Source organism: Lontra canadensis, unplaced genomic scaffold (assembly GCF_010015895.1).
Source record: "Lontra canadensis isolate GAN:19392208 unplaced genomic scaffold, GSC_riverotter_1.0 scaffold21, whole genome shotgun sequence".
Lineage (NCBI taxonomy): Eukaryota > Metazoa > Chordata > Mammalia > Carnivora > Mustelidae > Lontra > Lontra canadensis.
The window spans coordinates 13,292,552-13,364,640 of NW_022631015.1; positions in this window are offsets into that span (position 1 = coordinate 13,292,552).

The window sequence follows — 72,089 nt, forward strand, 5'->3', positions numbered from 1 at the left end:
ATGACTTTCCAAATCAGCGTGTCAAGTTGGGCGAATCCCTTGCTAGGATTTTGCCCTGTGTCCCACAGCAAACCAACACTCATGCGGGAATACGGCCATGGGTCTCTCTGAGTCCCAGACGGAAAAGAAATAGAAAAGTCTGGCAAACTGACGTCAGCAAGGGAAGACGGAGTAATTGTCTTGCTTCCTCCCCAAGGTCCTTCGGGGCCCTGGTCCTTCTTTTTGTAGCTTCTGCAGCTCCTAGCATGGGGCTTGCCCAGAGTGAACACCAGCCGGTGAACATTTGCTGAATGTGAGTGTGTGAGACAAGGGGTCTTGGCGCCCTCGGGGAAGAGGGGCTTGGAACGTCCTCAATGGGCCCGATGGGTGAAAATACAGCCTCTGCTTCCCACTAGGAGATGGCTTAATCTCCTCACCGGGTGTGGGCCAGAAGCCATATCACAGAGTAGGGTCAGGGTTTCTCATTGGCATCCCGAGCCAGGCGTTCTGGACGTGAAATCTGCTTGCCAGTCCTTCCTAACACTTTGATCTCGGATCATGAGTCAGGCAGCCTCCCAGGCACCAACTCTTAGCTCCGGAGAGTTCATCAGCCCTACAGTTCCAGGTGCTTCTCCTAGGGCGGCTGCTGTGCACTTCACAAGTGCTTCTGTTGAATGACCTGAAGGGGAGATGGCAGGAGTCTGGCTCTCAGTCCTTCCGGAAATGGGGCTGAATGGAAATAAAGAATGTCAGGGACCACATCAAGGATGGTTCGCATGTCCCCTTGCCTACACCAGTTGGGTTTTCTCATTGCCCGCAGTCTCCTCTGTGACTCACAGCCCTGTTTCCTTCCCTGATCTCTTGTAGCCAGAAAGGGACATGCTGAGCTCTGGCTCACGCGTTGTGCTTCTCCTGACTCAGTCGGCCAGCCCGGTACCGCGGATTTGCTCTCCGTGGCCCCCACGTCGGGCAGCAGGCTCTGCGAGCCACAGCGGAGAGCACAGCGGAGAGCGCGAAGGACACTCTTGCCTTTTTGGTTTGCATCTGGGAGGCCAGGGCCTCTATCGAAGCACTTGGTACTTTGGGACCTCGGGGCGAACGAGGGGCCTGGGTTAGAGGCTAGGCTGGAGATTTGGACGTACTTTTCTATGCATCACCCTTGTAGCGAGTGTTAAAGAGAACTTCAGAAACGGAAATGGCAAAACTTAGCGTCAGCGAGTCTTGCAGAAGCGTGGCCCCCCCTCCCCAAGGACATAATTGCAACTATTCAGTCAGTGGATGTGCTGCCCCACGAAAGAACAGCGGCCTCCGCGTCCCTCCAAGCCTCCCGGGGAGGCTGGCGGCAGTGAGCGTCTATCCGCACCGGCAGGGAGAGCCTCATTAGCTAGGAAGGGGGGTCACATCACTTGGAGGAGACTTCCGTCTTCTGTATTCCCAGGGCTGCCCTGACCGCCACAAACGGAGGGGCTCCGACAACATTTCTGGAAGCCGGGGGTCTGCCGTCAAGGAGTCAGCAGGGCCATGCTCCTCAGGGGTGCCAGGGAGGCATGCATTCCTGGCTCCCTCCCAGCTTCTAGCATGTTCTCTGCATGTGCTGCTCCCCTGTGCCTCTGTCTCTGTGTCCAAATCTCTGCTTTGCATAAAGACCCCAGTTGTAGTGGTCAGGACCCACCCTAGGCCAGTTTAACCTCATCTTAACTATTCACATCGGCAACAACCCTGTTTCCAAATACAGTTCTGTGGTCCGGGAGCTAGGACGTCAATCTGAGTTTAGGGCGAACGCAATTCAACCCACAACAACTTCTGCCTGTGATTCCATCAGATTTCAAGAAATAGGAAAGTCTAGTGAAACTTCATAGCCACGTACACCATTAGCAATAGCTCATCTAACTCGGCTACTCCCCACGCCCCGGCTTACAGGGAACCTGTGTTTGTGTTAACCCTGAATTTCAGAAATCCTTGAACTTCCCTGGGTTTCTTTAGCTCCACGGAGGACTAACCGCCTACCCACCGTGCTTCCCTCTAGCTAGAGATTCTTGGACTTGGTTGTACTGAACAGAAGTATAATCTGGCCTTTCGATCAGCAGAACATTTGATTTTCTCAATAATCCCTCCGCTGTCTCTTCGGCTCTGCATTTGCCAGCCTGGCATTCTGGCACTTTCTCCAGTCCGGGGGGAGGCTTCTTCCCTGTCAACGTCAGCTTCCCGCCCTTTGAACCTTCTCTCTCTCTCTGTGTGTGTGTGTGTGTGTGTGTGTGTGTAGATGGTCCTCTCCCAGCCATCTTATTCTCAAGATTATAAAACAAACTCGCGTGAAAGTGAGCAACCTCAGAGCCTCACTTTACTTAATCAGAACCTAATGAAACTTTGAAACAAAAGCATTTAAACCGTGATGAATGACTCTGTCACAGGGGGACGAAGGCAAAACGACTAATGAGGAAAATGGCGTGCCCACGGGGTTTCTCTGGTAATAGAGAGACTAATCTTCTTATAATGTTAAAGGGAAATAAACAAGAAATAAATGTATGTATTCAGTCCAATTTCAACTGCAGGGCGGCAAGGGGGAGTCAGAAAAAGAGCAGGAAATTGTGTAAGACTGATGATTCACGGACCTGTACCCCTGAAACAGATCATACATTATATGTCAATTAAAAAAAAAATTGGAAAAAAATAAAAAAAAAGAAAAAGAGAAAGAGCAGCAGTGAATTAAGGCAAGATGTTCACAGTAGTTATTGCCAGATCATAGAGTAATGCAGATTTAATTTCTTTTATTTACACCTGCCAGTATTTTCCAAACGTTCTTCAGGTAGCTTATGCTGTCCTGTATCTTTCTTTTGTTAACTGAAACCCAAAGATACGAGCTCCGGCTCATCCTACCAGTCACATGACCTACTGGACTTCGTTCTCTTGCCTGTTGAAGCCGTTCACTCAGGATTGGTTGAGTAACATCAAGACAGATGCTCTGGGCTGTGGAACTTTATATGAGAAATAGTGGAGAGGGGCCATGTTTTCTCATTTCGTTTTTTTTGTTTTTCTTCAAGATTTAATTTATATGAGAGAGAGAACCCCAACAGGGAGAGGGGCAGAGGGAGAGGGAGAAGCAGGCTTCCCGATGAGCAGGGCGCCTGACATAGGGCTCTATCCCAGGACTCTGGGATCATGATCTGGGCCGAAGGCAGCTGCTTAACCCACTGAGCCTTCAGGCGCCCCCGTTTTCTCATTTCTTATCCCATGACACTTCTGGGGCAGATCATATGCCACAGTCCTCATCAAGGAGCCCAACTTTGGATGAAAATGGGAATTCGTGTTGAAGGTGGGGAATTATCCTGCAAGCGGCTGGTGACGGGGCCGGTTACGCGGGTCTCTGTCTTCTGAATCATCTGGATCAAAGAAACTTGTGGCTTTTGTTGCTGGAAACTAATGAGCTGCGGGCACATGGACGGAAAGATCTGAAGAATGAGCCTGGGCGCCTGGCTTACGAGGTCTCTTAATTTATGTAGCACTGTGTGACACCCAAGGCCTAGATCCGAATACCTTTTCTTACCTCAAATTCCAGAGTGAAAGCACAAGCCAGGGGACTTGCTCAAACCGCCCCCTCCCCTGCAAATCTCCATAGCAACGGAAATTGCCAAGCCTCCCAGGTAGGAATGGGGAGGAACCAGCTGTAAGCAGCACTGTCTCCTAGATGCCCAAACTTCTGTCAGAAAAACCTGCTGGGGTGCCTGGGTGGCTCAGTGGGTTAAAGCCTCTGCTTTCAGCTCAGATCATGATCCCAGGGTCCTGGGATCGAGCCCCACATCGGGCTCTCTGCTCATCAGGGAGCCTGCTTCCCCCTCTCTCTCTGCCTGCCTCTCTGCCTACTTGTAATCTCTCTCTGTCAAATAAATAAATAAAATCTTAAAAAAAAAAAGAAAGAAAAATCTGCTGGGGCACCTCGTGGGATGGAGCCCTGCATCAGGCTCCTTGCTCAGGGGGAGCCTGCTTCTCCCTCTCCCACTCCCTCTGCTTGTATTCCCTCTTTCGCCGTGTCTCTCGGTGTCAAATGAATAAATAAAATCTTTTTAAACAAAAGAAAAGAAAAGAAAAACCTGCTGTTCTTGCCCCAGTGACTAACTCCGTGCTAAACTGTTCTGAACACGAGTGAAATGGAAGCTCCTCCCCTGGGGTGCCTGGGTGCCTTAGTCAGTTGAGTGTCTGCCTTCGGCTCAGGTCATGATCCTGGGGTCCTGGAATCGAGCCCCATAGAGGGCTCCCCGCTCAGTGGAGAGTCTGCTTGTCTCTCTCCCTCTGCTGCTTCCCCTGCTTGTGCTCTCTCTCTCTCTCACTTTGGGTCAAATAAATAGATGAAATCTTAAAAAAGAGAGAGAGAGAGAAAGAAAAAAGAAAGAAAGAAAGGAAATCCTCTTATTAAGATTATGGTGTTATAACCAGAACAGAGGTCTCTGGGCTACTTTCAAAGCGAGCATGGGTGACCAGCCCAGAACGCCCAGAGGTTAAGCCGTCAGGGCAGCACTAAGAGAATTTCTCTGGTGTTTCCATCAGTGGTCACAGGCGCATAGCCATGCTTCCTGCTCTCCCTGATGCTTCCTTTTACGCATAAAGATAAGGACCATGGACATCTACTTCCCAAAATTCGAGGGACGTACCACCAGTAGAAAGTAGGTGTCTTCCTTTTGCTCCAACAAAGACTCACCTGTAGAATTTCAAGGCTCTTGTAACTCATCACAGGACTCGCTCTTTGTCCCAAATAAAAAGCAGATCCCATGGTGACGCCACGGAAGACAAAGGAACCCCCAGAGCAGAGGAAGTAATTTGCACCTAGAACGGGGAATCTTAGTATCCCAACTTCTGTACCTTGTTGAGATTTTATTCCCCATAGGTATTCTCTTTTTCAGGCAGAAAAAGACCCATTTCTATCCTCAGGCTGAGCTGAAAAAAGAAGGGGGTAGAAGTCCACAGTAGCCCTGCACAGGGTTTTTGGACGAGGCCCCTCCTGTGCCCTTCCCTGCTTTGGGAGGCACCTCACTGGTCACCCCATGGTCCTCTCCTGCCACTCAGGGGCCATCAGCTCCACACCCAGATTGGCCAGAAGGTGCCATACTCTCTGCGTAAATAGGGCTGAAATATCACAGGGTGTCAACATTCGTCTTGTTAGTCCAGTGATTTTTTTCAATGCATAGAAAATTTACCCATTTGTTCTTTGGGATTCTTGTATCTCATTTTCGGTGTGCCCCAGCCAGGCCTGCAAAGCAAAATGAGTGAAGCAGGTATCTCGAGAAGCAGAGTTATTATCCCCACCGTGTCTTACACCCTCATTCGAATGTTCCCGAATGTTCCCCAGGATAGGCTTTTCACTTCCAGGACACTCCCTCCTGCCAGCGCCTCCAAATCTTTTCCAGAGCCTGCCGTTGGAAATTTTCTTCACAAGCGCTGCACTGGTGGCTGGGGGCCATTGGAGGCCTTTGTGGGGTGGGGTGCTGCCCCATCTTGTCAGTGAAGACAGAGCCCTGCCCACGGTGGTTCCTGCTGTCACCTGTGAGTGGCACTAAGTGGGGCGTGTTTTTTTTCTTTCTTATTTCTTCCTGTCTTATCGTTCTAAAACTGACAATTTTCTCCAGCTCGCCTGAGATTTAATTTGAACTTCATGATCCTTTACATGTTTTGACATTTTAGAAATCAAAATGTCAGTGAGACGATCTCCTCGCAGAGTCTGCACAGATATTACACAGACTTTAACCAAAACAGCCATTAGTCCTGCCTGTCTGTCTTCTGTCGAAGCAGGGCTTAGAGAAGGGGTTCAGCTCTGAGTCCCCCAACTTGGTGGGGGAGGGGGAGAACTCAGCGCGAGGTCCTGTCTGGCTCTGTCACATGCTACTGCTGTGTTGGGAGGAGGCCCTTTGCCTTCTCTGCCTCAGTCTCTCTATCTGTAAAATAATCACAAAGGTCTCTTTCTAAGTGCATATTTGCTCCATGTCCATTTTTTATGTAATACAAGTCCTTTCTTTTTTGTTTGTCTTATCTTATATATCTTATCTTATCACAGCAAGTGCACTCCTTAATCCCATTCACTTACGTCGCCCATCCCCCACCCCACCTCCCCTCTGGTGACCACCGGTTTGTTCTCTAGAGCTAAGAGTCCGTGTCTTGGTTTGCTTCTCTCCCTCTATTTTCCCCTTTGCTCATTTGTTTTGTTTCTTAATTCCAATATGTGTGAAATTGTATGGTATTTGTCTTTCTCTGACCAACATCTTTCGCTTAACATTATACCCTCTAGCTCTATCCATGTTGTTGCAAATGGCAAGATTTCATTCTTCTTTTATGGCTGAATACTATTTATATATATATATTTATGTATCATATAAATGTATTATATATACATATATACTTTATGTGTATGCATTTGTATATTATTATATATGTATCTACATATGTACATATATATATATATATATATATATATATATATATACTCTCTCTGTGTGTGTGTGTGTGTGTGTGTGTATCATCTATATCCATTCATCTGTCAATGGGCCCTTGGGCTACTTCCGTATCTTGACTATTATAGATGACGCTGCTATAAACATCAGAGGGCAGGTATCCCTTTAAATTAGTATTTTTGTATTTTTTGGATAAATACCCAGTAGTGTGTGATTACTAGGTCACAGGGTAGATCTATCTTTACCTTTTCGAGGAACCTCCATACTGTTCTCCACAGTGGCTGCACCAGCTCACTCTCCCACCAGCAGTGCAAGAGGGTTCCTTTTTCTCCACAGCCTCACTGACACGTGTTGTTGCTTGTGTTGTGGATTTTAGCCATTCTGGCAGGTGTGAGGTGCGATCTCATTGTAGTTTTGATTGCATTTTCCTGATAATGAGTGATGCGGAGCATCTTTTCATGTGTCTTTGGCCATTTGGGTGTCTTCTTTGGAGAAATGTGTTCATTTGTTTTGTGGATGCTGGGCTGTATCAGTTCTTTGTATGTTTTGGATACGAACCCTTTACTGAACATGTCATTTGCATATATCTTCTTTTATTCAGTAAATTGCCTTTTAGTTTTATTGTTTCCTTCACTGTGCAGAAGCTTTTTATTTCAGTGCAGTCACAATACTTTTATCTTTGATTTGTTTCCCTTGCCTCGGGAGACAGATCTAGAAAACTGTGGCAATGGCTGATGTCCAAGATATTACTGCTTGGGCTCTCTTCTAGGATTTTTATGGTTTCCAGTCTCAAATTTAGGTCTTTAGTGCATTTTGAGTTTATTTATGTGTGTGGTGCGGGAAAGTGGCCCAATTTCATTCATCTGCATGTGGCTGTCCAGTGTTCCCAACACCATTTGTGGGGGAGACTATCTTTTTCCCAATGGATAATCAATCCTCCTTTGTCGAGGATTAATTGACCATATAATTGTGAGTTTATTTCTGGGTTTTCTCCTTTATTCCATTGATCTATGTGTCTGTTTTTATGCCAGCACCATACTGTTTTCGTTACTCCCACTCTGTAATATAACTTGAAATCTGGAATTGTGATACCTCCAGACTTGTTTTTCTTTCTCTTTTTCTTTTTTAAAGATTTTATTTATTTATTTATTTGTCAGAGAGAGAGAGAGAGAGAGTGCACAAGCAGGCAGAGGCAGAGAGAGAAGCAGGCTCCCTGCTGAGCAAGGAGCCTGATGTGGGACTCGATCCCAGGACTCTGGGATCATGACCTGAGCCAAAGGCAGCAGCTTAACCAACTGAGCCATCCAGGTGTCCCTTGTTTTTCTTTTTCAAGATTGCTTTGGTATTTGGGGTCTTTTGTGGCTCCATACAAATTTTAGAATTGTTATTTTTCCATGAAAAATTCTGTTGGTTTTTTGATAGGGATTGCATTACATCTGTAGAGTGTTTTGAGTAGTATGGATATTTTACCAATATTTGCTCTTCTAGCCTATGAGCATGGAATGTCTTTCCCTTTCTTTGCATTGTCTTGAATTTCTTTCATCAGTGTTTTAAAGTTTTCAGAGCACAGGACTTTCACCTCTTTGGTTAAGTTTATTCCTAGATGTTTTATTGTTTTTGGTGCAATTTATAAATTGGATTGTTTTCTTAATTTCATTTTCTGCTGCTCCATTATTAGTGTTTAGGAATGCAAAGGATTTCTGTACATTGATTTTGTATCCTGTGACTTTCCTGAATTCATTCATCCATTCTGGTAGTCTTTTGGTGGAGCCTTTTAGGTTACCTACATAGAGTATCATGTCATCTGCAAATAGTGAGAGTTTTACTTCTTCCTTACCAATTTAGATGGCCTTTATGTCTTTATGTTGCCTAATTGCTGTGGCTAGGACTCCCAGTACCATGTTGAATAAAAGTAGTGAGAATGGACATCCTTGTCTTGTTCCTGATCTTAGGCGAAAAGCTCTCAGTTTTTCACCATTGAGGATGACGTTGGCTGTGGGTTTTTCCTATAAGGTCTTTATTATGTTGAGGTATATTCCCTCTAGACTTACTTTGTTGAGGGTATTTTTTTTTTTTTACCATGAATGGATGTTCTACTTTGTCAAATGCTTTTCTGCATCTACTGAAATGAACATACAGTTTTCATCCTTTCCCTTATTGATGAGACATATCATGTTTCCTTTGTGAATACTGAACCATCCTTGCATCTAAGGGATAAGTCCCACTTGATTGTGGTGTATGATTTTTAAAAATATATTGTTGGGATCAGCTTGCTAATATTTTGCTGAGGATTTTTCATCTATATTCATGAGAGATATTAGCCTGTGGTTCTCTTTTTTTGTGGTGTCTTTATCTGGTTTTGGTATCAGGATGATACTGGCCTTATAGAATGAATTTGGAAGTTTTCCTTCCTCTTGCCTTTTTTGGGAATAGTTTAAGAAGAATAGGTATTAACTTTTCTTTAAATGTTTGGTAGCCTTCGCCTGTGAAGCTGTCTGGTCCCGGACTTCTGTTTTGGGGGAGTTTTTTGATAAATGATTCAACTTAATTGCTAGTCAATAAATCCTTTCTTGCCTTCTGAAGCATCTCTCTGACATAAAGGCAGTGTGTAGAGAGTCAATAAAGAAAGTTAGGGGAGTTGACCACTTTCTCAGTCTTGATTTAGAGGCTCTTAATTTCCTATCATCATCAGAAAACATTTTGAGGTTCTTATCTGCAGTGGGCTCTGGGCTACCTGTCACTTCAGTTCTCCTGCACGGTGTGCCATGGGGCTTTGGGAAAGTCTTTTCTGGGTTTCTCGGTCCCCATATGTAAAATGGGCACATTGGTTTCTACCTGCCCTATCCCATAAAGCTGTCAGTAGTTTACCTGGAATGCGTTAAAATGCTCTGAGCTCATTAGGGAAAAAAAAAATTATTTTTTCTGTTTTCCTGTCGTACAAATTCTTGTGGGCTTGATAAAAAAAAATGCATTCCTTTAGATATTTGTATTCAATATTACTGAGATCTTTGAAGCAGCCTTTAGTCTCAAATAGCATGCAAAGATGCTTCTGATCACATGGAATATACCACAAGGCAAGCTAGAGAACGAAAGGCTGGAGTCAAGTTTATTGTTGTTTTTAAATATTTATTTATTAGAAAGAGAGAGAGAGAGAATAAGCAGGGCAAAGGGCTGAGAGAAAGGGGAATCTCAAGCAGACTCCATGCAGAGCACGGAGCCTCAGGTGGGGCTCGATCCTAGAAACCCGGGATCATGACCTGAGCTGAAACCAAGAGCCAGGGGCTTAACCCACTGAGCCACCCAGACACCCCGGTGGCTGTTTTTTTCTCAGTGGTGTTTTGCAAACGGATGGCACCTTTACTGAAGTCCTTCAGGGGGCAGCAGAGAGCAGTGCGGAGCGGGACAGCCTCAGGTCTTTTCGGGCACCTGCTCGCAGGCCTATGTTCCTTCCTACCTGCGGCTTCTGGGAGACACAGCTCCAAGCTCGCAGCATACCCAGTTCCCCCTGCGCAAAGGTCACAGCCCTAGGTGGCTCCCACTGCTGCTGTCCTTCCTGTAACCCCCACCCCCACCCCAGTGCTGCCTGTGCTGCTCAGGGGTCGCCTGCCGTATTTCCGAAGTCCTCACTACGCCTGTGTCTGTGAAGCTTGTGCACATGTTGAGGCATGTAGGAAAGGCAGAGACACGAGTCTGCTCAGTGCAAGCACCGTTCTTGCCCTCTGCCTGACGACGGCTGTCTACGAACGCCCTCTCCAGCGTGAGATTTAGAGGCTTCCCCGATATAGGGCAGAAAAAGCATGTTACACGTGCGGGTGCTGCTCATGTACACTCTTCCCTCTCTCCCCCGAAGCCCTTTGCTGTATTTTTATATCCTGCTGCTCAGCATGGTTAAGACCCCCCTCCTTCCCAGGGCTCCCCTGTCTGCAGCATGTAGCAGTCACAATGGGTGGCGGGAATCCGCCCGCCCCGCGCCGCAGATCAATCCCCAGTAAGGTGACAGGTGTCACAAGAGGATCTCATTTAGTCACAGTAACCTGTTCAGGGAATCAGGAACGAGGAGCTTAGGGCTGCTGCACAGCACTCTGGGAAGCCCAGAGGAGAAGTCAGCAACTACAGATGTGGAAGTGAATAGGCAGGATGGCCGCGGGTGTGCATGTGTGTCATTTTTTTCCTTCTGTCTTCCCAAGGAATAGTGAATTCACTAGTAAACCTATTATGCAAGCAATTTGAATTAATACCCACCTGTTGATACAAATTAGCAACAACAGGGGCTTCCCCGTGTCTAGACCTTTACAGGTTACAAAGCATCCCAGCGTTCCTGAAAACAACTGCATACCCAGGAATTGATTATGTCATGATTTTTACCAATCATCTGGTGTTACTCACTCAGCCTTAAATACTCAAAAAGTGCTCTAGGTCTTTATCCCTGTTGATTCTGTTGCTCCAGCCCTTCCAGAAGAAAACTGGGCTAGCTTGCAAAGTTATGATCACGGAGCCTGCATTTCTGACAGTGCTGGGGTCAGTTCAAAATTAAACCCAGTTGGTGTAACTTTCTTCTGCTACAGGATGTGGAAAGCTATCTAGCCACAGCCAGGACCTGTCCTACTGTCAGATCTTTCATTCGCTCATTTTTTTGGGCCCTGAGCGTACTACCTAGTTCCCAAGTAGGGATGAAGCGCCCCTCCCTGCGGTTGTTCAAAGACAGGCATGCCGGCTGCTTACAGGTGATTATGGGGACGTACAAGGGTGTCCTATGGAACTAGGCTGGTTGCTCACCAGCCTGGTTTCTCTTCTTCCTAGATATCAACCAAACCACCGTTCCCTACCTCCCGTGTGGATTTACTCACATTTTGTTAAGTTACTGAGATTTGGGGGCTTATTTGTTTTAGCAGCTCCCGGTTACCTTAGCTAATATGGTAACTTACAAGGTTCCGTCCAGTCCTGAGATTCTTGGATTCTAAACCTCGAGACATGGGACGCCTGGGTGACTCAGTCGTTTAGCCTCTGTCTTCCACTCAGGTCATCATCCCAGGGTCCTGGAATCGAGCTCCACATTGGGCTCTCTGCTCAGTGGGGAATCTACTTCTCCCTCTGCCTCTGCCTGCCGCCCACCTTCTTGTGTGCTCTCTCTCTCTCTGTGTCAAATAAATAAATAAAATCTTTAAAAAAACAAAACTTGAGACACAACACTTGGTTATAATTGCTTGTCATGTTCTCAACCACTTACAACCGATCCTTCTCATGCCTTCTCTCCTTCTGGTTCTGCACAGGATTTCCATTACTTTTCATCTTTAGAGGGCTTTGGACTCCTGGACAAGGACACGGCTAATGTCAGGTTAGCTGCTCTAGCTACCCGGCTCCAAAGCAATCGTGCTTCCTGGGCATGTGCTCAGCCTGCTGCCATTTGTCTCATGGGCCTGGGGTAGGCTGAGTACATGGGGTGAAGCCTGTCATGGAAACTAGGGTGATACGGCCCCAGGATGTGGCAGGCACAGATGGCGATGGTGATGGGGTGGGGTGGTAGAATTCATGGGCTCGTGGTGCCTACTGAGGGAGTTACCTGCGGGTGCTGGGGCCAGGCTCTGACGGCTCCTACAAGGCCACTGAAGCCTGGTTCTTGTCCCCTACCTGTCGCCTCACTGCAGAAGCCCAGTGAGCAAGAGCCAAACGACTCTCACATTCCCTCTGGTGTTTCCAAGTGGGTCCCTAACACCTTGTACGATCGTGAACTAATTAACAGAAGTGGAGGGTTCAGAACTTTAAAGAAAGACTTAATGAAATTTGTTTTTAATGCTAACTAATTGTTGATATCTTTCAAAGGGAAAATTGTTTTAAAGTGCGTTTTTAATTTTTTAAAAAAAAGATTTATTTATTTGAGAGAAAGAGAGAGACAGCGAGAGAGCACACAAGTGTACATGTGAGTGAGCAAGGGGAAGGGCGGAGGAAGAGAGAACCTTAAGCAAACTTCCCAGAGCCAGAGGCAAGGCTTGATCCCACGACCCTGAGATCATGACCTGAGCTGAAACCGAGAGCTGGACACTTAACCGACTGAGCCACCCAGGTACCCCTTAAATGGCATTTGAATGAAAACGTCTGTTTTTGTCTTGAAACCTTTTAAAAATTATCATCTTCATCATTAGCAGCAGCAGATTTGTAATCTGAATGAAGGTCAGAATTCTGGCTTGAGAGAAACTCTTTTTTTTTTTTTAAGATTTTTATTTATTTATCTGACAGAGATCACAAGTAGGCAGAGAGGCAGGCAGAAAGAGAGAGGAGGAAGCAGGCTCCCCGCTGAGCAGAGACCCTCATGTGGGGCTCGATCCCAGGACCCTGAGATCATGACCTGAGCCGAAGGCAGAGGCTTTAACACACTGAGCCACCCAGGCATCCCAAGAGACTGAAACTCTTAACCAATACCCTGATTCTTCTTTTTAATGTATATGATAGAGTGTGATGAATGAATCTGTTTAGCCTCTCATCTGGGGTGGTGATTGTGAGAGAGAAAGAGGTGGTGGGATAAGAGAGAGAGAGAGACTGAGAGGGAGGGAGAAGATTCCATCAAAGACTTAGAGATAATCACTTTTAATCACATATTTGTCAGTTTCTCTTGAACCAATCAATGTGTGATCATATTCTGATATACAGATGTGAATAGAGGGGTGCTTTCTTTAAAAGTCTACATTGTTTGAATATATTCATTCACTTGGAGCTTTTTAATAAAGTGCTTCTCTTGTAGAATTCGATTATCTTAATAAACACTGAAGGTGAGGCACTTACTCGTGTGGCATATAGTAATTGAGGTTTTTCCCTTCCTCTTCTTTTACTCTTTGGTGTTGCATAAGCTAGTCACAAATACCAGTTGCTGTTGACGTCCAAACCAACAAATATATTTAGCACAACACACCAGAGGCTGAAAAGTAAAGCTTTTAATTAACCTGCAGGGAATTCTCTAAGATCATAGGTTTAAAAAAAGAGAGAGAGGCAGGAAGTCCCCAGAGAAAGGTAACATTTGCATTTTCTCCTGACTTTGGGATGTGGCCGGCAGAGCAGGGAGACCCCTGTCCCACTGATGTACGGTGGCGGATTGCCATGAAAAGAACACTTATTCACATCCTTTGAATAACCCCGTATAGTGACCCTGCCCTGCGAGAAAAAAACAGCAACATCCAAAAAAGGCGTTAGGACGATTAGTTTGGGATTTCAAAAACCTACAAGCCCCAAAGTTGAGAGAAGCTGTGCTAGGTCCAGCCCTTCCCTTTGACACCTTGTCTTCACGCTGGGAAGCCTCCTACCCTGCTCCAGGACTGGCTGTGACCAAGGAGCCCTTTCCTTGCAGGTGGCCCGTTGCCCTTCCTCTACCCCACCCCCCCCCGGGGGGCCAAGTTCACCTAATGGGTCGCCCATCCATTGCTCTCTACATTCTAACATAATGAGCATTTGTCAGTTCCAGACAGGGAGTGGGGGCTGTTGCCTTTCCTCCCTAAGACCCAAGACCACACTGTGATGCTCGGCATCAGTCTTCCTGCCAGACCTTGTCTGCCACCAGCCCCCGTCCATTCTTCCCTTGGCCTGTTTGATCCCCTAAGCCCATCAGCTCAGCTCTGCCCTCTCCCCCTCCTCCCTTCACCACAGCTCCAGTGCATTCTCCCAGCCCTTGGGAGACTCAGCGGTCCCCACACCTCACCCTGCTGATGCTCAGACTACGTCTGCAGGGCCCAGCGTGTCCCTGAAGGCTGGTGGGTGGGTGGGCTTTGGGGAACCTGGGGGGATCCTAGAGACTGTGCTGCTTCTGCTTTCCTCCACCCTCCCCTTTCTCCTCTCCACTCGTGCTCCGTCTCCTTTACTTTCTGAGATGTTCAGAGAGACAGGAATGAAGCAGCACTCATACCTGCTGCTCCCCTAGCCGCGCACCCACACCTGCTCTCAGCCCCCCTCCCAGGCATGCCATCTAGACTCCTCCGCCCGCCTGTGTTAGATGGGAAACAGACCACACTGTCCATTGCATGTGGTAAGTTTACTGTAAAGACCTATTGACTTCAACAGGAGAGGTGTTACCCAGAGGTCGAGAACCCCACAGAACTCCTTAAGGCTAATAGAGAGCACCTGAGGGAGGATGAGCTTGGAAGGGGACCCTGTTTCTAGGATGGGTTTTTAAAAGTGCTGGAGAGGGTGTGATCCCAGCCTGCTGGGTGGGGGGATGCTCTCTGCTTGTCCACTGTTGCTGGCCAATGGTGGAGGTGGGTGGAGGTTGGCAGGAGAGGTCACAGAGGGCAGTGGGGGTGTCAGATGCCTGCTCCCCAACGGGGCAGTTCAAGGACGGGGGCTCTCAGGTACTACATCAGGAGCGCTGAGGCCAGGTAGTCCCTGTGGGTGACCACAGGGCTGGAACTGGGTGCTAAGCTCTGGGTGTAGGGCTGCGGCCAGCCCCTGGGAACCAGGCAGCCCCGGTGGTGTGGGAAACCGGAAATAGAAGCTCCTTGCTCCTGCTGGACGCAGTGCGTGGTGCACAAAACCTGCTACTGTGTTTGCTGCAAAGGAGAGGCGCTTCATTTCCCTTATCTGAGAGCGGGTGAAAAAGCATGGACTTGAGGCTGAGAACAGCAGACTGATAGCCGCCCCTGACCTTGACTGCTCCCCCAGGCTGGCTCACGTGGCTCTATGAATCCTATTCCCCATCACACACCCTCCGACTTTTCAGTTTGGAGGCTAGCTGTTTTCCTCCAGGCACTGATCTCTCCGGCCTACAGAGTTTTCTTCCTTCTCTCTTATTTTTTAAAAATATTTTATTTATTTATTTGACAGAGATCACAAGTAGGCAGAGAGGCAGGCAGAGAGAGAGAGGTGGAAGCAGGCTCCCCGCGGAGCAAAGAGCCCGATGCAGGGTTCCATCACAGTACCTTGGGATCATGACCTGAGCTGAAGGCAGAGGCTTTAACCCACTGAGCCACCCAGGTGCCCCTCCTTCTTTCTTCTTGATCACACTCTACCTGCTCCAGAGACCTGGCTCCAGGCCCAGCCCGGCAGCTATAAGCTGCCTCCTGACCGTTCTCTGTGTGCTTCAGCCGGCCTGCCACCTCTGATTCCGGTCCTGTCCCTATAACCTCCCTAAGAAGACAGCACTTCCTTTGAGAACAAGGGCTGTATCTTTCTGGTCCCATTTTCCGTGGTGCCTGGACTAAGGCCTTGTCCTCGTAGACCCCCGATTGATAGGACGATGTGATTGAAGGAGGGCCTGGAGTTTCCAGGGCTGGGGAGCCAAGTTGGGAATGTTTGGAAGTCTCTAGAAAAGAAATCCAGTGGCTGCTCCTTTCTGTGCTCACACCCAAGACCCAATCTGAGTGCCTCCAAGAGGTGGAGAGCCTCCATAACGGTAGCGCTGCTTCTTTCCTTTCTGGAATTAGAAGTACAGTCACTGCAGCCCACCAGTTCACAGCATGTCACCGGCTGCCCTAATTCTGTGGACCTCGTGAAGGACATGTAGTAAGGTCAGGTGTAATGAAAATGATTTTGCCTACTTCCACTTGAGTCTGGCTGGGAAAGGCTGTCTTAACTCTTTTTTATCCGTTTTAAGAAACAAGAGTCGCTTCATAATGGAGACTTCTTTCTCAAGATGGAATACTAGAGATCGTAAAGAAGTGGAGAGAGAGAATGACCCGAATGCTTTATATGGGACAGTTTATTGGATCGATGCTGTTTCCTCTTATTACTTTGTGCTTTCCCACATGGTCCATAAGTGATTCTTGAACCCCTGTGATCTCGGCCTCGGTAGCCAGGGCTGGGATGTATTAAAAGCTTTGGCCTGTCCAATGAGTCACTTGTTGTTTATCAAGCAAGCCTCCTCTACCCTCTCAGCTGGCATTCCTAAACAGTCCTTTAGAAGTGATCACTTTCCTTTTATATCTGGGTGCGATCTTCCCTGACCACCCCCTCCTCCCATCAGACTGAGCTGATTTTCTTCTTTTGTATTTTCTTAGTATTTAAAAAAAAAAAAAAAGGTGTTGGTGTGTATAAATATCCCATATCACTCTGTACTGTAATTGTTGGTTAATTCCTTGTCATTCTGGAATGCGCCATCTTTTAACTGTGTCTCCGCAGGATGGGACTGGTGGCTTATCTGTAATAAGGGCTCAGTAAACGCCAGGTGCATGAACGGAGGACAGAGAGATGAAGTAGTCATGCTTCCTTGGGTGGCAAATATCAGTAACCCAGTCTGACCTCTTTTACCATACACTCTGACTACGAAACCTGTCCTCCCCCCAACTTTCAAATGCCCCTTAGAGACAGAGGACAGCCCCCCGTTGAGATTCCAAAGAAAATGGCCTGTCACCCAGTCTCCATAGCAGTTCTTAAAAAGGATTCTGATTGGCTCCGCTTAGGTTGTGTTTCTTCCTCTGGACCAATCACAGTGTTTGAGGTCTTCGGGGAGTTTGGCCTAATCTGATTGGCCAATGTATTTGTTATCTATTGCCGCCCCGCAAATTACTCCAAAGCTTAGCAGCTTAATGCCTTTATCATTTCAAATGGTTTCTGTGGGACAGGGATCTGGGAGCAGCTTGGCTGGGGGGTGGCTCTGGCTCAGGGTCTGTTTCGAGGTTGCAGATGAGCTGGTGTCTTCCCAGGCTCCCCTGGAGCTGGAGGGTCCACTTCCAGGCTCAGCCATGTGGTGGCTCCTAGGCCTCAGTTTCCCACTGGCCGTTGGGTAGCTCACCACATGGCCTCTACGTAGGCTGCCTGAATGGCCTTTCCACATGGCACATAGCTTCCCCCAGAGTAACTGACCTAAGAAAGAGAGGAAAGGAGGGAAGGTGAGTGGAGGGACAAATCAGGAGGGGAGAGAATGCAGGGAGGGGAGGGGAGAGCCCAGCATGGCACTGCAGTCTTTTATAATCTAATCTTGGGAGGGACATACTTCATTACTGCTGCATTCTGTTGGTCACACAGACCAGCTCTGGTACCGTGTGGGTGGGGCTGCAGGAGGGTCTGAGCACAAGAGGCAAGATCTTTGGAGGCCATTTAGAGGCGGGATTACAGAAATGCCAGCTCGAGGTCGTGCAGTGTAAACAAAAAGCAGATAGCTGTCCGCTGCAAATGAATATTTAAATTCACCTCATCACCAGCTCACTCAAGGCAGCACAGGGGTTGAAGGCCTGGTGAAAATAGCGCCATGAATTATTTCTCTCTATCTGTAGATCATCCCTTGTCCCTTAAGAATATTTTTTTCCTGCTGCAAACTGATGTTTCCTGGTCAGCATTTATTTGTGCAAAGGCGTTCACAAGCAATTCAACTGCCGATTTATAAATAGGTTTTGTAGATCTTGGGAGTAGACCCATGTTTGCGTGTGTGTCTCTTATATAAATTGCTCTGGCAGCCGCTAACTTGTTCTCCAAAGTTCTCCTTTCTGTGGTGCACTTTAATTCTTTTGATTTCTAGCAGAGAGAAAGCATTAACTATACGAAGGTATGTTTTCCCCAAAAAGAAATTAAGGGGCGGGACCAGAGCGGCCCCAGGAACAGGAATACCACCCAACCCTCTACAACACCAGAGGCGACCCTTCCAAAGCAAGAATTTTGATTCTGTGCATCAGGATAGATTTTCTGGAGTGGTGCCCCCCTGAGACTATGGGAGTAAGTAAATGCTGTTTTCTCATTAGGGATTAATGGCGCACACAGCCAAGGTGATTTTTGAGACTTCGGTCTTTGGTTAACTCACCACCAGCAACGGAGCCAACTTGACACCCCACTGCTCTCAGGAATGAGAACCCGCTGTCTGCCCTCCCACCGCCTGGCCAGGAGGGACGCCCGCAGCTGTCATATAAGCCACACCCGGGCAGCTGATGGAACATTTAGCCTTTCCGTCCTGCAGGCTTTTGGAAAGTCATAAACGCAGGGTGGAAAATGAGGCACTCAGGAGATGGATGGAAAGGAAGTCTAGGTAAGGTCTGATCGTATAAATGGAGGCACTTACTCTCTCAACTAACGAAAACAAAGATGCCGAGTGCGTGGCCCCGTGTTACTTCTGCTTGATTTTACACAAACTCTGCGTGACTGGTTGGGTACCCATCGACCGTGAATGTTCTGTTCAGTGAGGAATAAGAGGAGCCTGACTTCCGGCAGCTCAACAGATCACCAGGCGGAGACCAGGATCTGTCAGGTCTCTGGACAGAGTATCTAGAAGCAGGCAAAGCACACAGTCTGGCCAAAGGCTACAGACTTACGCACGGGCCTCTCAACTGGTCTTCGGAAGTGTTTCAACATTTTTCTTTTGTATATTTCTGATCATTCCCATCCCTTTAACTGTCCAGGTAGCTCAACAGAGAAGAGAGGAGAGAAGGTGAAGAAAAACAGCATCATTAGGAGATTATCATCTGTTTTCCTGCACCTTCCACCACAGATGAGAAGGGTGACTCACATGTGCTAAACTGGTTGTCTTAGGCTGGGTCACTAGGCTTGATGGTTTCCTTTGACATTTGGAATACCCAGGATACCCAGCATCTCCCCCCTTATCCACTGAGGATACATTCCAGGACCCCCAACGGATGCCTGAAACGGTGGAAAGAGACATCGTAGATAAAAGAGGAGTCTTGTATTTAGGCAAAGGTTGTCTTGGCTAGCTGGAGTCCTCGAATGAGGGGTCTCTCCCAGGGTTACAGAGAGGAGTGCTGGTTAACCTTGGTGTCACTGCCGGAGGAATGACTGGGGTATGGTTCGCCCATATCTGTGTCCCTGGTTCTCTCCTTACACTTAGCTTCTTGCCGTTCTGCTGAACCACGTTCCTCACTCTGTCCCTCCCACTTGTGAAGGAAGGGCTGATTGTAAGGGCTTGGACAGAAGGCATGATATGGACATGAGGCAGAGAGTTAAAAAAAGGCTGGGTCTTGAGCTCTGGACTTAGAACATCCTGAGTTCTAACTCTAATTCTAATTCTAGCTGTGTGAGCTTGGACAGGTTACTTAACCCCTCTGGGCTCTGTTTTCTTATGCAGACAGTGGAGATAATCATGGTACCTCTTTAACCTTTGGTGCTGTAGTAAGGACTAAGTCAGGTGATGCAGAGCAGGGCGTGACACAGGAAGGATCTCAAAGTCCTGTTGTAGTTGGCTGGCGTGGTCCCCGTCATAGTGGGGCCTCTGGCATACTGGGTGGTGGAGTGCAGGGTGCCAGAACTGGAGAGACCTTACTGCTTGCAGGGCCCCTTCCCCTCCTCGCTCTTAGGGGTCAAAATCCAGCCTTGTTGCTGTTGCTGTTCAATCAGACTTCGCTGGTTTTCTTGCTGGGAGGAGGAGTTTGGAATGTTCTAGTATTTCATCCTAGGGAGTGGGGGGACCTCTAGCACAGCCACCTGTGGTTTTACTGGAAGGAGCAGAGCTCAGAGAAACTGTCATCTGATCTTTTTGAGAAAGTTTGCCTCCGTAAAGATTTTTATGTATCCTAACTTTTGACCTGGTTTGGGGTTTTTTGATTTTTTTTTTTTTTAAAGGAAGAAACGTTAACAATTGTGAATTGCAACCTGTATGGAGTAAACAGAATACTTCTATGGTTAGTAAGACCTTCATTCATTAATTTCCTACTAAGGTCCCCCCCTCCTTTTCTTTATTTTATTTTTTTTAAAGATTTTATTTATATATTTATTTGATAGAGACACAGTGAGAAAGGGAAAACAAGCAGAGAGAGTGGGAGAGGGAGAAACAGGCTCCCCACTGAGCAGGGAGCCTGATGCGGGGCTTGATCCCAGGACCCTAGGACCATGACCTGAGCCAAATGCAGAGCTTAACGACTGAGCCACCCAGGCTCCCCCCTCCTTTTTTTTTAAATGAAAAAATAATTTTATTTTCTCCTCATTGAGAGACCTTAATAGACATTAATATTTGGTTCTCTGCTGTTTTTTCTTCTTTTCTTCAATCCCATCAAAACATGCAGCTCCAGCCTTAAAACCTAGTTGGGAATAAAGTAGGGCCAGAATCCAGCACCTGCCATTGCCCTGCCTGGGACTGCACACAGTAGGGCAGGCTTTGCAAAGCAAGGCCAAAGGAGTGGTCTTGAGTGTTCAGGCACAGAGCCTGACGCCAAGTGGCACCACACGCCAGCCGGGGTCCAGCCCTGGCCCACCACATGGGACCCCCTGAGTCCAAAGTGCTAGGGACGCACCTGCGGCTCTGACTGACCACGGGTGGGGGGGCGCCCAGAGAATAGGGAGCTTATGTCCTGCGGGAGAGTTGCCGGCAGGAAACCAAGACCACTGGAAACGCATTCCTGACAGCTTCTGGGAGTGAGACCCCCTGAAAGTTGAATATCGAGGAGCAGTTGAGCAGCATGGTGGGGACTTGCCTTTCCCTGGACGCCGAAGGTCAAGTAAATCATTTGTAACAGGTGTTTGGGGAGCTTTTCCTTTGCAATCATAATGAGACTGAACTGGGGTGGGGGGTCAGTCAGAGGCTGGGGAAGTGGGGAATTAGGTCCACGAAGAAGCGAGCAAACAGTGCCTGTCAGCATCTGCTTGGGCCGCGTGAGCTGGGGTCGGCCTGCCTGAGCCCCAGGGGGCATGCACCCATGCCAGCAGTCTAGGGGGGCAGGGGAAGCTGCCGTCATCCTGAGTCTGCGGAGAGGAGGCCTTCGGAGCCCAGCACCCCGGACCCCACGGAGGTGCGGGCTGCAGCCCCAGGCTCCACTGGCAGCCTTCCACACGCGTTAGGAACCACGTAGATAATGCCATTCGCACCCCCCTCCCCTGCCCCGCCTTTATGGGCTTGTATTTGCGGCCAGGACTAAAGCCTTGCCCTTGCTGGGTCTTTCAGCTTCTGGAACATTTTCTTTTACTTCTTTCAGACAGTGTCTAAATGACACCACCAAGTGAGATTGGAGCTGTCAGATCTCTGGCCCCATCTGGGGTTAGCAAATGAATGACACTGAAGGAGCCTTCCGCACCTACCCCTGGCACTTAACTCACGTAGGCGTCAGTGAGCTCACCCTTCAGGACTGGCACATTAGCGACCTCGAACTAATAACTTTCCCGGCAGAGGCAGAAATGACAGCCCAGCTTGAACAGTTGGGTCACTCCCCAACTCTTGCCAGTGTAGATGGCCTCTGATGCTTTACCACTGCTTCTGAATCCATCCAGGTAATTACGGAGCCTGGCCTGGTGCCATCACCTGGCCCTGGCTGCCTTGCCAGCTTCTTTCCCCACCCCACCCATCCCACCTTCGTGTAGCCCGTGTTCTAAGAAAACCCTGACCCCTTTCCTGAACATTCTCTGCATCTTCCCACTTCTCTGCTCTCACCAAAGGTCTTCATTCACTGGAATGCCCTTCCCCCACCTCTACCTGTTGAAATCCCATGATTCTCTAGCACACAATGCAAATATTATTTCCTCCAGGGAGCCCTCTGTGACTTCCAGAGCCAGAAGTGAATCTGAGCATCACTTGCAGCTTTCTGGGCTCTGGGCTCTTTGGCCACCTTGGACCATTCCATCAGCCCTCCTCCGTGTGTGGGGTCTTAGCCTTCTGGACTCATTTTTGTTCCACAAACACCCGTTGAAGAGCTTTGAGTTCCAACTACTGTGTTAGATGCTGGCAGGATGAGGATGAATGAGAGACTGAAAATGTCTTTGAGGATGTAGAAAAATCCAGAGAACACATAGGCAGGTACACACCTCATTAGAATGAAATGTTCTAAGACACAGAAACAGGGTTCTGGGAGCACACCAGGATAGACAAGGTCTACTCAAGGCTACTCAGGTCCTGGTGTATTCCAGGAATAGTTACTAGCCTCTGAGTGTCCAGAAAGAGGGCCCATGTTGGAAAAAGAAACTGGAGAACCACGTTTGTGATGACTAATTTTATGTGTGAGCTTGGCTAGGCCATGGTACCCAGATAGCTGATCAAACACTATTCTGCATATTTTTGTGAAGCTGTGCTTGAGATGAGATGACCATTTAAATGAGTGGACTTTGAGTAAGGCAGATTATGCTTTATAGTGTGGGTGAGCCTCACCCAATCAGTTGAAGGTCTTCCTGGAAACAAGACTGGCTTTCCCCAGGGAAGAGGAAATTCTGCCAGCAGGCCACCTTTGGGCTTGAGCTTCAACTGTTGCTTCTTCTTTGGGTCTCAACCTGCTGGCTACTCTGCACGGCTAGAACTTGTCAGCCTCTATATCCATATGAAAAATAAGTCAAAATCTCTCTCTCTTTCTCTCCATGCAGGCACATGTACACACACACACACATCCTGTTTCTCTGGGGAGCCCTGACACAATACAAATCCCCACAAGTAGCTGAGGAACAAGGGCTTTGAAGGCAGTAGGAAGCCGTTGGAAGTCACTAAGCAGGGGAGTCATGGGTCAGCGCGGTATGAATAAAGGGTCCTTCATTTTTTTAAAAAGATTTATTTATTTATTTTTAGAGGGGGCATAGAGGGAGGGAGAGATTCTCAAGCAGATGCTAAGCTGAGTGTAGAGCCTGACTCACAGCTCGATCTCATGACCTAGGCCAAAACCAAGAGTTAGATGCTTAACCGACAGTACCACCCAAGCGCCCCAGTAAAGGATTCTTTATTAAAGGAGCAGGTGATCATCTGGGCCCAACTGCAGCTATTAGCTTTGGCTAGCCAGCAACATCAGGGCACCCCGCCCCTCCCCGGCTGCAGGGGAGGGTCCTGTCATGTCAGCCATCGGTAAGGAGTTCTGTCCCATTACCTGCAGTGTTGGCTAGGCTGTTACTTTCTTTCCACTCCCACAGACCCAGTTTGGGTATTCATCACCAGGAACGGCTGAGACTGTGTCCTTCCTCATCTCTTTTGCTCTCCCCCTACATCCATCCAGCAGAAGGTTTGGTTTTGCCCAGCCTGTCCTGGGGAGCTAGCCACTGCCTTCTGGAAGCTAAGTGAAGCAAGTGAGCAAGTGGCCCAGGAGCAGATCCAGGCAGAGATGCTGGCCCTGCGCAGTGCTTAGAATCCTAGACAGGCCCACCTAGGGCTGTGGAACCTTGTTTCCTTCTGATGGGTCTTGAGAGATGAGTGGCCCTCCATTGGTGGGGGGCGGGTAGGACTCAGGCTATGGCTTATGGACTAGTGACTTTAAGATTGCCCTGCTTAGGGTGAATGAGGGACTGGCACCGAGGGGGAGTAGGCAGGACCAAGGAGGAGCCCAGCTCCATGGAGTGGTTGCAAGGGGCAAGGGCAGGGCTGTTCAGACTTGAGGCAGCTGGAGCTTGCAGGAGCCCAGAAGTTCAGGGTCACTGGTTCTCCATCGGGAGAAAGTCACTTAGTTCCACGCCACATGGGCTTATGTGGCCAAGGAAGTTGACTTCTTCCTGTTGCTGTAAGTTGGGGCTCTGGTGCGGGAGGGGACTGGTCGTAGCTGTGGCCGTGGGTGGCTGGAGCAGGTGAAGGCATGGGAAGCGAGGCAGGGCTGACAGTCCTGGTACCATGCAGACTTTCTTAAATTAGCTGTGGGGACAGGAAATAAGAAAGAAGAGCCAGAAAGTCAACAGTCAGACTTTCCCCGACCATCTGTGATAGGAAGCAGAGAGCTGCCAAGAAAAACTCTTGTGCTAGAGCTAATTGGTAAAACTTGAAAGCAGAAGTTAACACACCACCGTGAAATCGAGTGGCTTTTCTTTTCTTCTGTTTTCTTTCCTTCTTTCCATCTCCCTTCTTTCCCCTTCCCTCCCATTCCCTCCCCCCTTTTCTTGCTTTCTTTCTTAAACACATAGCTCTCCGGACCCTTCAAGTAACGGTATTGCTAAGCAAATCCAGATCCGAAAATTCGGTAGAATCAGAAAACAAGTATGCCAACTGGTGAACCAGGATTCAGTGGAGTCACGTTTCATAGTTTAACTCAAATCGGGGCTAGCTCTGAGTGTGGGAGTTCGATTTTTATAAAAATTCGGCTGCAAATTGGATTCCTAATTTGTAATACCATTTTAAGGGTTATTATTTTTCGGAGCCACTAATCACAGTTGGGTCCCTGCATGCCTGGCTGGATGTCTTACTTCTTTCTATTACTCGTAACGCAGAATAGTTCTGCTGTTGGGCTTCTGCCACCTGGGGTGGCGAGTGCTCTCTGTGCCAAAGGATTTGAGGAGTCTTCAAAGAGTGCTTGAAGCTCTCCATCTTATCCAGATCCTTCCAAGGCTGCAGACAGGGTTTGCGTAACTCCGGGATGGAGCATTTCCCTCTTCCCCCAAGCAGATGTGGGGACCGGGCTCCGCAGAGTTGTACAACCTGAACGAAGTTGATGGCTGGGGGTTGGCGAGCCATCAGCTAGCTAGGCTTGCGTGAGTCGGAAACCTGCTCTCTTTTTCAGACGAAAGGGCTAGTGGATCCTATAGGCAAGACAGTAAGGAAACTACGCTAGGGTCTGGGGGTGGGCAGGATGGAGGTGGGGAATGTGGGCCCTACTCGGCTTTTAGTACATTTCTCAATCCTGTAGCCTTCTGCTTCTCTGTACGCCAGAGACTCTGCCCTGAGCCATGGCTTGGCAACATGGTGTGCTGCCACGCATCACCGGAGCACAGCGGCTTACATTTAAGCAAGCGTGGCCCATAAGTGCCCTTTCTCTCCTGATGCCCACGGTCCTGTCCCAGTGCAGCCTGGCAGCCCAGCCTGACCCCCCTCCCCATACCACCTCCGGTAGTCTGCTTGTCTCCTTTCACCTTGCTCTTCCTTTTGTGCACTCTCACCGGTGTCCTGCCCAAGGTTGCACGAGCTTGTTGCCATAGACCGGAAGGGCTCACAAGTGTGGTCCCCACTACCTGGTCTGGCGGTCTTTCCTTCTCCAATTTGATGCTCAGAGGGGCATCCTCAAAGGGCCTCTCCCGCATTGTGAGTACAAATATACTTTGCTTTTTTGTCTCCAGTTGGTCTGATCACATTTCAACATTCTGTTGACTGTTACTACATCCGGCGTAAGTAGAATTATTGCCCAGGAGCAGGGGAGAACTTGTTCTCTCACTGTTGATGCATTGCGTTGGTGACTGCTGTCTGTTTTGGCCCTATAAACTCTTGAGACTTCAAAAATTAACAAAGACCATTGTTTTCTGTGACATGAAAACACAAACCAGTAATGTGTTTCTACTCATGGTGAAATGGGGTAAGTCCTGGACTGCAAGTTCCAGCTGCTTGACCTTGGGTGGGTCCTGTAACTTGGTTATCGTCAGTTTCTTCCCATGCAGATTGGGGATACCTAGTGTAGACTCCTGGCAGGCAGCCATGAGAATCCAAATGAAATCATTACACGAGAGAGCTCTTCACTCTATGAAAGCTTAGACAGATGTCAGGCATGGAAGGTTAAAAAATATCCCACATGGTTTCTCCTCCAGGATCTGCAACCTGGCAGCTCAGTCCCTCTCATGCTGGTGGTGAGAATCTGTGGGTTGTACACCAAACCAGGCCCCCAAATGCAGCCTGGAAATTTGTACACTCACCACACCCTGCCTACATGAGTATCACCAACAAAAGCATAAGGCTGGTAGAATTATGTTTCATTTCAAATGGTATAAAGGAAGGAAAAAAATAATTGCCTACCTTAACACATTATTTTGTGCATGTTATTCCTTCCTTCTCTCCTTCTACCCATCCATCCATCCATCCATCCATGCTGTCCCTTCCTTCTATCCATCTGTCCATCCATCTACCCACTCATCCATCTATCCATCCATCCATGCTGTCCCTTCCTTCTTCCCATCTGTCCATCAACCCACTCATCCATCCATCCATCCATGGCTTTCCTTCCTTCTATCCATCCATGCATCCATCTATCCATGCTGTTCCTTCCTTCCATCCATCCGTCCATCCATCCATCCACCCACCTTTCACTGATCACCTATTAGGCCCTATTAAGCACAGGGGGATACACAATTGATTAGGAGACAGTTTCTGTCTTTAGTTACTTGCTGTAGTGAGAGACCAATGAGTCTTCAAAGAGCTAAATGCTGTATGACCAAGTGCTGTAAATTGATCAAGAGTCTTCTGTCTCCCTCCCTCCCTTCTTCTTTCCTTCCATTCCTTCCTTCTTTGCATCTAACAGAGTGTTCCAGGGGAGCTGCTAAGAAACAGCAATATAGAAGAAGGAACAGCTCTTCTTGAAGCTGCCTGTAGTGTTTATTTTTCTCCATAGATAGAGGACAGACTTCTTCATTACATGCAGAATAACAGTTTAATGGACTTTTTGGTTATGAAACTCATAAATCCCAGATTGTCTTCCGGAATAAAGTGGTTTAAGACATGAAGAATCTCAATGTTTTATATAATTAAAATGTTTTCAGTGAGGACAGAATTGCAAATCTCAGATGATTTCATTCTAGAAACCACTTTCCCCCCCTTCTATGGAAGACTTGGAAGAGACCCATCTGGACTCCAAGGTAGAAAGATATGGGCTTTGGGGGGGCTAGGCTGGGATTTCACCACCATCATAGAATAGGACTTAAGGAGAGCAGTGTCCAGTGAGACCAGAGGAAGGCTCGGCCCACTGGCTCCAAGAGCAGCCAAAGCTTTCACCAAAACCCTGTTGATTCTTACAATCTATCATTAGAACTAAGGGATGGTCCAGGGTTCCAGCTTGGGCAAATGGTTCTGGAAACAACAGAAGCCCCTGTGAAGCTGGAGTCCAGTCCATGCGGGTGACTGGATGTGGACCAGAGGAGCAAACAAGAACCAGACAGTGCCGCTCGGGGAGTTCTAGAACATAGGCCTCCGTCCCCTGTTTTCAGGCTGATACTGAGCTTGTGACTCATCTGTGACACTTGGACATCAGGCAGATTTACTTAGCAAATCTTTATCCCTTTATGCGCATAGCATCCCACCCTAGGGTCACTTGTCCAAGTTCTTGATAAAGGACACAGAGGATGCCAGCCCGCCCCCTGGCCACCAGAAAGGCCAGCCTCCTTTCAGGCCAAGGTAGCAGCAGACCCTCAAGACAGCCTCATGGGGGTGGTGGCCTGGAGCTGCGACTCGAACAAGTCATATTCCCCTGTCTATTCCCCTGTGCTCCCTGTTTCTTATAGTTTTCACTCCTACCAACATGTGGCTCTGTGGTCTTACTTATACTCCAATTTCCCTCTCCCCAATCAGGTTGAACCTCTCTGCAGGCGTCCCTCCCCTAACGGGGTTTCCAGAAATACCTGTGTAAGGGCAGCCTGATGTCAAACGTCCCACGACCCCTTTTCCACAAAGCCTTTTGGAGGCACAACTAAACTGTGGCTTAGAAACTTGGGCTCCTGAAGCCAGAGAATGCTAGATTCTCCCTCCTACGGAGAGCCTGCACGTCACCAAGTCTAACCCTCTGAGGATCTACCTGTTCCTCGTTTTTCTAAAAACACTTGGAGTCTGCACAGGTGGAAAACCTACAGGGGAAGAAGATAATACCCCAGGGGCAAAAGAGTCTGCTGTTGGCAGTAACTGTCCCTTGCCGTGCAAAGTCACATTAATGGGGACAAAACCACACCGTGGTTTCCAGGGGTGAGTCCCCGGCCACCACACCCTGGCTCTGTGATCTTAGGTCCTACACACATATTTTACTCATTTAATTTGCAGAACAAGCAGAGAATGGGGTGTTATTTTCATTTAAAAACAAGGAAAACGAGGGGCACCTGGGTTTAGCATCTCACTGCGGCTCAGGTCATGATCTCAGTGTCCTGGGATAGAGCCCCGAGTCGCTGGGCTCCCTGCTCAGTGGGGAGCCTGCTTCTCCCTCTGCTTCTGCTGCTCCCCCATGCTCATGCTCTCTCACCCTCTTGCTCTCAAACAAATAACATCTTAAAGAAAAAAAAAAGGAAAATGAGATGGTAAGAGGTGGTGGGTAGAAAATGCCGGCACTGTGCGTGTCCCTGCTGAACCTGGGTTGGGGGCTTGCTGTCTTTGCTGCCACAAGCCCTCACTGACCCTTGGGATTTTCAGGCGCCGATGGGTGTTTATTTCCCTGAATCATGGTGTGATGATATAAAGAAGCTTGTATTTAGAGAACCTTCCAAAATGTACAATGTACTTTTCATTCTTTATTCTCAAGAAGGGGGTACCCATTTGAGGAATTGGCCTGGAGAGACGAGCCTTGGTTTCCTCACGGGCCACTGATTTTCCTACTTTAAGAAGGAGAAGGGTTTTCCATCTCCTTGCAAACACCGGTGCTTCCATGGTGCACAAGCCAACAGAGCTGTGGGCTGGGTGCGGGGCTCTTTCTCCTCTTGATTCTAAGGCCTCCAACTGACAGACATCGGGAGATTCCAAAGACGCAGTGGTGCGGGGGTGGGGAGGCGCTGTGATGTTCTGTATGGAGACAAGGAGGGACCAGACGCATACCTTCCAGAATGGGAGACCTTTTTAATAAATCCCGGTTCCTTATTCCTGGACCCTAAATAGTTTATCGTTTTGTTGCTATCTTTTGCCATCTGGAGCTTGTTGAATGGTATTGTCTGCCCGCCCCCAAAAAAGGCCGTGACACCAGGAATCTGTGAATGTGAATTTATTTGGTAAAAGAGTCTTTTCAGAAGTAATTATGTTAAGGATCTCAAGATAGGATCATCCTGGGTTATCCAAATTGCCCCTAAATCCAGTGATAAGTGTCCTCAAAAGACACAGAAGAAGGGGCGCCTGGGTGGCTCAGTGGGTTAAAGCCTCTGCCTTCCGCTCAGGTCGTGATCTCAGAGTCCTGGGATCGATTCCCGCATTGGGCTCTCTGCTCAGCAGGGAGCCTGCTTCCCCGTCCCTCTCTGCCTGCCTCTCTGCCTACTTGTGATCTCTCTGTCAAATAAATAAAATCTTTAAAAACAACAACAACAACAACAACAAAAAGAGACAGAAGAAGTACAGATATGGACAGACAATGCCAGGGAGAGGAGGCCTCACGAAGACAGAGGCAGAGATCAGCCTGACCAGCTGCAAGCCCAGAAACGCCTGGAGCCACCAGAAGCTGGGAGAGGGGAGGACGGGCCCTTCCCTGGAGCCTTTGGCGAGAGCGCAACCCTGCTGATGCCTCGATTTGGGACCTCTCACCTCCAGAGAGGTGAGAGAATACATTTGTGTTGTTACAAACCACCCAGCTGGTGGGGATAAGTTACAGCAGCCCTAAGAAACCGATGCACCAATGCACACGCACACAGTTCTGTCCCTCGCCGCCCTGAAAGTTGCAGAAAGCAGACGAAAGTAAGGAGGGAGACTGAGGGGTGGCTCTTCATGGGATCTTGTGGTTCAGATCGTGAAAAGTTCATGTGCACAGAGAAGTCATGTCTCCTCTACCTGGGTCAGAGAAGGTTGCTGGAAGGGGTTTATTCTCTAGTAACTTTTTCTTGGCTCCTGCCGCTGGGTCACAGAGTGGCTGCCGGATTCCTGCAGCTCTAAGCAGTTGCCCATTTGTATGCTCAGTCACAGGAAGGACTCGCTCACCAAAGCCTGATGTTTTCTAGTTCTTGGGTCACTCTTGGGTCTGCTCCTGGAATCAACAACCCTCCCCAGGCAGGCCCCTAGCTCTGGATGGACAAGCTTTTTTTTCTTTTAAGATTTTATTTATTTATTTGAAATAGAGCAAGTGAGAGGGAGAGAGGGTACACAAGCAGGGGAGCGACAGAAGCAGACTCCCTGCTGAGCAGGGAGCCCAAAGTGGGACTCGATCCCAGGACCCTGAGATCATGACCTGAACCAAAGGCAGACGCTTAACTGACTGAGCCACCCAGGCGCCCCAGGATGGCCAAACTTCTAAGAAACCTGAGTCAAGGTGTTTGCTGGTCTGAAGTTAAACTCCCCCGCAGCTCCCGTGAGTGGCAATCCAAGACATCAGAGAGCTCCCTGGGGCAAGTAAGGTCCAAAGGGCAGGTGACCCGGGGGTGTGGCCCCAGTGTTGCGGTTGCGACCAGTTCACTGAAGTAGCCAGCCGGAGGGCGGCATAAACAGGACCTCTGGATGCTTCTGTTGCCTTTCCGGCCCTGACTTTCCCACACAGCTGTCTGGACCCGCAGCTCTCCTGGTCAGTTCTAGGCCTTCATGAGTAGCCTCCCTTCTAGGTTTAATCGAGTTGAGTCTAATACCCAAGCTTCAGTGTCTCCAGCTCTAGGCTTCCCGCTGGCAGCCCACAGAGGGGACAGTGGCCGTGGGGTCTGCTCCGCTCCTGAGGCCGGCCCGGCCTCCCCCGTGAGGTGGAGGCGGGGAGGAGAGACAGGGCCTGGGAGCCATCATGCTTGCCGGCCTTAGACAGGGCCGGAGGCCCAAATGCTAGGTCTGATTTTTGTGAGTTCTTTGACATTGTCCCTCTGGGGAACCCCGTGGGGGCTCCATAGTCACCGTACAGCTCCCCAGTGTCCCCTTGGATCGGTTGTTTGGATGTCCTCCCCTCCCCCGCACCAGCTTCTGCTTCTGAAGCTTTACCCTCTGGAGACCTTTCTCTTGTGGTCACTTCCTCTTCCGGGCACCTGCTGTGAGCGTCTCTTTCCAGGCAGTTCAAGCCTTGACCTTGTGCAGGGCCCACTCTGGTCTGGGGAAAATGCTCTCTCCCTCCTGCAAGCTCTAAGTGAGCAGAGTCCTTGCACTGCCACCCACTTCTCCCCTTGCCCTCAACTCACGTCAAGGTGTGTCTGGTCGGACTTCAGTTTTCAGAACGCTGCAGGCGGGAGTCAGGGCCCAGTCCCTCTCTGGGTCTTCCCGACTCCAGGGTCTCACCAGGTTCCTCAGGCAGGTCCCTTACAGGCCCCTCATCTGGCTTCGGGAGGGGAGGGAGAACGGATAATCGGAAACCCTCTCCTCCGTTCTTCTTCCTCATCATTCTGCCTCACTTACAGAGCCTGCAGGTGATGAGAGGCTTGAGGTCACAAACTTGGCTTGGGGGGGCCCTACCCCCTGGGGGACGTCCCACGTCCATGGTGCAGCTCCTTTCACTGAGCGTGGAGGCATGGTCGGCTTCCAGTCGCCTCCTTGGGCCACCAGCAGAGGATCCAGTGACTGGGCCCTCAGACAGTTCCCGGCTCCTCCCTCTCTCATCCCCTGGCCCTCCTTGCTATCGTTCCTCAGTTTTCTTTGAAGCCCTCCCCGCCTGGGACCCGGGCCTTCTCCTTCTGGCCGGGACCCGCTTCCCCATGGGGGGTGCCAGGCTGAAGACTTTGAGACTTGTGAACTGTCTCACCAGGCCATGGCTGGCTGTTGGGGGTGTCCCCATCTCCTCTGGCTCCGAAGCTTTTAGGAGGGAGGGTGGACATGGGCTCAGATCCATGGGAAGGGAGACCAGGGCAGGAGGCCCATGGGTACCTCCCTTCCGGGGAGGTCTCTCTCCACCAGTGATGAAAGGTCCGGGGCCACCTGAGCTTCTCAACACGTAAAAGAACTTAGGGGCTGGGCAGACCTCCCGGTCTTGTCTATGTGAGAGAAGGCATACTCCTCTTAATAGCTATGTTTCGGGGGCGCCTGGGTGGCTCAGTGGGTTAAAGCCTCTGCCTTCGGCTCAGGTCATGGTCTCAAGGTCCTGGGATCGAGCCCTGCATCGGGCTCTCTGCTCAGCAGGGAGCCTGCTTCCTCCTCTCTCTCTCTGCCTGCCTCTCTGACTACTTATGATCTCTGACTGTCACATAAACAAATAAAATCTTTAAAAAAAAAAAGCTATGTTTTGACCCCAATACTGACTAAACAGAATAAAAAAAATAGATTAAAGTTCATTTTGTCTAGTTTGTAGCCAGTCAGGAGACGTTGAAGCGGGCCTGGTGGTGGAGGGGAGGCAAGTGATGGGCGGCTGCGTCCGGGCAGAAACACGGAGACGCGCCGCTGAGAGGAGCATGTCTCTCTGTACGCACCCACACGTACACACGTGCACACACACACACACACACACACACGTCCGCATGTCCACGCATGTCCATGCACCCCACTTATACCTAGAAATCATATTTTATAAGAAGAAGATATTATCTGAAACTTCACAGAACTTTCTCCCTGAGATCTGGAAACTACAGGTATTTCGGAGAACCCCTCTTTTTCTCATTTTCCAACACAAATTTAAGGTAAATAACACCTAGCTACCTGTTTGTTTGTTTTTTTAAGATTTTATTTATTTATTTGAGAGAGAGAGTGTGTGTGTGTGTGTGTGTGTGTGTGTGCATGTGTGCACGTGTGCACACGCAAGCAGGGGGAGGGGCAGAAGGAGAGAGAGAATCTCAAGCAGACTTCCCACCGAGCGCAGAGCCTGACGCAGGGCTCGATCTCGTGACCCTGATATTGTGACTTGAGCGGAAACCAAGAGTTGGTCACTTAACTGACTGTCCCACGGAGGTGCCCCCCCACCTGTTTTTAGCTGACAACACATGAGCTGTGGTACTCCTCATTTCTTAAATATAAAGCCGTTCCCTCTTTTTGCCTTTTTAAAGAAGTTTTGGGCTAAAGTCATAAACCAGAGATTTAATTTTTGCTTATTCTTACTGAGAGAGCCTCATCATGCATCTGGGTTTCTGTCCCCAGCGCTGGCAGCAACGTAGTTGGGGCTGGAGCTAACGGATGCCATGGTCTGTGTTTGTTTTTGTTTTTGTTTAGTTTGGGAGAGGAATTAGCGATGCTGGATTCCCCTCCGTCAACCATCTGCGATCTGGGTGTCTTGGTTTTGCTGCCCTGTATCGCGTCTCCAGTGGGTCCTCCACTTCTAACATCCAAAGATGCTAGGTCCCTGCCTGGCCCTCAGCTGGGCAGAGCTATCCTCATTTTCAGGCAATCTGTATGCTCTTGCTGTCTTCTGCTTTCCTTTTTGGGCAATGAACTTTATGTTGCTTGACCACTTGTGATCGCGAGGATGTGTGGGGAGAGGGGGAGGCTAAGGCCATTTACTGTATTGAACACGACAAGCTTTGGTAAGGGGTTTGGGAAAGGGAGGTAGATGCTGTCTACATTTAGATGGCTTATGCATCCAAACCATAGTTTTATTAGATTTTTTGTTGACTTAAGTTCTAAAATTCATTCAATCTAATGTCTGGGAAAAAATATTTTAAAATCAGTTACATTAACACAGTTTGAGTTTATTTTCTCTTTATAGGAAATCATGCCACTATTTATAGAGCTTTTGGCCTGACACAGTAGGGAATGTATGCCCTCCAACATATCTACAAAATTTACACTAGAACCTCTTACCAGCTTCGGTTTCAATCTAATGAACATAGTATTGATTACATGGAAATCATACATACTCGGTGTATCTCAACCTCTAAAATATTTGAATAAACAAATGTCCTTGGAAATAGGAAATTGACTTTTTGAGAGGATTTTATTATAAAAATGCATATTACAAACACATTTCCTTTAATTCCACTTTATTTATTTTTTTAAAAGATTTTATTTATTTATTTGCCAGACAGAGATCACAAGTAGGCAGAGAGAGAGAGAGGAGGAAGCAGGCTCCCCACTGAGCAGAGAGCCCAATGTGGGGCTCCATCCCAGGACCCTGGGATCATGACCAGAGCTGAAGGCAGAGGCTTTAACCTGCTAAGCCACCCAGGTGTCCCCACCTTATTTTTTAATTATTTTTTATTTTTCATTATGTTCGGTTAGCCAACATAGAGTACATCATAAGTTTTTGTTGTAATGTTCAACCATTCATTAGTTGTGTGTAACACTCAGTGCTCATCCCAGCACATGTCCACCTTAATACCCATTAAAAAAAAACCCTAATATTAACAATTATTCTGCTTTGTATCCTTTGCAATGTATGGCAACAAGTGTATAGGGTTAGGACAAAACAAGAAGCCACAAGGATCTGAATTCTGTAGCTGAACCCTGAGTATTCTGGAGGTATTTATTCTGCAAAGAGCGATCCTCTGGACCGCGTGCGTCTATAAATCATATTTCAAATTCTGCACCAAATGAACTTATCAGCAGCCTTTGCTCATGGATTTGTTGCCTCTGACGGATCTATCCCCCAGCTGGTGCTGATTTTACCCCGCACTGTGGGGAGATCATTAATCTTGTATGTTCTCTTACTCTGTTTTTTTGTTTTTTTTTTTTCCTTTACTGAGGTTTTAAAACAGATTGTGCCTGTTTTCCACCGACCTTTGAGAGATTTGTCATGTGCCCTTCTTTAAACAGGCTGTGAAAGAACCGGTTCCTTGAGTCCAGCTGGGGTCAGAGGCAGTCATTCTGTGACTGGGGTCGGTCACCCTCCTTGCGTCAGAATCGAGGGGAGGGCACCGCCACCAGAAACATTTATTAGTAAGCATCTGAAGAGAGGCGCTGGAACCATCCTGATTAGCAGTTCTTCTCCAGGCCTGGGGAAGTCGCTTCATCCTGTCCCCCGAGCTGCGTGGATAAGGCCCCGGGGACGCCACCCACCCAACCAAGCAAGAAGGGGACTCCTGAATGCCCAGCTGCCTCTGGAGACCTCTGGAGTTGAACCTGGTCATGGGCAGTGTTCTCTTGGCTGGCTGTGGGCAGTGGTGGAGGGGAGGAAGGATTGTGTTTGCATGAGCAGCAGAGGGAAGGGCCGTAGAACCGTCTAGCCAAGACAGGTGTGGGGAGAGATATCAGGATTTGCTGGATGAAAGAATGGGTATAGACCACCTGCTGGAGACTCCGTAAGCACTTCCTTCCCAACTGGTTATGTGTTGGTTTCATTTTGAATTATTTAAACTGCCCATTATATAGAGTTACCATTTGCTGCTGTAAAAAGACTGTTGCTTTCGTGTAATTACTTACAAGGGGCAAGGACACAACATTTCTTGAATGTTTACACATTCAAGTGTTTCTTATCCCCACTTTAAAGCTCTTTGTAGGATTAAAAGCAAGCGATGACAAGCCTGCGGAGAAAAACGGTCCATATTCCCACTGAACTCAGTCTCTTACCAGATCTCGTCCCTGTCCCATTTACCCAAGGCCTGAGAGTGGGAGGTGACCCCCCCAGGTGCCCACTCTGTGAGCCACATTAAACTCTCCTGCTCATGTCTGGTATGGGCACCAAAGGAAAACACCACCTTTCCACCTTTAGAAATTCATGCTGATCCTGTCTCCTGGCCTCCTTCCTGACACCTTAGTCAGACTCTTGCAATCACAGACATCGCTCCTTTGGGGATTTCCATCCTTTCTTCTTCTCACGGGTCTGATGCAAAGCACTGTGTGGTCTCTGGCTGTGAACTTGGCTTCTCCTACAGCAATGTTGGCTCTTCACGGGGTGTACCGGCAGAGTGTCTGAGCACACGCCATTCTCGAGATCTTTGGTCTCGAGACCTTTCCCGTGCCGTCCCCTCCAGCATTGATAGCACCTGGCGCAGCCCAACCCTTTGGGAGGAGGCAAAAGGCCCTCCTACGAAGGCGATTGAAGATAAAATGTTCATGATGAAAAAGTATTGATAATACCTTGGAAAGAATCCAGCTATAACACATGTACAACACTTGTTTACTATTGATTTCTATACGCTTTACAAAATACCGTGGTTGGGGCACCCGGGTGGCTCAGTCAGTTGAGCGTCTGACTCTTGATTTCAGCTCAGGTCATGATCTCAGGGTCATGAGGTCGAGCCCCACGTTGGGCACTGAGTTCAGCGGAAGTAGTCTTGAGATTCTCTCTCCTTGTGCCTTTCCCCCTGTTCACACATGCTCTCTCTTTCTACAATAAGTAAACAAAATCTTAAAAAAAATTGTTGTTGCTCATAAAGACAATAATAAAAATTGGTGGTTGCGGGGTTTACCTGGGTTTATTTATTTGTGTTTTAACTGTAGTGGAGATCGCTGTCTGAGTAAGGCTGAAAGGCAGAGATTCAGTTCTCATCACGACCTCTGAGGTACCAGGGGAGCATTTGGCTACATGCAGAGGTGATGACTTTTCTGAGCTGCTTGGGGCCTGGAGGGATTAGGGACTGGAGCCATGGAGACAAACCAGGCTCGCAGAGAGTTTCGACTCACAGACCGTGTATTTCAGTGGGAGAACAAAAGAATAAAGAAATACACACACACAGAAATGAAAAGGTCTCAGGTGGTCTGCCACAGGGGACATCTCTGAACCCTTGAAGAGGAGCTGCTTGGACTCCTTCACCCCTAATGCTCCCCCTTCTAGAACCTGTCCTGCAATCAGCCCTCTCCCTGTGAGCATCTCTCCCCATTGCGCGTGCCCGCCAGCCGCAGTCAGGCCCCCGTCCACTCAAGCTCCCGACGCGGCCGTCCCCGAGGTTCCTTGGGCCTCGCTTTCCTCATCTGTAGAATGGCTGTTTTAGACTCTGTCTTCAAGAGCGTTTCTACTTAACGATTTTGAGGCAATAAGTAAATGAGGTGGGATGGGGCAAAGCTGAAATTAGTATCCACCTTCTACGCCTAGAAAGATGTGTTGCGAGTGTTCTTTTGGGTGGCTGTTTTTAAGTTCCTTGAAGTCACAGACCACTTATCCCCTCCCCTGAGTTCATTTATTTATTTATTTTAGAGAGAGTGTGTGTGCAAGTTGGGGGAGGGGTGGAGGAGAGGGAGAGAGAGAATCCCAAGCAGACTTCCTGCTGAGCACAGAGCCCAACTCGGGCTCGATCTCAGGACCCTGAGATCATGACCTGAGTCTAAATCAAGAATCACATGCTCAACCGACTGAGTCATACAGGTGCCCCTCCCCCATTAAAAAAAATAGTGGGATAAGAGCCCAGAGTATGCCTAAGTAGGACCTGCTTAACTAACTAAATAACTAACATTAACTAGTGCATGTATGCATGTTAGTTCTTTCTGTCACCCTCACCTCCGCCACAGCCACGGCTCCATATCTGTGCAGCCGAGCCTTCTGGGTGCCAGCAGCTGGGCTGTACAGTTTCCTCCCTCACCTCCCTAGTCCTTGCTGTGACCCTGCAATGGAGACCGAGTTCTCATTCCAGGGCAAGGCAATGTAGACGGAAGGAGCTAGGTGGCTGTGCCGGTAGGTGGGAGAGCTGGAGTCAGATCCAAGTGTGGACATCTCAGGTGCTCTTTGGGTACCGTACATCGTACTTGATTTTGATTTTAGCCAAAAAGGTGTGTGTTCAATCAAACACCTACCAAAACTGAATTTGTGGAAGCATCAGGAAGATGAGCATGGCTTATGGTCCCCTGCTGCTGCCTTGTAAGGAGAGGCCGTTGGTGCTGAGAGTGGTGATGGGCACTCAGGGTCGGGTTCAGACTTGACCTCTGAGCTTCTCTGCCACTCGCTGAACCACAGCCCCTGCCTCTCCAAGGAAGCGCAGATCTGAGGTCTGGGGCAGGCTCTTCCTTGGGTGGCCCACCCTAGTGACAGCTGCTGCTCCCATGTTCTCCAGGATCCCACCTGCCCCATGGCTTTTGCCTCCTCATTGAACAAGGCCCTGTCTCAAGGGCTTCTCAAGGTCAGCACTAGTGACATTTTGGGCCAGATCATTCCGTGCTGTGGGGGGCTTTCCTGTGAACCCTCCATAGGATACCCAGCATCCTTGGCCTCGACCTGCCCTCTACCAGCAGCACCTTCTCTGTGGTGACAACAGAATGTGTCTCCAGGCATCATAAGACATCCCAAGGGAGGCAGAGTCTCTACCTGGGAACTGATGCCTGATCCCAAGTCTCCTCTTCCCATCTTGTCTGAGCTGTTTCCATTTTCTCTCCACAGCACCATGAACTCCCGACTAGTATGTTTGTTGTATGTGTATCCATCGACCTTCTCTCCCTCTCTGGCTAGAACGGAAAGCCCAGAAAGGTGTGGGTTCTGTTGGGTTCCTGCTGTAACTCCGGCTCTCGGAATGGTGGCCGATGCCCTTTGGCCACTCAGCAAATATGAAGGATGCGTGCGTGTGAGGAGACAAGGCTGGAGAAAGCAGGAGAGGCGTGCAAGACCCAGAATGGAGAAGGAGAAGATCTAGAGAGAGCAGGAATGGGGGGCCCAAGGAGCCAAGAGACCAGAGACCCTGCTTGAGGAAGGGTGGCATGTGACGAGAGACCGCTGGACCCACCCACCGGGCATGTGGACCAGGGAGATACCCTTGGCCCTTGGGCTGAGTTCCATCCAGTAGCAGGCAGCAGAGCCCCCTCTGCACCAAAGCTTCTGCAGTGTGTCTCTCCATACTGTGCAATGAGGTGTTTCTTTTAGAGAGCAAAGCAAATTTTCCATCCTGCCCCTTGGCTGGCATGTGTTGAGGACAGACCTCCAAGAGCACTCAACCAAAAATGGGTGACCCAGATAAATGCATTTATCCACAAGGAATCTGCAGCCCATCAATGCCAGGGACATGAAGCTGGGCTCGGTTCTCCATGTTGATCTTCTCTCAGGTTTCCTCTCTCCCCAAGGAAGTACGAGGACTTCGAGAGGCCAGGCGCAGAGGTGACACTAATTACGTGGTGAAGCCCTCATGAACAGAAACCACCAGCTCATTTGCAGCTATTTTTGAGAAAATAATTATTTTGTTTTTGCTCAACTGGTTCATTTATTTAAATTGAATGAGACGAGGAGGGGTGTGAAAGTATTTGTTGAAGGGCTGAATTCCAAGAAGCTGTGGGGGGTTGATACTTGGACTCAAAGAGGAAAAGTGCATTGTCTTAGGGAAGCTTTAAGCAGGTGCGAGTCAGTGTTTGCTGGCCACTGAAGTGGAAAGGGCTTTGTGCACCTGTGGAATGGACTCTGCCCTGGTTACTAATAATTCCTTTTAAGGAAGCCCATCCTTCCCCTGCCCTCCAGAGGAGGGTGCCACTGTCCTAACTGCCCAGGCCTTCCCCAGCATCTCCAGCAGACACCCTCCACTTGAACTGGAGATTTCCCTGGGGGCGAAGAAGCTTCGGTCTCTGTGGCTGGTCCAAAATAGCTTTCTCAAGTGTGGACACAGGTTAGGGATGCAGGACATTGGGAAGATAAAGTAGGGTACCACTGAAACTGTGTCAGTCCTCTGTCACATGAAAACATGCCTCCCAACTCTCAAAGTGCTCGCCCATTCCAGTGGCCTTTGATGATATTGTCTTTTTCCAACTGAGAAATAAAAGGTCAATCGAGCAACTACAGATCAAAAATGGATGTCTTGGGGCACCTGGGTGGCTCAGTCAGTTGGGCGTCTGCCTTCAGCTTGAGTCATAATCTCAGAGTCCTGAAATCAAGCCCTGTGTCAGGCTCCCTGCTCTGCAGGGAGTCTGCTTCTCCTTCTCCCTCTGCTTCTCCCTCCCCCTCCCCCCACCACACTCTTTGTCCCTCTGCTCTCTCTCTTATAAATAAATAAATAAAATCTTAAAAAAAATGGATATCTTATGTTCCAAAAGGACAAAAAATCAAACAATGAAATAAAATGCCCCACCATTCTGTGGGAGGCCATTTTCTTTCGTGAAGTATGATTTCAGTAACGGGTGCCCTGTGTCCGTGAACAAAAGCATGAAAAGGAAAATAAAAGGTTGTTTATCCTTTCTCATCTTCTCCAGGGGGCAGGTCCCCTCCACGTCAGTCTTCCCTCCATGGCTCTGAGCCATGACTCTAAGTTATAAGTTCCACAGAAGCTATGTATCTCAAAAGGTTTTTGCCCTGAAAATTCCATCAAATAATCAGGAAGCGATTTAAATCTAGGATTTATAGCTTTTTATGGAGAGCCTGAAACCCAGGCTCTGCCACTAAGCCATCTACATGTCAAAACTTTCTGAACCTCTGTTATCTTAAAATGAGTGTGAATGACTATATCATTATTATTTTTTTAAGATGTTAATGAATTAATAATTAAGAAAGCACAAGCGGGGAGAGGGGCAGAGGGAGAGAGAGAATCTCAAACAGACTTCCCGCTGAGTGTGGCGCCCAGTGCGGGGCTCAATCTCCCGACCCTGAGATCATGACCTGAGCTGAAATCAAGAGTTAGACACTTGACCCACTGAGCCGCCCAGGCGCTTCCATCTATATGATCATTTGATGATCGTGGCAGTGGTTGGGGAGGTGGGGCTAGAGAGCATACTGTGTGAATACTATAGATTACGGTACCCAGGAAGTGCTCAGTAAGTGGTAGCCAGGATTGAAATAATTATCGTGCTTCTGCGTTGGATGTGTGGCTTTTCCATCAAGCACCTGCTGTCACGTGAGGCCAGCTGGCCGCCTGTGTGACTCTGGGAGGTAACTGCAGCGGCTGAGTGGCTGAGATGTTAATAACTCGGTCCACTCCAGGAAAAGGGCACATCAGTTTGGAGCTGGTACATCAGATGCCCACCTTCTGCCTTGCAGTAAAAAATATGTTTTGAGATTTTTCCCATGCATGCTAGACATCAAGGGGCAGGGCACAGGGAGGCGTGGTCCACTTCTGCAGGTGGTGATTTTGTGGGTCCTAAGTTCTCCTGAAACGTAGTTAATGCCGACTGAGCGAGATGCGACTCTGAGTTCTAGGGTGTTTTAACAATGGGGCGTCTGCTGTAGGTTCGGGGCAATAGGAATATAATTTATTATTCTCCTTTTGCTCCCTTCTACCAAAGAATTTTGTTGTTCCCAAATCGAACTCTTGTCCCATTAGGCTGGACTACTGGTTCTGTGCGAGGAAGGAAAGAAGATTCTCAACAGAGTAGAAGTACTCTTGCAGCCTGGTGATATTTAATATAAAAAAAAATTAAGGAATTTCTCCTGCTGGGGGCTAACTGACTCACTTGACAATGACTGGAGTGTGTCCCTTCACTGCTGGAGATGCTTGATGCAGCTCAGCTCCCAGCGAGATGTCTTGCACTCAGCTGCCCTCTATTGGCTGGAATATGAATTGTTCTCAGGCCTTCCTGAGGATCTAAGAAAAATGACCCGTGTTCACAAATATTCATCAGGTTCATTTTGTACTTCCGGACCAAAATAATGGCCTGTGTGGATTTCAGATTAACACATTTTTATTAAATGCTCTACTCTTTACCTTATACCCTTACGTTGCCTGGCATTTACCATTGTACCTATATCCATTTGTTTGTTTGCCTTTCGTCTGTCTCCCTGATTCGAAGGCAAGCTTCATGAGACCGGAGACTCATTCATGTTCTCAGCCAATGTTTACAGACCACCTACTACGTGCCAGGCACTCTCCTATGCCCAGAACATTTTTATTTAGGAACGTGGAGACTTATTAGACAAGTCCTAGCCTGCGTCAGGCCATCCACAAGAAGCACCCAGTACATACCAGTTACTGTGATGGTTATTACTGCATGTCAGGTTGAGGGTGTGAACATAAAGCTGAACAGTCTGTGGGCCCCGCTCTCAAGGACTGAGGAGTCCGGCTGTGATGAGTGTGACAAGTGTTCTACTAGAATTGTTTCCACTTGTGCAAAGGTGTGTGTCGCTGGTGTGCCCAGTTCAGTCTGAGCAGACTTGTATGAACAAAGACGGTTACCTCCTGGGCTCAGGTAATTAATTCATTTCTGTTGGTTCATAGGCCTGGTTGCTTTTATGTTTTTTGGTTTTGTTTTGTTTTTGTTTTTGTTTTTTAACTGGAAGAAGGAGGGAAAGGCTTTGGCTTGGGCCCCCGGATATTGAAGAGAAAGGCAGGAGCACGGAGGGGACCACACGGCGCCCTCCTCCCACCTGGCCCAGGAGGCTGGATCTCCAGGTGGGGAGAGAACAGCAGAAGGTGAAAGGGGGCTCTACGGACTTGGGGTGCACGCTGTGTGTGTCATGAATCAGGGGCTGGAACAAGGCACAGAGTGGAAGGAGAGCTGTTTCCCTGTGCTTTTCCACAGCCCAGAGAAGCTCAGTGAAGCAGAGGGACCCCAGAATGAATGAGTTTTCACAAGGGCATCTGCTGGGCAGAAGAGGGGTGCTTTCCTCAAGGGGGACCCGGGCTATCATTTCTCTAGGTGAAGACCGAGACCAGAGTTCAACCATGGAGGTGTTGCTGAGTGCTTTTATGGTAACCTTTGGGGGCCCACATGAATAACGGGGGTAATCAGAGGGTGAATTTAGGACCCAGGTCAGCAGGTTAACAAGCCACTAAAACTCAGGTATTTTTGGTAATTATTTTGTCTCACAGGCTCGGGAGGCCGGGGCCATTTCTGTTCTAAGAAGACAGCAGAGTGTTAGGAATCTGTGAGGGGGGGTAGATGGGGGCAGGGAAATCTGCAGTAAGGGGGACATTGTGAACTGAGCTTTGAAGGATGAGTAGGAGTGGGTTAGGCTGACACGGGTCAGTGAGCATTTCAGACAGAGCATTCTCTTTTGAGGTTCTCCCTACTACCTTCTGATAATTTTCTCAACCTCCAGCATCAACCCAAGACTGTGTTATGCCTTCTAGATACACAGAGCAGCATAGGGCAGCTTTGGGGTTTCTCTCCAACCCAGTCTTCTCAAGGGCATGCCCCAGAATTCCAGTGTAGACCACCGAACCCGTGATTCCCTACTTGGCCCCAGATGGAGCTTGGAATTGGCCTCAAATGCTAGATCAGGAAGCGGGAAACCTTCTCTGTCCTTGTCTACACTCATATTACATATTTCTATATGCATATACAAGGGAGAGTGATTCCTTTTTTTTTTTTTTTAAGATTAAAAAAAAATCATCTCTACACCCAATGTCAGGCTCAAACCTACAACCTGGAGATCAAGAATGGCACGCTCCATCAACTGAGCCAGCCTGGCACCTCCAGGGGTAGAGTGATTCTTACTAAATGCCACACAGGCTCTGCTTGAGGGCCCCTGATTCTCCATCCTGCTTGCCGGCGCGGTGGCTTGGCTGCTGGGCGTGGAGATAGCGGCACAGAGGACAGCTGGATTCCCAACCAAGAGCAGGGCAGAGCCGGTGAATGAGAGGCATTGAAATGAACTTCAAGGACCCCCCCCACCCCCTCCCCCAACCCCCTGGCCAGGCTTGGGATGGCTCTCCTGGGGAACCTTCCTGTGCAAGGGAGTAGCGTGATGGCTGCCCATCCCATTGATCTGTCTGGTGGTTAACAGGAGGGTGGGCGTGTGACTTGCCTCAGGGTGTCAGGAATCTAATGAAGCTTCAGGCTCAGGAACTTGAGCCCCTTCCCACCCCCTGTGGGGGTGTGCTCTGTGCAGGTGGACACCAAGCTGTTCCCTAGCAGCACTCTGGCCCCACCTCACCGCCCAGGGAGTGCATCTTTCCTTTTCGTAGCTGCAAAAGGCAGCCGTCCTTACATAGATCCCTGAGGGTTTGGCAAGCATCTGCAAAGATTAGAAGATGTTCTCTTTCCTGTCAATCCGAAAAGACTGTTTTGCTGAAGCCAAACCACTGTTTCTGCGTTCACTCTGCTGGTCAGGCAGGGAAAGGCTCTATCATGCAGTTAAAAAGATATAACCATTTCCTGTTCCGTTAGCTTCCGTCCTGCTGTCGCTGCACCTGTTCGGGGCCCCCCGGGGGTGTGCCGTCCTGGTACCCATGATCCCACAGACGTGAGCTATGCATTACGCTAGTGTGTCCCACCTTGGATTCAACAGACATTTTCCTGCTGTGTGGAGGGATCAGAGAGAGCCGTGGCGATGTGCAAGGTGAACCTGGGCTCATTAGTAAGCTTGCCAAGAATCGGACAGTCCGTGAAGATTAATCACGGCCTCTGCCTTTTGTGCGCTCCGTCGCTTGGCAGACATCTCTGTTGCTCCAAGAAGTCAACGCAAATAGTTAAAGCCAACCTGTCCTCTGTTAGGGGGCCGCTCCAGCAGGTGTCCTGCTCCCCACCACATGGGACACCTTCACTGAGCCAGCCCAGAAAACAGCCAAGGACAAAAGGAGAATGTGACGGTGGGAACAGGGGTGGGGACCAACGAGTGGGGAAAGAGGGTCACCCCTGTCCCAGCTGGGGCACACACGGTCCTGCTCCTGCCAGAACACCAGCAGAGACTCGCATGTGTCTTTATTACTTGGCAGGGTGAATTCGGTGGGAGAAATACTTCCCACAAACCCTGCTGCCTTGAATTCAAATTGATTTCTTTCTGCTGTGCTGCTATTTAATTAACTCGAAGGCAGACTCCAGTACTCGGGGAAGTGAAAGATGAGTATTTGGGGGAGGGGGTGTGGGTAGTAGGATTCGAACCACTGGAAGCCAGCTGATATCCATGATGGCGAATCGGGGCTGGCGGATGGGATGGGATAGCATGTGCTTTTTGTTTTGTTTTGTTTTTAGTAAAATGGGCATTTTTGTCCACATGGGCTCTTTTTTAAATGTTAGGAAAAAACGGTTGAAATGTGATTGTTAGCTTCTGACCCTAGTGCCCAAAACCTTGCTTGACTCACACAAAGGCACACTGCAGAGCTGGGTCATTGGTCTGCTGCAAACACATCCCACAGCCCTTGGTCAGGGAGTCCACCTCATTTGTCCCTACTGGTCTGACACACATTCTGGATGAAAATGAGTTCAATGGCTCAAGTACCACATATATGTCTTTCATTCATTCTTCTTGGAGCACCCAGCCCGTGCCAGCCACATCCGACGAGAGGAAAATCCTGAGATGAATAAGCCAGAGTTTCTGCCTTGTAGGAGCTGTCCAGAGAAAAAGAATGCAAATATATACGTGCATAAGTTTATTACAAGTTTTACGGATATAAAGGATGTATAGCACATGATTTACCAATAATTACAAAATATAAAGCACTCTTTAAACATTTTTTAATTCCAATATAGGCAACATGTTATATTAGTTTCAGGTGAACGATAGAGTGATTTAACAATTCTGTATATTACTTGGCGCTCATCCTGGTAAATGTACTCTTAATCCCCTTCACCTGTTTCACCCACCCCCTCACCTCCCCTCTGAGAACCATCATTTTGTTCTCTGTAGTTAAGAGTGTTTTTGCCATTTGTTTCTTTCTTTTGTTTCTTAAATTCCATGTATGAGTGAACTTATATGGTATTGGTCTTTCTCTGACTGACATTTCCCTTAGCACGATACCCTCTAGATCCAACCATGTTGTTGCAAATGTCGAGATTGCATTCTTTTTAATGGCTGAGTAATATAGTCAATTGTGTGTGTGTGTGTGTGTGTGTGTGTGTCTGTATAAAATATAGATCGCATCTTCTTTATCTATTCACTTGTCAATGGACACCTATCGGTGGGCTGCTTCCAGAATGTGGCCATTGTAAACAATGCTGTCATAAACAGAGGTCTGTGTATCTTTTCAAATTAGTGTTTTTGAATTCTTTGGATAAATACCCAGTAGTAAAATTACTGGATCATGTGGTAATTCTATCTTCAACATTTTTAAGAACCTCCACACTGTTTTCAACACTGGCTGCACCAGTTGGCATTCCCACCAATGGTGCATGACTGTGCCTTTTTCTCTACATCTTCACCAGCACTTGCTGTTTCTGGAGTTTTGGATCCTAGCCATTCTGAGAGGTGTGAAGTGGTATCTCACTACAGTTTTGATTTGTACTTCCCTGATGATGACTGAGGATGAACACCTTTTCAGTATCTGTTGGCCATCTGTATGCCTTTTTTGGAGAAATGTCTGTTCATGTCTTCTGCCCATTTTTAATTGGATTATTTATTTTTTGGGTATTGAGTTGTATAAGTTCTTTATATATTTTGGATACTAACCCCTTACTGGGTATAAAATTTGGAAATATCTTCTCCCATTCAGTAGGTTGTCTTTTAGTTTTGTTGATTGTTTTCTTTGCTGTGCAGAGCTTTTTATTTTGGTATAGTCCCAATAGTTTGTCTTCGCCTTTGTTTTTATTGCCTCAGGAGACATATGTGGAAAAATGTTATTATGGCTGATGTCAGAGACACTACAGCCTGCACTCTCTTCTAGGATTTTTAGGAGCAGTGCATTAGGAGCGAGTATTCTTACCTTTATTTTTAGTATGATGTAGGCATAAGTTTTTATAATTTACTCTTTAATAATGCCTGTATTTAACAACTGGCTTGCAAAAACCCTGAAAATGGTAACAACTGTGTGTTTTTTTTTTCCCCCGGATTTTATTTATTTATTTGACAGCGAGAGAGAGAGAGAGAGAGAGAGAGAGAGAAGCAGACTCCCTGATGAGCAGGGAGCCAGATGTGGCTCGGTTGCAGGACCCCAGGATCAAGATCTGAGCCAAAGGCAGATGCTTAGCCAACTGAGCTTTTTTTTTTTTTTATAAGATTTTATTTATTTATTTGACAGACAGGGATCACAAGTAGGCAGAGAGGCAGGCAGAGATAGAGGGGGAAGCAGGCTCCCCGCTGAGCAGAGAGCCTAATGCAGGGTTCCATCCCAGGACGCTGAGACGATGACCTGAGCCGAAGGCAGAGGCTTACTCACTGACCCATCCAGGCATCCCCAACAACTGGTTCTTTTTTTTTTTTTTTCTCTGCTGAGCAGAGAGCCTGACGTGGGGCTCGATCCCAGGACCCTGGGATTATGACCTGAGCCGAAGGCAGAGGTTTTAACCCACTGAGCCACCCAGGCACCCCCTCAACAACTGGTTCTTAAGAGCAGGTACAGACCAGTCCCAGCACACCCCTGCCCTGTATCCCTCCCCTTTAGGTGGGAAAGACGAGTTTCTTCTCCTAAATGCTGTGACACTTGGCTGCTAAAGTGGAATGTAGAAACAGGTGCTCAGGACACGTTATACTGAATGAATGAAGACACTTGGAAGAATAGCTATTTGCTATCATCAAAGTGTGCCCTTGTTTTTTTGGTGTGTGCGTGTGTGTGTTTTACAAGATCATACAATCAGATGTAGAATAAGTATATGTGAACTAGCAAATACCGTACCTACTACAGTCCTGTTTCTCTGCTGCAGTGTGATTTTCTACCTTCCCTCTGACGGCGCACCTTGCATTTTGAAGCCAGGCCCCCAACATGCGATCCTACCTTGCACCATTTGGAATAGCTCATAATAAAATTAATTAAAAAAAAACAAAAAACAAAAAACGCAGCACGTTCCTTAAGGCCCCGAATGCAATGTCTTGTCAGATGAGCACTTGCTAATTGGCTAGCAGGGGTCTCGACACAGTGGATTTGTCTCACCAGCTTCTGCAGGTGGTTTCGACCAGCAGACACTCCTCTTCCTCCCTGCAATTAATGAGGGGCGGGGTCTTCCATTTCTTGCATTGATTCACAAAAGCTGAACAGCAGAGCACTCCCATCCGCTCTCATCTGAGATGGTCTTCTGCTGGGAGTGATCTGCTTGGGGGTTCAGAGAGGCAGGGACAGAGGCAAGGGTAGCACGGGATTGGAGTCGCAGTTCTGCAAACGCAGAAGGCGGCCATCCATGCCATGGCTGGGGTCTCTGAGCGTGGGACTGCTCCTGTGGCTCCATCCCTCCTTATTTATCCTTGCCCACTCACATGGCTAATGAGTAAGTACCAAGAGCCTGCCTGGAATCTGAGCAGGGTGAATTTTCCAAAGAGTTAAAACCCTTCATTGACGTTTTCTTACAGAAGAAAAGCATACTCATTGCAGAAGACAAGAGTGAAATGCAGATCAGTGAAAACGAGAGAAAAACGTCCCTAATTCACCCTGTCCAGGATACCCACTGTCATGTTCCAGGCTCTTTGGTGTGTTTAGAACCTGTGGCTGCAAAATTGGGATCATACTTAACAGAATGCTGTTTTATTTTGAATTGTATAGTGATGAAACAGCTTTCATTTAAACAAGGCCTTTGCGCTGGTCCTGGGAGGGGGACACAAGGTCCTGTTAGACTCCTTGGAATGGAGGGAAATAAATTCTACCCCATGGAAATCCAGGGCTAGAATAGAAGAAACCAAATGACTGGTGTCATTCCTTCTGCCTGGAATGTTCCCTTATCCCTGGGACAAGGGAATCTGAGATTTGGGAATCTTGTCACTGTTTTTTTTTTTTTTTTTCCTTTCCTTTGGTCTTCTTTGCTTTAGAATCCTTAATTTTGGAAATTGGACTACTGCTAATAAATTCATATTTCTGTGATTATTTCCTTTAGTTGACTCAGTCAGTGGCAAAAATATTTTTTTAAATGTGAACATAAGTTACCTTTTTGGGAGGAAATGCAGAAAAGAGCTTTAGTGTATTTTGCGCCTAAAATAGAGGAAGGGGGGTGCCTGGGTAGTGCAGCCAGTTATGCATCTGGCTCGGGTCATGATCTCGGGGTCCTGGGATTGAGCCCCACAGCAGCCTCCTTGCTTCTCCCTCCCCTCCCGGCTTATGTTCTCTCTTGCTATCTCTGTCTCTCTCAAATAAACGAATAAAATCCTAAAAAAAAAAAAAAAACTACAGGAAGCAAAAATAAAATAGAATAACATATAATAAAAGAAGCAGCATTTTGCTGGGACCCTGACAGGCGGAGCCGAAATCAGGCTCTTCCACACAAACCACTCCCCGCTCTGACGTTGGAGGTTTACAGTAAGTCATCTTCTATCACTGAGCAAGGCCCCCCATTCCCCCACCCCTGACCCCAAATGCTAGGATTTGGCTCTGATTCCAACCGCAGGTAAACATGATAAAAGGAGGGTGCAGCCTTAGGTGGTGGGGAGGACTGGGCAACCTGGAGAGAGCAGATGGATGGAACCGGTATTCGGAGGGGGTCTGTACCCCCACCTCTGTTCTTTTCTCTGGGTGGTCACACCCCACTCCCACCAGGGGCTTAAGCCCCTACTGCTCTCTCTGCTGAGCTCCAGACTCTCCCGGCCAACTTCTTACCAGACAGATCTACGGATGGCCTGCCTTCCCTCTTCACACTCCCTGTGTCTAACCCTAAATGACTAGAAGTGACACCCTCCCCCATTCCTGCTCCTCTCCTTGCGTTCTTGGGAACAGTGACCCCACCCCTGCAGCCGGTTAGGTCTGTCCCCTGACTATCCCTGTTGTCTCCTCTATCCAGCCCACACTGCCACTGGCTCGATCCAGGCTCTCCTTACTGCTCCCCTGCGAGGCCACTGTACCCTCCTTTGCCGTCCATATCCTGGCCCCCTCCCCTCCCCCCTGCAACCAGCGCCATTTCTGTGATCTCGCTGCAGCCTTGCTCTTGCTCTTGGACTCCCTGGACCAGCAGCACCAGCATCACCTGGGAGCTTGTTAGAAATACTGAATCTCGGGGCACCTGGGGGGCTCAGGTGGTGAAGCTCCTGACTCTTGGTTTTGGCTCAGATGGTGATCTCAGGGTCATGGGATCGAGCCCCACGTTGGGCTCTGCTCTGGGTGTGGAGCCTGCTGAAGATTCTCTCTCCCTCCGCCCCTCCCCCTGCTCCTGAACATGTTTTCTCTCTCTCTCTAAAAAAAAAAAAAAAAAAAAAAAAAGGAAGAAAGAAAGAAAGAAAGAAAAGAAAAGATATGCAGAATCTCAGGACCCATATTTTCTATTAGTAAGGATTCAGTCTGTAGACAAAAATTTGAGTAATTTCCATTACCTTGAAATCTTCCTGTAATACATGAGTGAAAGGACAGGTAAAGTGTGTGCATCTGCACAGTGGAAACTCACTTAGGGAACAACGCGTGAATGGCAAAGGCATTAGGATGAGTGAAAGACTAAAGTCTCAGAAGGTTGCTGTAGTGTGATTCCATTTTTGTAATATTCAAGAAAAGACAAAACTCTAAGGGCAAAGTTCAATGATTGCCAAGGGCCTGAAGGAGGGGGAGATTTGACTACAAAGGCACAGCATGAGGGAGTTTTTTGAGGTGCTGGACGTGCTCTGTGTCCAGATTGCGATGGTGGGTTCACGTGTCCATACGTGTCTCAGCACTCAGAGAACTGTGTACCAAAGAGAGCCACGGGGGTGGTATGTAAATTATAAAATCATAATTAATTAATTACAAAAATGACCAATGATAACAGTGAGTTATAAATTATTGACTAAGATGGAAAACCTCGAGTTCATATTGACATAAGGAAGTCGATAGAACATATCTTTTCCCCAACACTTACTAATGACGAAGGGAGGAAGATGAACTTTATGGTGGAGAAGCCAGGCTGACTGACAGTAATGGAAGCATTAATGTTAATACCATCAGCGGGTTTGCTGCCTGACAGAAACGCAACTGAAGAACGTGGCGGGGCGGGCTCTGCGGACGTGTGACCTGTGCAGCTCACTTGGCTGAATGCTCTGCCGCCATCTTGAAATTCTTAGTATTTCTAAACAAGGGGTCTGCATTTTCATTTCGTTTCATTTTTGCACTGAGCCTTGCTGGTGCTGAACAAGGCCTCTCTTTTGTGATATTCCTGCCAAAGACATAAACCTGAACTTGGTCCTGATGAAACATCGGACAAAGCCACATTGTTTGGGTATTCTTACAAAATGAGTTGCCTGTCATCTCCAGTGTCAAGGCGTGGAAGTCACTGAAAGACTGGGGAACTGTTTTATGTGGAAGGAGACAGAAGAAGATGTGACTGCAGGCAGGATTCAGTAGGCTGGAAAGCATGTTGTTGAAACAGTTGGTGAAACCTGATGGGGGTCTGAGGTTAGATAGAAGGACCGTATTGTTGCTGACTTGCTCATCCTGATGGCTGCGTTATGATTGTGTCGGAAGATGTTCTGGTTGTAGGACTTCCAAACTCAACTATGTAAGGGTGATGGGGCAACATGTTGACAACTTACTCTCCAACAGTTCGGGGAGTGAAGTTCTTTGTATTCTTTCTGCAACTCACCATTACATTTGCGATGGTTTCAAACCAGAAAGAGTGATGGCGGAGTAGAATTGGGGGAGAGGTAGGACCTCTCTGATAAGGGGACATTTGACTGGAGACCTGAAAGAAATGGGGACCAAGCCACTGGGAGTCTGGAGGAAGAACATTCCTGGCAGAGGGAACAGAATGTGCAAAGGTTTTGAGGAGACTGTTCCACAAATAGACAGGAGGCCGGTGAAACTGCTGTAGAGTGACAGCATGGGAAAGTGGCAGGTGATGTGGCCAGGGAGGTAATGGGAATGAAATAAAAATCCCAGTAAGGATTTTGGGTTTTATTTTCTGTGCTGGGATGTACTGGGGGGCAGAACCCCACTTATGTTTTATGAAGATCTCTCTGGCTGCTGTGTCTAGAAAAACAAGACTGGAAGCAGAGAGACCAGTTGGGAGACTATGGTAATGATTCACTCTCAGATGGATATCTGGGCTGCAGGAGCCTCCAGGAGGACTTCGAAGAGCCACTGACTGGGCCACAGACACAGACCTGGGATCATTCAGCCCCAGCAGCAGCAGGCCTACCTGACTTCTATCTCTCGTGCCCATCTTCCCTGGGAGGTCTGCCAAGAGGGCTCAGCATGGAAGCTACCCGCCAAAGGGCAGCTCTGATCGTGACTTGCCAGAAAGGTTGAGAAGCCAGTTGGTTGCATTTTTAATCTAATTTTTCTATTATTTGGCACAAGTGCTAAAGTGTCCTTTTAAATTAATTATCATAGAACCAAAGACAAGCTCAGGGAGCAATATTGTAACCGTCAGATCTTGTCTCCCTCCCAGGGGCTGCATGACACCACAAGCTCTACTGTTCTGTGTAGGAGGCCCTCAGATGAGTGGGTCTGGAGGGTTTATCTGGTTCCAACCAAAGAAGAAGAAATCTGTGCCTTGACTCCTGATTTTTGAACTTACCATAAAGGATCTTGGAGAGGAATGATTCCAGTTCCCCCCTTTTTCTGGACCCAGCAGTAAGTGACAATTTATTGCCTGGTTAGTTTTGTTGTGCCCCAGACTTACTTCAATAGTCATCAAGTCCCAGTGGAAGAAACCCAAAAAACCTTGATTTGGGTCCCAATAACTATGTTCCTTATGGTTTGACATCATGCGTTCATTGCAACGAACAACTCAGACCCGCGCCCAAGTCTTTCCTTGGAACCCCCAGTGATCTCAAATATGTATCTAAAAGACAATTTGGTGTCTCCTTTGTGTTCATACAATGATGTTTTAATCTGTGGGGTGATTCTTTTCAAACATAGAGATACGCTTATAGTGTTAGATTTAAAGCTCACTTTTTAAATCCAAGGCCAAGCTCACACTCGAAGAGCAACGTTTCAAAATGTTTCTCTTTGATACATTTGATCCTACCTTTGATAAATGCATTATCTATTTTTTTAAAGTTTTTTTAAAAAAATTATTTGAGAGAGAGCGCATGAGCTGGGGGGAGGGGTAGAGGAATAAGCAGGCTCCCCACTGAGCAGGGAGCCCAACTCAGAGCTCAATCCCAGGACCCTGGGATCATGACCTGAGCCGAAGGCAGATGCTTAACTGACTGAACCACCCAGGCGCCCCAACACATGTCTATTTTAAAGTGCCTTTCAAATGTGATCCTAAGCCTCAGGTAGTTAATCCCCAGTTTTTAAAACAGCGAGCTGCGTGATTAGTGGATGATCTGATTTAGGATGGAGACAAAGCCAGTGACTTTGGCAATGAGGCAAGCAGTTAGATTTGAGTGATGTTAGAGATATGCTCTGCCTAACAGAGGTCGTGCCACGAGTTTTGTTGGCTTGGGAATGACGGCCCTGGCTCTTCCTTGGTCCCTGGTACCCGTCCATATATCCACTGACCACGGTGAGTTTCAAATTTTGTTCAAAGAGATTTATACCGTTCCAAGAGTAGAGATGAAAATACGATCTTCTTCCTTAATAACATTTTAGGATTATAATTCTGGGGCCGATAAAACATTTCCTTCTAAAAATGCCAACACGAAGAGCTCAGTCTTAAAAGAAAAGTGCTAGCATGAATTTAGCCTTTCAGACAATTTGCAGGAATCCCGAGGCACGCTACAATGCTTCCTTCTGTCAGGTTTGTCGTAGCACTTTTATTTGTTGGCATTTTCCGTGACCACGACTTATCTTTTGGTCTTACTTCCTGACAACGGTTCACGGGTCTACTTACTCGGGATACATACTTTTGCTGCATTTTTTTTTCTGTCTTAATAGAATGAAGAAGAAAACTCAGAACATCTGGGTCTCGCGTGTGCGAGCCACGTGACTTTAAGCTTCTGGACACGTTAATATTCTCATCTGTGGGTTTGATTCTCATTTGTGGGTCTGCTGGCTATTATGGGCTGAATTGTGTCCTTCCCTCAAATATCTCTATTGAAGTTCTAACCCCTCATTGTCTCAGAATGCGACTGTGTGGTGGTAAGGTCTTGAGAGGAGGTAATTAAGTGAAAACAAAGATTTTAGATTCTGGAGTCCTTAAAAGAAGAGGAAATTTACCCACAGACATGCATGGAGAATAGACCACATGAGGATCCAGGAAGAAGATGGACGTCTGTCAGTCCAGGCAAGAGGCCTCAGCGAAAACCAACTCGGCTGACACCTTGACCTTGGACTTCAAGCCTCTGGAACTGTGAGAAAATAAATTTCTGTTGTTGTATCCACCAGTGTGTGGTACATTGTTATGGCAGCCCTAACAAATTATACAGATTTTGGTATTGGGGGCTGGGTGCTGCTGTAACAAATGCAAAAAAAAAAAAAAAAAAAAAGAAAGAAAAGAAAAGAGAAAAGAAAAAAGAAAATGAGAAAAGTAAAAGTGGCTTTGGAACTGGGTAATGAGTAAAGGCTGGAAGAGTTTTGAAGTGTGTGTTACAAAAACCTACATTGCCTTGAAGAGACTATTGGTAGGAATGTGGATGTTCAAGTTGATTCTGTTGAGGACTCCGATGGAAATGCGGAATACGTTATTGGGCACTGGGAAGGCCATCTTTGCTGTGAAAAGAATTTGGCTGACTTGGGTTCTAGAGTTTTGTGGAAGGTAGAACTTGTACATAATACACTTGGATGTTTAGCTTGGAGATTTCTAGATAAGGGGTTGAAGGTGTGGCCTGGTTGCTCCTGACTGCTTATAGTAAGATGTGAGAAGAGAGGGAAATTTAAGAAGGAACTGTTCGGCAAAGAGGAACTATCACTTGAAGATTTGGAAGGCTCTGAACCTATCCGTGCACTGCCTTTTATCCTACAGGGTGGCTCTGGAGGCCAAAGGTAATAGGGTACTCACAGTATAAGCACTTTATAAATCGCAAACTGTTACACAAAGATGAGATGCTCCAATGTTATTATTGCCTTATGTATTTTTATAGCTTCCTCAAGAGGTGGAGGGAGAGGAAAATGTCAGCATGGTTATTTTTTTCATTTGGGATGTTTGAAGTCTGGAGAGAAGAAGTGATTTATACAGTAATGCCATCAAATCACAGAACCTGGATGAGGCTGGAATCTTCAAAGGCTCCGTTCCCTGCTCTTTCCAATATAACATCCTCACGTACCAAATACTTGCAGATTTCCAGCAAATCAGATCAACAAGCATTTAATTACACACCTTGACCAGCAGACGGCTAGAACCAGCAAGGAATACAAAATAAGCGGGAGGCTTGTCTCCGCATCATCCAGAAAGCAAAAAATAACTACATGTTTCAGCTAACAGACTACATAGTGGTCTTGGGGTGGTAAATTTCCAGCTTTCCACACCAATTAATTGGTTAACCTATAAAAGCAGGTTGGCTATCTCCATAGCTTTCTTCTTCTTCTTCTTTTTTTTTTTGAAAGTCATAAACACAAGTAGATTTGGAGTTCTGAAAGCTTTTATTACGATTTTTTGTTAGTTTGCCAGAGATGCAATTTCCCCTCCTTATCCCTTCCATAATTGCCTTAGAAGGAAAAGGTTTTCAAATCAGAGGTGAGATCATAGGCTGCTACCCCTGCCAAGCCTGAAAGGTTATGATGGGGGAATGTTTGTGAATTTGGTCCCTGAGTTCATTAAAATTGGTCCCCAGTATGAAAACCTTCTCAGGAAGAGTAAAAGTACCATTCTGCGGATCCCGTTTTTTTTTTTTTTTTTTTTTTTTGCGGTCGTGAAGGCATCTAGAAGGCTGAGGGGTGATGTCCAGTTCAACCCGGTGAGAAGCTCCAAGTATGGGAGCTCTCGTTCAACCTCGCCATTGCTTTTGTAGCAAAACCATGTCTGTGAGAGCAGAGGTGTTAAAATTCTGTCTTCTCCTTTTGCACAGAGGTCCCTAAGCTTTTACAGATCATAAGGATATTAATGATGATGATTATGATGGGAAGGCAAAGGAGGGGAGCTGGGAAAGAATTGCAGGACACTCTGCAGCCCTTCTCGTTGTGTTGACAAGTCACCAGCTTCACAGACAATTCCCACCAGTATCCTCAGGGGTGATGCCAACTGACTGATCTTCATGGGAATGCCTGCTTTTTTTTTTTTTTTTTTTTACAAAACTTTTGCTTTCTAATACACTGGCTTTCAAGCAGAAGGTCCCCAGATATGCTGACCACGCCCTCCCCCCCCCCAGTACAATTCTGAGAGGCGGTATGGACATAGACCCGGAATCCCATCACTGATTTAAACGAGTCCCGTGGTGGATTATGTGGTGAAGTGTAGAATCTTTTTTTCCCTACTCCCTTTTAATGTTTCGGTTTGGATTTCCATGTATTTGGTTGTCACAAAGTAGGAGACCTAAATCAACATATGACCTCAAACTAAGGGTGAGCTCTGGACAAGTCTGCCCAAGAGAGCAAATCTGTTCTGATCACATAGCCCGTCTTTCATGCCGCTCCCGCAATACTGGGTAGCGATATGCCTCTGATTGTCTCTCAACCACTCCTAAGGCAAATTGCTAAGATCTTACCACACCTTCTTTGGGCTTCCATTTTTCCCTTTGACATCCTCATTTATCTAGTTCCGTCTTTGCCTATATTCCATAGAGGCTGTGTGTGAGACTGTGTGCGCGCATGTGTGGCGTGATATCTGTGAGTGTATGTGCATTGTGGTGTGGCGTGTGTGTGTGTGCATATGTGGTGTGGTGTGTGTGAGTTTGTGTGTGTGCATGTGTGGTGTGACATCTGTGAGTGTGTGTGCATGTGAGGTGTGGTGTGTGTGCATGTGTGGCGTGGCATGTGTGTGTGTGCATGTGTGGTGTGGCGTGTGTGAGTGTGTGTGTGTGCATGTGTAGTGTGGCATGTGAGTGTGGGTGTGCATGTGGGGTATGGCATGTGTGTGCACGCACACGTGTGGTGTGGTGTGTGAGTGTGTGTGGCGTGGCATGTGTGAGTGTGTGTGCATGTGTGGTGTGGCGTGTGTGAGTGTGTGCATGAGTAGTGTGGCATGTGGTGTGTGTATGCATGTGTGGTATGGCATGTATGTGCACGCGTGTGTGGTGTGGCGTGTGTGTGTGGTGTGTGTGGTGTGGCATGTGTGCGTGCATGTGTGGTATGGCATGTGTGAGTATGCATGTGTGGTGTGGCATGTGTGGTGTGGCGTATGAGTGTGTGTGTATGTGTGTGTGGTGTGGCATGTGTGAGTGTGTGTGTATAGACAGAGAAACAGAGAATAGAGAGTACCTATAGAAGAAGGCTTGGACAAAGCCCTATAAATAGTAATTCCTTGAAGAACCTTCCGGTGTCTTCATGAGCCTGAGTTTCTTTTCCTTCCTTTCTCCAACCCGATCAACCAGAAGAGACAACCGCCATGGGCTGATCTGTTCACAGAGCACAGGGCAGCCTTGGCGCCCAGGAATCAATCACATGGAAATGGTCCTGACCTTCCCTTCGCAGCCTCCGGAAGGAAATCTTGGCGGGCTGTTCCCCTGCCTGGCCAGCCCAGGGCTCCGTGGTACATGACTGCCACCTACAGGTCACACATGGAAACAGATTCTGGAGGCCGCAAAACTGAGAACAAAGGAAAACAGAAAAGAATCCCAACCTGTCTAAAAGCAAGATGATTTGGTCAGAATCAGTTTTTAGCTAAATCATATCACAGGCTAAAGTTAAACTCCTTTCCTCGAGATATCTCTGAAAGTGCACTCTCATGCGACAGAATTATTAAAATTAAAAAGCTCAAGTTTGGCCGCTCTCAAAATAAGGAAGGAGGGGAGAGAGACAGAGAGAGAGAGGGAGCTTACACGCTTGGAAAAGTAAGCCTCATCATCACCATCACCATCACCATCGTCTCACAGAGGAGGAAGTTGAAGAGCCAAGAGGTGCCAGATTTCTCATGGTCCCATAGCTGGGAAGCCGTGCTGGCGGGATTGGAATACAGGGTTTGTCTGGTCTTTGATTCCAAAATGAACTAGTCATGTCGAATCAATATAAAACTTAAAATTTCTTGCCCATGCATGGTTAGTGGCCTGCAGCTGATCCCTGGGTCCCCCACAACCCCAGGAGGGACGTGTCCGTGTGCTGTCCTGTTCCAAGAGGTTCTGTTCTAAGATCATCTGTTCCAAGAAGACCTGGTGCATTTGGGGTCGTCTCCCCGGGAGCACTGGCTTTGCTTTGCTGTATACCTCCTCCCCCCGCAGCAGCCACATGTCAGATGGTGGCTGAGGTCAGAGGGAGGAGTCCGTGATGGATGAAGTGGGTTAGAGGCTCATCTCCAAGGGAAATGGCCACAGACGAAGCCCCACAACCACCATGTGCTAAATCCCCCCTTCTCAACCTGACAAGTGGGAGGAATTGGTCCTTCTGTTGGTGTCAGAAGCAGAGATGTGACCCAGATGGAGGGGCTGATGGAAAGGGTCGTGTCCTCAGGCAGGGCCTGGTGATGAGTCTTGGGCCATGGACCTCTCTGGGAAGTCTGTGGACCCATCCGTAGCATACCACTTTCCAATACAGAGAGAGAGAAACACACAGGATGCTAAGGGAAACCAATTATGAGCAAATAAGCTATGAAATTGTTTTAAAGTGTGTGATATTGTATTATATGTGTGTCTTAGTCTGCTAGGGCGGCCATAACAAAAAACCATACTCTGTGTGGCTTCAACAGCAGATGTGTTGTCCTGGGGGCTAGAGGTCCAGGAGCAAGGTGACGGCAGGAACCCTTGTCGGTGTCAGACTGCTGCCTTTGCTGCATCCTCACAGGGTGGAGACAGAGCCCTGGTGTCTCTTCTTCTTTTTCTTTTTACAAATATTTTATTTATTTATCTGACAGAGAAAGACACAATGAGAGAGGGAACACAAGCAGGGGGAGTGGGAGAGGGAGAAGCAGGCTCCCCCCTGAGCAGGGAGCTGATGAAGGGCTCGATCCCAGGACCCCGGGATCATGACCTGAGCTGAAGGCAGACACTTAACGACTCAGCCACCCAGGCGCCCTTCTTCTTCTCATAAGGACCTTGGTCTTATGGTGGGGGATCAGCCCATATGACGTCACCTAAATCTAATTACCTCCCCAAGCTCTCCCCTTCTAATACCATTACTTTAGGGGTTAGAGCCACAGCATAGGAATCTGGGGGGACACGAAGAGTCCATAGCAGGTGGTATCTTTGTTGATGCTTTAAATGACGGACTCCAGTGGCCGACCGACTCCCCAGTGCACTTGTGAAGAGGTGATGAGTATAACTGATATTTTGAGATATTTGCCACAATGTAATGGGATATGAAAATGTTGGTGACTTCCATTGGTGACAATGGCATAGGCACTTAGTAAAATTAAGTATACATTTTTCCCCCCATCCATATTCAAAGATGCTTACATCTCGTCCATGGACCCCACTTGATAAGCGTCACCAAATTCACTGGCTTGTACACTGGATTGGGAGGAGTTGAGGGACATCTAAAACTTGCTACTTTAAATAGCTCTTTCCTGGTGTGCCCAGAGAGGCGTTGTGGTGGTGGAGGGAGAACCTTGGGGCAGGGGTTCCCACTACAAGGCACCATGGCCCCCAGTATTTATCTTTCCCCAGCCCTATCATCTTTCCAAAATGGAGGATGCGGGTGTGCTGTAGGGTCTGTTCTAAGTTCAGTGTTTTAAGTTCTAAGTTCAGTGTTTTAAGTTCTAAGTTCAGTGTTTTCTTCTTGCCATCTGGCTTTGGAACCTGGTGAAAGAGAAAACTGACAGGTTGAGTTGAACTTTTGGCCCCAAAGTGCTGACCTTAATAGGCAGTTCCTTTTTTTTGAAGACTTACATATTTCTTATTTTAGAGAGAGAGAGATCGAGAGAGTGCACATGCGCGTGCAGGGGGAGGGGCAGAGGGAGAGAGAAAGGGGAAGCAGACTCCCTGCTGAGTTGGGGATCCATCTCAGGACCCCAAGATCTCCACCTGAGCCAAAACCAAGAGTTGGATGCTTAACTGACTGAGCTACCCACGCACCCTGGGGAGTTCTTCTGAATTTCATTTCCTTCCTGAAAATATTAGGGAATCCACAGATTTGTGTTCCTTAGGGAAATGGCTGGTGTTTCTAGTGTTTAAGGCCAGAAGAACCCTTTGATAAGTAAAGTAAAAATGACAATGAACAAGCGGGGGAAAGTGGAACCAGTTGGAAGGTTGTCAGATCTCAGTAGAAATACCTTAGTAAACTAGAGGCCAATGTTCTTGAATAGTTTCAATCTCCAAACTCATTAAAGATGGATCAAGAGATCCTCTCTTTCCCTTAAAGAAAACTGTTGACCGATTCTAGAGTAACTATCTTAAAGCCATGCCTTTTGGGTCTCTCCTGGAATCACAACACCCACGGAGATGTTTTAGTTGTACTTTCTAATCATAAAGGAAAACCTCCCATGTTACTTTATTTAGATGTTTCTTTTCCCTCCGAGCTAATGGCATCATTGGCACTTGTTCAACACCCAGGAGTACAGGCTCACGTAAGACCTCCAGTCTATGTAGGTATGAGGGCACCGTGCTCAGATGGCCACACTGTGGCTTTTCTGCAACAGGTCTGGGGGGGACTCTTCCCTGGGGGAGGATTCTGCTAAGGGGAGGACGGCAGTCTCCAGGCTGCACGCCAACTCAGAAAGCTGCCTTCCCCCGGGGCAGCTCTCCAAAGCCAAGCCTGGTGGTAATGGGGTGGGAGGACGATGGAGAACACAGAGCTGGCAGATGGGGGGAGGAGGAAGGAAGGGCAGGGTAGCTTATGGAATTCATTCGGAGTTGTAAAAAAGCTAGGGATGCTGATGATTCTTCATGAAAAGGGAAATTCTCAGTATGACTCAGACATGCACACTCATTTCCCTAGTTCCATCTTTGTTACCAAAAAAAGCCAATGGAATTTTTAAGAGCAAATGGGCCATGTTGCAGTAAACATCCCAGACATGTGCTCAGTTCTTTCCCTAAGAGTTAGACTCCTGTTAGACTCTTGTCCCTAAGACACACCATGAAATTCCCCCAGTGAAGTAAGAGTGTTTCCTGATGAAAAAATCTCCTTATTCTTTAAGTGTCATTATTGTGTTTAGATGATGGACACTAAGATAATTTGGGCTGAATAAATAAAGAGCAGATCACAAGATACAAATTGTTTTACAATTTAAGCATGTCATTTTGGCAGATATCCTTTTGGTGTGTCTACCTAGGCATTTTCATGCAAATCTAAGCATAGCTTAACCTTCATGTAATTCATCATATACATTTCTCAGGATGGCCTGCTGTCTTGGTAGGCTCAACTAGTTATATATGAACATAACATACCATCATTTCTTAATCGTGCAATTATTGCATAAGTGTTTCTTTTCCATTTTTTTGCTATTTTGGAATATTTCCTTCATAGAGCTTTTTTCTTCATTTGACTTAAGGATAAAGTTTTGGGGCAAATTCTTAAGAATTGCATAACCAGATCACTGACGATGAATAGTTCATCTAAATCAATGTGTACTGCCATTTGGCTTTGCCAAAGAGTTGTACAATTTGATGATGCCAGCATCGATGAAGGATGTTCTAAAATCATCACAAATTTACTAGCACAAAGTTCTAACCAAAAAAACAACCAAAACAAACAAACAAAAAAACCCCTTTGTTATTTCATAGGGTATGAGATAGTTCTTCTTATTTTAAAAAAGATTTTATTTATTTATTCATTCATTTCTTTAGAGAGCTCGAGTAGGGGGAGGGGCAGAGGGAGAGGGAGGGAGAGAACCTCAAGCAGACTCCCATGTGGTGCGCAGAGTCCGACGTGTGGCTCGATGCCATTACTCTGAGATCATGACCTGAGCCGAAATCAAGAGTTGGATATTCAACCAACTGAGCCCCCCAGGCACCCCAAAATAGCTCTTTTTAATTTTTAATTTACATCTGTATACTGATGAGATTGGATATTTTCTCAAATACTGTTTCCTATTTATATTTTCTCTTTTGGGGACTTACCTGTCCCTACCTCCCTACTTCAACCAGTGGTTCTTCGTGTCTTTCTATGATGTTGGAAGGACTTCTTTATGATATTAACCTTTTGCTATTTCTATTTGAGGAAAATAATTTTTTATTATAAATTCATATATTTTACATAGTCAAATGTGTTAATCTTTGTATGTCAGTGATTTCTCCTAAGTGTCAAATCTTAGAAAAGGGTTGTCTCCACAGATTTGTTTCATGTTTTATTCTCCTTCTGGATTTTTAAAACGATCTTTAATATTTTGTATTCTGAGGGGCACCTGGGTGGCTCAGTCCATTAAGTGTCTGCCTTTTGCTCAGGTCATTATCCCAGGGTCGTGGGATCAAGTCCCGCATCGGGCTCCATGTTCAGCGGGAAGCCTGCTTCTCCCTCTCACTCTTCTCCCTCTCCTTGTGTTCTCTCTCTGCCAAATAAATAAATAAAATCTTTAAAAAATATTCTGCACACTGAATTCTTTAATCCTCCTGCAGTTTGTCGTGGCGACGAACAGAATTTCTCACATACTGATCACCTGTGTCAGAACCACTTGGGGTACATGTTGACCATCTAGTTTCCCGGACCCTGGCTCAACTGAGTCAGAACCTATGGAGGTGACCCCAGTTCCATTATGAGAGAAAACTCTGGACAAATCAAAATTCAGGGACGTTGTACAAAATACTAGGCTATTTTCCTCAAGACGAATACCTGACCGGTACTTCTCAAGACAGTCAAGGTCCCCAGAACAAGAAAAAGACAGACGTTGTCATAGACCCAAGTAGCCGAAGGAGATAGGATGACTAAATCAATGCGGGTCTTGGGACAGAATGAGACATTAATGGAAAAACTGATAAATTCCAAAACAGGTCTCCGTTCAGTGAACAGTAATGTGCAAATGTTAATTTGTTTTGATAAAGTCCTGCGGTAATAACGTTAGGTGATGACATTGGGTGAGGTGTCTGCGGGAACTCCCTGTTCCATCTTTGTGAGTCTTCTGTAAGTCTAAAATGATTCTCAGATAAGTTTATTTAAAAAAAAAAGTAATTGAGATGGGGCTCAAGGGTCTTTATGTTTTTTATTTCAAAGATTTTATTTATTTATTTGATGGAGAGAGATCACAAGTGGGCAGAGAGGCAGGCAGAGGGATGGGGGGAAGAAGGCTCCCTGCTGAGCAGAGAGCCCGATGTGGGGCTCGATCCCAGGACCCTGAGACCATGACCTGAGCCAAAGGTAGACACTTAACCAACCGAGTCACCCAGGTGCCCCTACTTATTTTTTTTTTAAGATTTTATTTATTTATTTGAGAAAGAGAGAGTGAGAGAGAGCATGAGAGGGGAGAAGGTCAGGGGGAGAAGCAGACTCCCCAAGGAGCTGGGAGCCCAATGTGGGACTCGATCCCAGGACTCCCAGATCATGACCTGAGCCGAAAGCAGACGCTTAACAGACTGAGCCACCCAGGCACCCAGGTCTTTACTTTAATAAGCATGTCAAGCGATCCACACTGTGGAGGGTATGGATACACGGGGATGGGTGAGTGTCATGGACGTGGGTGGTTCATGGCAGCGGCGGGGAGGGGGGGAATCCATCTTTTGTTTTGAAGACATTAATAGTATCTGTTTCTGACCTCTGTTCCGTTTTTCAGGTCTGTAGTTAGGCTTTGGAGCCCTGGAAGGGTTCAGACCCAGAGCTCGGGGGCAGAGGCTGCGGTGAACCGGCTGGGCAAGGGCAGGAACATCCCCGTCCTGCCCCCGGCCTTCCCACCCCCTTGCAGCCTTGGGTTTTGCAGCCGCATCCTCGGAGCCCTGCCTCTGTCATTCTCATTCCTCCATTTTCTCTTCTCTCCGTTTCAACCTTGTACCCTGCGCTCAGCTGCAGACATCAAGGCTGGAGGCACAGCGGCCAGGGGACTCGCTGCTTTCTCTGAGCCCATTTCTAGGAGCAATTTCAAGATAGAAGATGGTCACGAGTTTGTTTAAACTATGGTAAAACGACCTGAGGAAAAACCAGGAGAAAGTAGGAGCATGAGACACTTAGGGAAGGTAGACCAGGAACGCCGCTGCCTGTGACTCCCGTCCTGTGATCCTCTTTGGGTGAAATGTCCAGGCTGGGCCAGCCCAGGCAGACCGGAAGCAGAATGAGGATGGGGCTGGGGTGAGGGGCACGGGGAGGGGCTGCTCCTGGGTGCCGGTGCCTTGCTGGGTGCTGAAAGTGCTCTGGCATTAGACGGTGGGGACAATTGCACAGCTCTCCTGAATTGTACACTTTTCAAAGTGTGGGTTTTATGGCATGTGAATTACATCTAAACAACAACAACAAAAAATACAGAGGTATCTTTTGAAATGCATTTCCTGACCCCACCCGGACCAAAGGAGCAAGGCTGTCCATGCCACGTTAGAAGGGACCCGTGTCTTCCTCCCTCTCTGGCCTCACTAGGCAGCAGCCTGATGCCCGGCAATGGCCAGCAGAGAAAAGACAGACCGGATTTGAATCTCGGCTCTCTCTCTCAGTTGTCAGATGGATGACCTTGGGCAAGCGATGTGACGCCCCCCAAGCCTCTCTTTCTTCACTGTCAAGTGAGGATGATACTACTCTTTATCTCATGTGCTATTAAGAGGATTTATGTGCTCAGAATAGTGCCTGGCATGGGACAGGTGCCATAGAAAGTGTCAGCCACTGTTCTCATTCATTCTCTGCCTCCTTGTCTATTGGGATGGAAAGGCGCATAGGACTCAGCCGCTGTCCTCGAGGCACCTGCTGTAGGACTGGGGCAAAATGTATCTTACTTGCTCCTGAGGGCTGCCCAGAGATGGGCCTTGAGTCTTCCCTTACTCCGAGGAGGATCTCCTGGGTACTCACGTGCACCCGGAGTAAACCTCTGTATTGGTAAAAGGGAAGCATTCTACTGTGGATTCCGTGGCTTCTAGCCTACAGATTCCACATGCAACTATCCCATAGGGAATTAGAGGCTAAGGAAGAAAGACTAATGGTGAGATTTATTTCCTGGGGGAGATTGCCAGGTATGGGGGCCCGGGAGAGACGATAGCCTGAATCCCGGGTTCCAGGGTCACAGGGAGTCTCCGTGCCCCAGAAGACCAGAGAAGCGAGGTGGCCCACGAGAGTGAGGGACCCTGTGGCTGCTCTCCCGGGTGGGGCGTGGGTCCGGCTGACCATTAGCTCTGTGCTCTAACATAGAGTCTGCTGGAGTTCTTGCCTGGCAAAAATCAGCCTGCAGGCACCCCACCAGGCAGAGTCCCGATGCGGGTTCTAGTCCCAGTCCTGCCAGAACCCTGCTTTCTGGTTCTCACCACACCACTCAGGATTTCAACTCGCACTAGGGCTTTTGGTCCCCAAGAGCCTCCCTTTCTTCCTAGAGGAAAATAAGTTTGCATTAGCTCAGGGCTCTTCAAATGGGCCCTTCCAGAGCTTCTGGGGAGGACCAGGCATGGAAGATGCATGCGGCCACTGAGCTCACCTGAGCACCTTCTCTTCATGGGGGCTCATGTGGAAGCTTTTTAAAGAAAGGGTTCCAGGCTTTAAACGCAAGAAAAGCCATGGGCACAGACGCCTCTGAGCAAATGGGAGGAGGCATGGGGTTTTCCTTATGAGGGATGTGTGAAGAGACACTTGTCAGCCTGGGTCCCATCCTGTGCCGCATCAGTCACCAGGACTTCCGTGTGCTCCGACAATTCCCAGCAGTGCCTCTCCGAGAACCCAGCCCTGGCCCTCTGCTCTGTTCCCCGGGGCCATGGGGACAACGCTGACCCAGTCAGGCACAAGGGGGGCTTTCTGAGGCGGTGCCGCTTTCAACACGTTGACATTTTCAGGCCACGAAGGCTGCATTTAGCTCCCAGGGGTCGTTTTCTTGGCCTTGTTTCCCATGGAGTCCTCTCGAAAGAGCTGAAATCCTCAAACCGCCACAGGCCAGAGTTTGCCAGATGGATGACTGTTGTCTGAAACCCCCGAGTTTGTAGGGGTTACGACAATGTAAAGTTGGACTTTTCGTCACCTCCATCTTTCCCTGCAATCTTCAACAAGCTGCCTGACTCAATCAGTTCTTAACTCTGCTCCCACTTTGAAATCACCAGGCCAGGGGCCAGAAAACTGCTGAGGCCCCGGGGGCCCCCTGAGGCAGTCTGATGTTATCGGTTCAGTTTTTAAAAATTCATTTACCTATTTTTAGAGAGAGCGAGAGTGAGAGAGAGCACAAGTGGGAGGGGCAGAGGGAGAGGGAGAGAGAACCCCAAGCTGTCTCCGCACCGAGAGCAGAGCGTGACTTGAGGCTTGATCGCACGACCCTGCGATCATGACTTGAGCTGAAACCAAGAGTCGGACGCCCAACTGCCTGAGCCTCTCAGGTGCCCCTGGTCCAGGTTTTAAACTCTGTCCTTCCTGGGCTTCTCCTGTCCCAGTGATTTTGAGAACCCATGGGCTAAAGGAGATATACTGAGAAGGTGAGTGGGAGACACACACACACACACGGACACTGAACTTGATGTTTTGAACTGTGTCTGTTCAAAAATATCATCCAATAATTTCATCTCTCAATGTATAAAAGGTCACAGGCAGAATATTTTTATCGAAAGAAAAATGACTTCTGGATCATGGGAATGATAATTTAAAGGGAATAAAGAAAAAAGTCACAGTCTAATTTATAAATGAGGTTAATACTCCCACTCCCCCCACCCAGTTCTGTCTTATATTTTATTTTATTTTTTTAAGATTTTATTGATTTATTTGACAGAGAGAGATCACAAGTAGACAGAGAGAGAGAAGGAAGCAGGCTCCCTGCCGAGCAGAGAGCCCGATGCGGGGCTCGATCCCAGGACCCTGAGATCATGACCTGAGCTGAAGGCAGCGGCTTAACCCACTGAGCCACCCAGGCACCCCCTGTCTTGTATTTTAAATAGCATACTATGATGGTCACAGATGGATTGTATTTTCTTCTGGGGACCTTGCTGTCATTGTTGACTGACTTTATTTTTTATCTTGGAAATTTGGAGTCTTCTTTGTATGTTTATATCATACATTTTTTAAAAATTGAAGTACAGCTGGCATATAATATTATATGTTACAAGTATATACCAGTGATTCAACTATTATATACCTTGTGAAATGCTTACCACAATGAGTATGGTCTGCGTCTATCATCGTGCATTATTACAATACCATTGGCTGTATTCTCTATACGATACTTTCCATCCCCATGACTCTTATTTATTTTATAACTGGAAGTTTGCACCTCTTAATTCCCTTCAATTATTTTGCCCATCCCCCAACCCCCTTCCCCTCTGGCAGCCACAGTTTCCTCTATTTATGAATCTCTTTCTCTTTTTGTTGTCGCTTGTTTTCTATTTTAGATGCCACTTACGAGTGAAATCATATGGTATTTGTCCTTTTCTGTCTAACTTATTTCACTTAGCATAATACCCTCTAGGTCCATCCGTGTTGTCGCAAATGAAACAAAGAGTTCATTCTTTGTTATGGCTGGGTAATATTCCATTGTGTATATACACCACATCTTCTTTATCCATCTATCTGTCAGTGGACACTTGGGTTGCTTCCATATCTTGGCCATTGGTTGACTCTTGATTAAGGACCAAGTAGCACATAAATTAATCATAGATAATGGGTAGTATTTTGTCAGAAAAAGCAGGTGTTCACTGGTTGAAACATCCTTATTATATATAATAAACCACCATTCAAGTCCAGTACATGGGCAGAAGGTGTGGTACACATGGAGTACCTAAGAGGGACCTGAACTTCCACTGAACGAAGAGGGGGTACATACAAATACAACCCCACTGTGTTATCAATTTAACCTGAAACTAACTATGATAATTACCTCAAAAGATTGGTCTGAAAATTAACCTAGGGTAATGTTTGTGAAAGAGCTCATACAACCATTATAAGGACTACGTTTCACGTGTTGGCTATTTGCCGACCCTGTATCTGCCCACCTGTCAGACCTCATCTCATTTCATTCTTATGTCAATCCTTTGACGGGGCACTGGCTCACCCCTCATTCATGACCACACTACCAGGAAGTGGTGACCCAGGACTGCACCCAGCTTGGCCTCACCCATGCTCTTTCCCGTAAACTCTGCTATGCTCCAGTGCCCTACACCTGGATGGTATTTTTTTTTAAGATTTTATTTGTGTATTTGAGAGAGAGAGAGAGGATGAGAGAGAGAGCATGAGAAGGGGGAGGGTCAGAGGGAGAAGCAGACTTCCCGCTGAGCAGGGAACCTGGTGTGGGACTCGATCCCGGGACTCCAGGATCATGATCCAAGCGGAAGGCAGTTGCTCAACCAACTGAGCCACCCAGGCACCCCTGGAGGTATTGTTATTAGATAAGTTTCTCTTAGAGTTTAGACAGTGACTCACAGGCTTATTTGGGAGATCTAGATAACTAACAAGTTGCCCAAGGAAGTATGAGCTGACAGTTTCTTTTTCACTAATGAAAATCTTCTGACCCCAGTAGGGACATTCCATCTTTCTGTTGACCTCAGAGCTATTAGGATAAGAAAATATTTTTGTGTTTGAGGATGAAAGTATTAAAAGGAAGACCTCAGTGTTCAACTGTTTCTATAGAGGGATCTCTAGGATATACTAAGTGAAAAAAAAAAAAAAGCAAGTTCTAGAAAAGATAAAATCCTATGCAATATATGAGAAAGAGAGGAAACACACACACACACACACACACACACACACACGAGTCCTATTCGCTGAATTGTTTATACAGTAGGATAAAGCCAAAGCTAATAAAAATTGTTCTTTGTCGGAGGAAGGGGCAAGTTGGAGAGGTGGGAATGGAAGCCAATAAGTCTGAATTGTCCTGGTTTTGTTGATTTGACTTTGGACTTAGGGAAATGTTTTATATAATTATAAAATGAAATTAAATCAAAATGGAAAGCAATCCTTAAAAATCGAAAGCAAAATGAAACAAGTTAATCAGGCCATGTATTGAGTAGTTGGCTTAACCACACCAAGAAGACCATTTCATGTGACTCTAAAGCACAGGAACTTAATTGTATATCTCTAGTGGGTTATACCTTAAGTAACTAGAAAACTAATAATACATTTCATATTGCGTTAGTACTAATCGTTACTAATCATATGCCTTATTGGTAATAAATTGGTATTGTTCACCTGAAATGTGTGTGTGTGTGTGTGTGTGTGTGTGTGTGTGTAGGCATAAGTATACATATATGCAAATGCATAATTAACATTAAAATTATTAGGAACTAAGGTTTTCAGTTTAAAAGAGTTGCAAATCTAAAATTAAAAAATAAGACAAAACCCTTTCATGCTCAGTTTTAGTTGAAAATATTGATATGAACTCCTGATATATTTTCTCTTAAGAAAGTATTCCCCACCACTGCCCACAGAAAGGTCTAGAAATCATCTAGCAGTGAGCACTCCTAGCACTCAAATATTTGTCTCAAAATACCAATTTCCAGTAAGAAGAACCAATATTCTTTGGAGAAATGGCCGATTGTAAGTTTGGGAAAAGAAAGGTACAAGATGAACCTGGAACACATTGATTTTACCAGAAAGCAAGGAGACCATTACAGACTTTTGGAGTTTGACAAAACAATTCAGAGCCAACTTGAAGGGGCTTTCACTATGCGAAAATGGGACATTTTGAGCTCAAAAAGAATTTTAAATTGATGTCACGTATATGCTAAAATCTGAGTTAATTTTAATAGAAAAAAATAATCCATACTGGTTGTATTATTATTATTATTATTATTTTTTTTTATTTGAGGATGCCCAGGAACCATCTCATTATCTTGAAAGCCAATTGATAAAGGACACGAATGAAGGCTTTCTTCTGTCTTTGTCTAAACGAACTGTATTTCAGGGTAAGTAGTTGATGTCAGACAGTTCATTATGGACAATTTCAGAAAAACCTAGAAGAACAAAGAGAATTCAAAATTCCATTTTTCAACCCCTAACAAAACAACATGTCTTGGCAATGGTTATCAATGGCTATTAAAGCCATTAAATGAAAGCCTGGTGGACACCTTTCTATGGATGAATCGAGCTGCCGTCCTTGAGCCTGTAATCAGTCATAACCTCCCAAAAGAGAGACACAGACAGTAAGGGCCACCAAGTATGCTCTTGCTAAAATAACCAGACCTGAATCTGGTCATGGGTTTGGGTCTGCCTCCTAGCTTACAGGAAACACAGCAATACAGCGGGACCGAGAAGCGTATGGGATCATGAAGAAGAAGTCAGCAAAATAAGAAGAAACTGGATGCCTTCCTGAATTCCTCAACAAATAAACCATAAGGGAAAAAAAAAAGACATAAGGAAACTGTTATGGGTTGAGTTGTACCTCAACCCTCTAATCCATATGTTGAAATCCTAACTCCGTTTATTTCAGAAGGTGACCTTATTTGCAGATAGGGTCTTTCTAGAGATAATCAAGTTAAAATGAAGTCATTAGGGTGGGGTCCTATTCCAATATGACTAGTGTCCTTATAAAAGAGGGGAATTTGGAGCCAGACCTGCACAATAGAGAATGCAGTGGGAAGTTGAAGGTAGAGGTTAGGGACAGGGGACATGCTTCTACAAGCCAAGGAATGCCAAAGACGGCCACAAACCACCAGAAACTAGCAGAGAGGCATGGAACAGATTCTCCCCTGCAGCACCCCCCGCAAGTAACCAATCCTGCCTGTAGACAGACACATTTATCTCAGACTTCTGGCCTCCAGGACTGGGAAACAATGAATTTCTGTTGTTGAAGCCACCTGCATTGTGGGGCCTTGTTATGGCAGTTATAGCAAACTAAAACAGAAACCTACTGATTCAAAGAGATTCAAGACACATGTTAACAGAAAGCACGATATGACTTTTGCTTGGATCCTGCTTCAAACAAACCAACTGTGTAAAAACATTCCGTTGGATATTCGATGATGTTAAAATATTATAGGGTCTATGGGTGTGGTAATGTTATTTTGGACGTGTTTTAAAAGAGTCCTTATTATTTAGAAATATATATTGAAGGGCACTTGAATGGCTTAGTTGGTTGGGTGTCCGACTCTTGACTTCAGCTCGGGTCTTGATCTCAGGGTCATGGGTTTGTATCCCAGGTTGGGTTTGTGCTGGGCATGGAGCCTACTTAAAAAAACAAAAACAAGGGCGCCTGGGTGGCTCAGTGGGTTAGGCCTCTGCCTTTGGCTTGGGTCATGATCTTAGGGTCCTGGCGTTGAGTCCTGCATCCGGCTCTCTGCTTGGCAGGGAGCCTTCTTTCTCCTCTCTCTCCCTCTGCCTGCCTCTCTGCCTACTTGGGATCTCTGTCTGTCAAATAAATAAATAAAATCTTTAAAAAAAAAGGACTATATATTGAAGTACTTATAGATAAAATGGTAAGATGTCTGGGATTTGCATTAAAAACAAGATATCAGGGATGAAAGAATGAGTATAGGTATAGATAAAAATACTACCTCATAAAGTTATTGTGAGGATTCCTTGAAGTAACATAAATGACTTTTTAAAAATGTCCAGTATTGTTATCAGCAATTATTATTGTTGGTTACTAGAACAAGATTTAAAGAAAGTAAATGAGATGAAGACTTGACAGTAGAGAGCTATTAGAATTTTTTACAATCTCTTGAAAATCACAAAACCACTGCTGAGTCACTGGCAAGAAGTTTCTAAAGGGGTCTTCCAACCCTCTTTCTAAATCACTAATAAAGGCTTTGGCAGTGTGGCGAGGACGTTCATGGGACTATGGGGGCACAGTGGCAGCACGGAGCCTTACATAAGTGGAGTGTGAGAGACCACAAGATGGGACAAGCTGGATGGAAAAATACCATCCAGGACCCCAGTGTGGGCGGGAGAGGAGGGCAGTGCAGATGACTCCTTTCTACAATGCAACTGACCACACACGCACTCCAGGGCCCTCGGGTGAAATCAGGTCAGAATAAGTAGCATGAGCAGCCCTGCGGGGCAAAGGAGTCACACGTTTGTAGAGGTTGAGTGGAGGGTGGAGGGAGGGCAGGGAATGGAAGGGCATGCTGCTGGGGTGCTGGTTGTCTGCATAAGAAAGTTCTTTCTGCATTTTCTTGGCTTGGAATCCTGTCTTCTTCCCTGATGAGTACCGCCGTTCCCTGGCCCTTGAAATGGCTCTGACTAGCCCTCCGCCTCAGCACCGGTCTGCAGAGGGGTAACTGACAGTGGACTGACACCACCGGGAACAGTCTGGAATTGACATTCCTCCTTTTGGGTGCCCCAACCCTAAGACATGATCCCATAAGTAAAAAGATGGCTCCCAGACTCCCAAGCTGGATGCTGGATGGAGAACTTTCTAGGGTGAGGAGCGACAAAGCCCCATGAAGTCTGGCTTCTTCCCTGACATCCACCTTCCCAGCCCGCAGGAGGGCAGGAGGGCCCCACCTGCCACCGTGACACTGACCACAGGGGGCGCTGTTTGACCTGTAACTCAAGCCTAAGGACGGCAGATGGGAGTGAATTCATCAGTCCTCAGCCTTGGGTGGCATTGTAAGCCCTCCCCTCCCTTTAAGAGGGGGCTCCTAAGGAAGGAAAAACCTCCAGAACAAACAAAAACCAAACACCTGGGGTGCCTGGGTGGCTCAGTGGGTTGAAGCCTCTGCCTTTGGCTCAGGTCATGATCCCAGAGTCCTGGGATCGAGCCCCACATCGGGCTCTCTGCTTGGCAGGAAGCCTGCTTCCTCCTCTCTCTCTGCCTGCCTCTCTGACTACTTGTGATCTCTCTCTGTCAAATAAATAAATACAATCTTTAAAAAAAAACAAACAAAACCAAACACCTACCCATAAAGGCACGGTGACAGGAGAGGGGCATGATATTTTGGGGCCCACACCACGTTGTTGTTACCCTTCTAAAACATAACATTGTGTAAGGCTAAGGGTCACTCA